Source organism: Chiloscyllium punctatum, chromosome 33 (genome assembly GCF_047496795.1).
Source record: "Chiloscyllium punctatum isolate Juve2018m chromosome 33, sChiPun1.3, whole genome shotgun sequence".
Taxonomy (NCBI): domain Eukaryota; kingdom Metazoa; phylum Chordata; class Chondrichthyes; order Orectolobiformes; family Hemiscylliidae; genus Chiloscyllium; species Chiloscyllium punctatum.
This window is the reverse complement of record NC_092771.1, coordinates 36,939,980-37,012,068: the sequence shown is the minus strand read 5'-3', so window position 1 is coordinate 37,012,068 and position 72,089 is coordinate 36,939,980. Positions and strand designations below refer to the sequence as shown.

Sequence of the window (72,089 nt, the reverse complement as noted above, 5' to 3'; positions counted from 1 at the left end):
AGCCTACAATTTGAGTTTACTTCAATATTCAGAGAACAATGTTCATTTTAAATTGGATATGCGTGCTTTGGCTTCGTTACAAATACCATTTAATAACACAAATCATTAACAAAGATTAATATTCGAAGTGCAGATTGAATTATTTTCATTCTTAAATTATTTGCAATTAGCTAAAGCTCATACATTTCAGTGAGAAATTAAATTTGTTAATTATATTTTAATTCATAAGAATGCTAAATCTATTTGATTGTTGAATTGTTTGCTCACTGTGAATATGTAATGGTTTAGAGGCAAACAACTTTCGAAATTTTAGAGTGAGAATGTATTCATTTGAATACTGATGTTGAATATTTAACCTTTATCGTACAACAATGAGGCAAATATTCTCTGTTCAATATAAAATAACATGTAGTTTTCTTTTATTTTGTATCATAAAGTGTTGTAATGAGTTTATATTTTAGTTCCAAACATATAGTAAGAACGTAGTTCTTCGCAGAGATAATGCACGCATTGTTATGTGAAATATTCGGAGTTCACATGTTATTGCTGCCCCCAATTTACAAAATATAGTAGGTATTTTATTATTGTTCATACCGGGAAACTCATCACTTAGATTCACGACCTACATAATAAATAAATTCAGGCATAGTGCTACTGGAACTCACAGATGCCTGTAATACTGAGTGACACACTGGCCTGCTCCTTAACCTGTCCAGAGACCTTACAATCTGGGTCAGGGCAGTTATTCAAAAATACTTTCACAAGAACCCATTCGCAGCCCACCCTGGGCAAGTGACAACTAACCAATAGCCTATCGCTGCTCTTAGTGTAGACACACATGCTGTCCAAATTCGGTGCCAATGACTGACCAGCAGACAGGTCTTACAAATTCATCTTCAGACTCAGCCTGCTCCAGGGAGCAGATGGATGGGCATGTCTTGCCAGAACACACCGCACAAGCCACTTGACAGCATCTGGGTGCCTCCTAGATTCCAGATATTTGCACCCTGCACCCGATCCAGGATGAAGAAATTCACAATGTGGCTGTCTCCTGTAGCACACTGTGTCTCACAGTGAACATTCTAAACCCATAAGCAGTATATGTCACCTTCACACTCATCAGTGTCAAAATAAAATTGAACTTCTGTGTCGATGGCCAGAGATTAATACAAGGATCACCCAACCTGCTTTTGAGTGGGCTTCAATCGAGATCAGTCCTGCAGAGTGCATCTGAGGGAAACAGCAGCAAATGCCAAGCAGAGAACTACTTTAATAACTGAACTGTGTGGATTTTGTCTGATGTATGTCACCACACACACATTATACTGACAATCAGTTGGATGTAACAATGGCCACCATAAGTGCAATTCTCGACCTAACGCCCGTCCCAGCTTCCTCACCTCACTCCCTCCCCCATTCACCAATTGATGAGAATCCACTACCTGGGAGAAACAGTCTGTGCTTCATCTCAGGTGGTCCACTCCATAATGGGCTGTTCAAACCACTTACGGACTGTTTTCCATTTCAGGGCTACATGTAGTGCTGACGTCCTGAGCCAGTATGCTTCCCAATATGCTGGGGATCATGGAATGAAAAACATAGGAAGGCAATAATCATTTTCTGTGAGAAACTGCACATGATCAGAGGTAGGTTTGAACTACCAGAAGGAGAGTAATTATTGTTCACAAAGGGACAGCACAAGCCTGTACCCTGCACGCTGCCGATTACTGAGGGCTGTACCCCTGCACAGTGAGTGGGGTATTAATCACCAAAAAACTCTTGGTATGTGGAGGTGATCGCTCAGTTCATTAAAGTGACATTTTATGCATCATTTTTTTAAAAAAATGATGATTCAACAAATATTGCTTCTTACAGTCTTAGATTTACAGTTTTGGTTCGTAGATTGGGAAGCCTAATAACAAACAGTGAATGATTATAGAGCTCCAAAGTACAGACGATGTACAGACTGGTCCTGGTGTTATATGTCAGGTTGGATGTCCTTTACCTTGGTGCTAGGATTATTATATGTCAGACAGATGTGATAAGGGAATAGATTGACACGTGAAATTGTGACTTTTTTTGCCATCAGAGATGTGGTTGAAGGAGGTCAGGATTGGCAATTCTATATTCTGTCGCATAGGCAGGAGATGCTGTTGCTTATTAATTAAGGAATCAATTACTGCTGTTAAGAGGGACAATATCTTGAACGAGCTTTCAAATGAGGCTCCGAGGATAGCGATTGGAATAAAAAGATGACAGATAATTGCTGGGGTCATATAAAGATCTTCAAGGAGAAAGTAAGGACTGCAGATGCTGGAGATCAGAGCTGCAAATCTGTTACTGGTGAAGCGCAGTTGGTCAGGCAGCATCCAAGGAACAGGAGAATCAACGTTTCGGGCATCAGCCCTTCTCAGGAGGGCTGATGCCCGAAACGTCGATTCTTCTGTCATATAAAGATCGCCAATTAGAAGAAAATACATGAGCCAAAGTGTAGCCAATCGTTGTATTGTATAAAATCAATAAGAGGGTAATTATATTTATGTTTTTCAATATGCAATATTTATGGGGCAGTCACGTGCTTTCAAAAGGGGACAAATGTGTTGAAATTTATTGCTGAGAGCTTCTTGTATCAGCATGTGGAAGATACAAGGAGGGACGGTTTAGTTCTGGACCCAACCTAATCTAGTCCCACTAGCCAGCATTTGGCCCATACCCCTCCAAGCCCTTCCTAATCAGATATACATCCATTTGCCTTTTAAAAGGTGGAATTCTAATTCTGGGTAAAAATGTAGTCAAACAGCATGGAGTGGGGAGGGGTGTTCATGCTCAAAATGAATTCGATGAGAGTATGGGCCCAATATTTTACAATCTAAGATCCAATTAAGGAAAATGACCCCACAGAACCTTCAACATCTGCAAATATTCAGAGCTGAATAACAAAGTAAAGAGAAGCTTAAAGCACCTATAAAGTGAGCAGATCAATGGAACCCCTATAAGAATGTAGAAAGTGCAACACTGAACTTAAGGAAATCAGTAGAAAAGCAAAAGTGGGGTGTGATAAAACATAATCGGGTGTTCTTTTGCTATACAAGGGGAAGAGGATAACTTGGGAAAGAATGGGCGTATTAGGGATCAAGGAGGCAGCCTGTGCGTGGATCCAGAGAATATGTTAAATACGTCCTTCATATCAGTTTTCAGTTTAGAGAGTGACTTATTGGAATCGGGGAGAGTAGCAGATTAAAGAGTGGACACATCCCCAGATCTGGATGAGCTATATCTTATCTGATATGGGAACAGAAGGAGGAAATTACAGGTTCTGCCCCTCTTTTCTTACTGTGCTTTTGCCACGGAAGATATGTGATAGAACAGGGTGCAATCAAATGTAGATTCAACAAGGTGTGCTAGAGACAAACGAGAGAATTAAAACCACCAAGTCTCATATCAGTGAGAGGGGAACAATTGTAGAAGGTTCTGAAAGCTATTGAGCCTGGATCATTAAGTCTCTTCCAGGGTCAGAGACATATTTTTAATCAGTCAATGAATCAAAGTTTACGAGGAAAGTGAAGTTGAGGATTATCAGAACAAACATGATTGAACTGAAAGGCAGAGCAGACTCGGTGAATTTCTGGGCCTACTGTTGTTGCTATGCCTTATGGTATTCGGTCTGCTACTATCCCTGTGTTCGCAGGAACAACAACCTCTCTCTGAGACACAGTTCAGAATGCAACTGACTAATTCAAAGAATTTATAAATACTATACCGATAGCCAGAAATATGTTTGAAGCAGGATACTAATTAGTATTTTATAATTTTCATTGAAATGTAGTCTCATTCTTTGAAACACAAGGGAACACAGATCTAGTTTGTCATGGCCCTCTTTGATAGAATATTCCTTGGAAGAAGTCAGTTGAACCTTGCTTGCCATCTCTCTATGTCAGTAATATATTTCCTGAGATTAAGAATCAACATTGCAAATAGTCCTTCATGTACAATCTGGCCAAGCTCCTACTCAGCTGAAGCAAGACGTCACTCCTCCTGTGCTGAAATCCTCGGACTATAAAGGTTCCCATTCCACTGACATTCCAAGTAGTTTGCTGGACCTGTCTGTTAGACGTCGGCAGCTTATAGACAAGGACACTTAGGTTTTATTTAAAACTGTACTTTCCAACATTTTAAGATTTAAGAATTATACTGCACATCAATTTATCCAAAACATTGGATAACTTTCTGTTCCACATGATGATATTTGCACGGATCTTGCCCATGTGGACGCCGGTTCAATCTTCATAAATCTTTACATCTTCCTCACTGCCCATATTCCCACACAAGAATTATGTCTAAGTCCTACACTCTGTTTACTGTCTTTTCACTAATAATTAATCCATCGAGTGGATTCGTAATGCTAGAATTGTGAGGGTGCAGGAGGCCCAGTGTGCATTCACAGGCTTTTCAAATGCACATCATTACCTCCACCCAATATCCTGCCTTTCCTCTGTATCCTCCCCGACTCATTCTGAACACAATCTACTTATTTTATTCCATTCTGTGAAAAGCAATCTAACTGTCTTTGTTGGAGAAAAATCTTCTCTGAGTAAATATTCTCAACCGAAGAAAAGGCAATGAATGAAGTATATCACCTCGGCATTCAAATTGACCCTCAGCAGCCTTCCATAGTCAAGATTGAGTTGACACATTTCAGGTTATCCACCAAACATCCGTCTTGTTCCCTGTTTTGGTTGGTATTGTTTAATTCTTTGTTTAAACCTTAGTATCTGAGAAAGAAACCCTTTTGCAAAGGAAAGGTTCTGACGGATTTGGTCCAAAGGCACGTAAATGGAGTTACGTAACCAATGTCCTTAAATTGTGGAACAGGCGCAAAGGGTTCAACAAGCTCATCCTATTCTATCGTCTTGTGTTCCATGTTGCAATGTCATGGTGACCATGCAGCCAATTACAAATTCATTTCAACAGATAAATGTTTAATTAAATTATATGGAGTCACTGATTGTAACATAATGAATTTGTATTGCTAAAGAAATCTCGGAACATACCTGGATATGTTATGCTGTCCATACATAAGGAAGGGTGCATTTGCTGTCCACATTGTTTGCCACCAAATCCACACATTTACTGCCTCCACCATCAACTTTCAATGGAGGCAGTGTATCTAACAAGATACATCGTAGATATTTACCACATTTCATTTGACAGCACCTTCCAATCCATGACCATCTGCAATATCAAGGGCAACAAATCAATGGAAACACCACCCCCTGCAAGTTACACATAAAGTCAATGACTGTCCTGACATGGAAATACATCTCCATTCCATGGGTTTCACTTGATGAATACCCTGGCTTTCTTTCCCTCACATTCTTGTGGGTGTCTCTGCACCAAACTGACTGCAAATGCTCAAGTAGGCAGCGCACCACCACCTTGTCCAGAACAACAGTCTCTGTGTAATAAATGATGGCCCAGCCAGCAATGGCTGATACCTGTCACTGAATAATACACTAATATTTCACAGCTTGCAATCTGGCTTTCACTTTCGGAATAAATTTTGTCTATATTCTTGAGTTTCAGGAAATCGATCCATGATTTGATTGAAATATAAAAGATTTTGAATTGCAAGGGCTTGATTGGGCAGATGCTGATAAATTATTTCTGTGGGTAAGGGAGTCCAAAATACGATAACAGAGTCTCGGGATACTAGACAATTTATTTGGGTCTGAGAGGATGTGAAATCATTTCAATCAAAGGGTATTAGAGTGTTTAGTATTCACCATCTTAAGAATTGTGGATGCACTGTGAATGAAAACAATGTAAAGTTCACAGACATATGGAGGAGATCAGGGTTAGAGGAGGTTACAGAAATAGGGAGGTAAAGGTGCAGGAGAATGTTACAGATATAGCTGTAACAGGACAGGGAGATTGCCTGGATAGTGATGGGTTTATGGGCTGGATGTTAGAGAAGGCTGTAGGTGCTGGAAGAGTTTACAACAATAGGGAGGACTGGAGGAGCTTGAGGTGTTTATTGTGATAGAGAGCTATGTAATTTCGAGAGTGGGTTCCAGTCCTGTGGAGCAACGTACGTGCTGGAGGAACCCTCAGTCACAGGAAGAGGTGAAGATGCTGGAGATCAGTTGGGATGGACGGGTAGAAATGTTAGGGAGAAAGGGAGGTGTGTAGTGACTGGAGGAGACTACAGAGATAGGGAGCGTTGTTATGGCTGGACGAGATTCCAAAGACAGGGAGAGTTGTAGGGGGCTGGAGGGTGATACAGAGATTGGGAAATGTGTAGGGTCTTGACTAGAATACAGAAATTGGGAGGTGCGTAGGGTCTGTAGGACTGTACAGAGATAGGCAGGTGTGTTTTGGATGGAGTGAAATTTTTGCCATCAGAGATATTTGATGCAGATCAGGATTGAAAACTTAATATTCTATAGTACAGGAACTATAGGCTGGACATGATTTGGTTTTATTGATTAAGGAGTCAATTACTGGAGTAAAGAGGGATGATGTTGTAGAAAGGCCTTCAAATTGAGGCTTCGTGGATAGAGACTGGAATACAAAGATGATAGACACATTGCTAGGGTCATATTAAGACGCCCAGTTAGAAGAAAGTACAGGAGCTATTGTGAAACCAATCACTGTCGTGTATAAAACAATACCAAGGTAATTCTATTTATGCTTTTCAATATCCAACATTTATTGGGGTAGTCATGTGCTTTTAAGTGGGGACAAATATGTTGAAATTTATTGCTGAGAGCTTCTCATATCAACATGTAGAAGATACAACAAGGGATAGTGCATTGCTGGGCCTTATTGTGGAGAATGAAGCCTGTCATATGTTCGAGGCAGGATTGGGAGAGAAGCCTAGGACCAATGACCATAATATCATATGTTTTAAGTTCCTTAAGGAAAAGGCAAAAAACGTTTTCAAAATATAACGTTTTTGGATTGGGGAGACCGAGTTTATTAGAAAATAGGATTTGGCCAAAGTAGTCTGGGGACATTTACTTCTCGGTAACACTGTCGTCAAATAGCGTGGATTAGGGAGGAGTGTCCATACTCAAAATGGAATTGGGGAGAGTATGGGCCCAATATGTTACAATCTAAGATCAACTTTACGAAAACAAGCCCAGAGACACTCCGACGTCTACAAATATTCGGTGCTGAATAACAAAGTAAAGTGTAACTTAAAGCAGCTATAAAGTGAGCAGATCAATGGAATCCCTATAAGAATGTAGAAAGTGCAGCGCTGAAGGTAAGGAAGTCAGTAGAAGAGAATAAAGGAGGTGTGATAAAACATTAGTGGGTAAGATTAGTAAGTAGCCCAAGATATTTCATCCACATATCCGGGGAAGAGGATAACAAGGGAAAGAACGGGGAATAGGAGGGATCAAGGAGGCAGCCTGTGCACACAGCCAGAAAATACGTGAAACACGTATTTCATATCCGTCTTCACTTGGGCGAAGGCGTTGCTGGATTCATGGAGGGTGACTGTGTGACCCTTTAATAGATTGATAGCGACCGGAAGGAAGAACTGGAAGTTTTGCCAGAGTAAAAACTGGACAAATCCCCAGATCAGTGAGCTGTATCTTAAATTAATATGAAAGGAAAGGGAGAAACTAACAGGCTCTGAGCTTTATTTATCTAATGTGCTTTTGAACAGAGTGGAGGAGCGATGGAGAGGTCGGCAACTAATTTCGTTTCAACAAACTGCGCTAGAAATAAACAACGGAAGTAAAGACGACCAAGTCTCACATCATTGAGGGAAACAATTACAGAAGATTTTGAAAATATCTTCAAGGCTGAGAGATATATTTTTATTTAGCCAGTGAATCATAGGTGACGGGAAAGTGCAGGAAAGTGGAGTTGAGTACTATCAGAACAAACATCATTGAACCTGAAAGGCAGAACTGCTGGAAATATTACTGCCCCTATGGCTTATGGTATCCGGTCTGCTACTATTCCTGTGTTTGTGAGAACAACAACTTGTCTCCCATTGGAGTGAGACACAGTTCGGAATACAACTGAATTTATAAATGGTACACAAATAGCCAGAAATTATTTAGAAGCAGGAATGTAATCAGTATTCTGTAACTTCCAAGGAAAATAATGTTCATTACTTGAAACACTGGGGAACACAGGCCAAGTTTCTCATGGACACCTTTGATAGCATTGTCCTTGGTAGAAGCCTGTTGAACCTTCTTTTTCCTCTCTCTATGGCATTAAAATATTTACTGAGAGAAAGAACCAAAACTGCACAGAGTCCTCCGGGTGCAGTCTGACTAAGCTTCAATTCAACTGAAGCAAGACGTCTCTGCCTTTGTGCTTACATTCACTGTCAATAAAGGTTCTCATTCCACTGTCTTTCCAAATAGCCTGCTGCACCTGTAAGTTAGATGTCAGCAGCGTATAGACAAGGACACTTTGGGTTTTATTTATATCTGTACTTTTCAATGTTTCACAATTTATGAAATATAATGTCTATTAATTTCTCCAATAAAGTGGATAACTTCACGTTTCTGCATCATATGTCATTTGCAATGACCTTGCCCATGTGGAGGCCCGTTCAATTTTCATAAATATTTACATCTTCCTCACAGCACGCATTTCCACACAAAAATTAACTGTAATTTCTTCACTCTGTTTCCTGTCTTTTCATGAATACTTAATCCATCCGAGTACATTCATAATTATAGTTTTGTTCGAGTGAAGGAGGCCCATAATGTTCTCACTGGCCCTTCAAGTGAGCATTATTACCTCCACTCAATTTCCCACTTTTACTATGCAACCTGCTTGACACATGCCAAACACAATCTATTTCTTACTTTGAAAAGCAGAAGAACTGTCTTTGTTGAAGAAACTATTCGCAACAGAAGTAAAGGCAATGAGTGAAGGACATTATCCATCATTCAAATTGTCCCTCTACAGCCTTCTGTCGTCAACACTGAGTTGACACTTATCCATTCAACACCCATCTTGTTCCCTGTTTTGGTTGGTATTGTTTCGTTCTTTGTTTACACCTGTATACCTGAGATAGAAACGCTTTTGCGAAGGAAGGGTCGTGACCGATTTGGGCCAAAAGCAGGTAAAAGGAGTTATGTTATAATCTCCTTAAATCAGTTATAATCTCCTTAAATTATGGAACAGACGCAAAGCGCTCAAAAACACATCCTGTCCTGATCGTATTGTGTTCCATGTGGCAATGGCATGGCGACCTTGCAGCCAATTACAAACTCATTTCAGCAGATAATTGTTCAATTAAATTAAATGGAGTCACTGATTGTAACAAATTGAAGTCGTATTGCCAAAAAGTAGCTAAGACCATACCTAGAACAGCTATGCTGCCCCTGTATAAGAAAGGGTACATGTGTAGTCCAGCTCAATTGCCACAACATCCACAACATTCACTATTTCCACTATCAACCCTCAATGGAGGCAGTGTGTTCCAGATACAAGGTACATTGCAGACATTTATCAAAGTCCATTCGACAGCACCTTTCAAGCCTTGATCATCTGAAGTAGCAAGGGCAACAGATCAACGGAAACACTGACCCTGAAAGTTGCACATAAAGTCAATGACCATCTTGACTGGGAAATATATCTCAGTCTCGCGGGTTTCACTTGATGAATATCCTGTCTTTCATTCCCTAACATTATTGTGGGTGACCCTGCTGCATGGGCAGCACACAGCCACCTTGTCCAGAACAACAGTGTATGGGCAATAAATGATGGCCCAGCCAGCAATGTCTGATACCTATCAATGAATAATACACAAATGTTTCACTGTTTTGCATCTGTGTGTCCCTTGCTGCAATTGTGAATAGATTTAATGGATATTTTTGAGTCTGGAAATGGAGAAGTGATTTGTTTGAGGAGCAAAAGCTTCTGAGTGGAAAGTGCTTTATAGGGCCGATGCTGATAAATCATTTCTGTGGGTCTGGGAACCCAAAACATGATGACAGGATCTCAGGATAAGGGGCAACTTATCTGGGACTAAGATGATGTAAAATTATATCCCTCCATGGGTCTCAGAATATTTAGTATTCGCCATCTCAAAGATTGTGGATGCATGTCAATGAATATAGAGAAACGTTCACAGAGATATGGAAGAGCTTTGGGTTAGATAAAGTTACAGTGATATGGAGGTATAGGTTCAGGAGGGTATTACAGATGGATGGAAGCTGCAATAGAACAGAGAGATTACCGAGATACGGATGGGTGTATGTGCTGGAAGACTTTACAAAATTAGAGAAGGCTGTCGGGGCTGTAAGTGTTTCCAAAGGCAGGGATATATGGAGGAGCTTGTGAAGTTTATAGCAAGAGGGTAGTATGTAATTGTTAGAGTGGGACCAGAGATATGGAAGGATATGTGATGAAGGAATCCACAATGATAGGAAGGACTGAAGATACTGCAGGAGATTACAGATATCAGTAGGGTTGGAGGGCTGGAAGATATATGTGTTGGTAGAGGTTATGCAGATAAGAATATGTTTATATGTTGGAGAATGTCAGCGACAGAGAGGTGTGGAGAGGCTGGAGGAGGAGACAGAGGTCAGGAAGACCATCGATGATCAATGAAGTTCACAGAGGTAGGGAGGGTTAGAGCGGCTGGAGGAATTTACGGAGATAGAGAATAATGAAGTGGGTGGAGGAGGTGCAGAGATGAAGAGGGCTGTAGTGACTGCGTGTAGTTAGTGAAGTTGGGAAGATGTAAGGGTTTATAGAACAGAGAACAATACAGCGCAGAACATGCCTTTTGCCCTCGATGTTGCACTGACCTGTGAACTAATCTAAGCCAATCCCCCGACACTGTTCCATCATCATCCATGTGCTTATCCAAGGATTGTATAAATCCCCCTAACGTGGCTGAGTTAAGTACATTGGCAGGCAAGGCATACCACACTCTTACCACTCTCTGAGGAATGAACCTGCCTCTGACATCAGTCTTAAACTTGTCACCCCTCAATTTGTAGCTATGCCCGTTCGTACAAGCTCATGTCATCATCTGAGGAAAAAGGCTTTAACTGTCTCCCCTATCTAATCTTCTGATCACATTGTATTCCTCTATCAACTGCCTTGGTCATCTGTACTGCCCTTCTTTAACATGGGCAAACATTTGCAATCCTCCAGTCCTCTGGTACTAAACTTGTAGACAATGAAGTCTCAAATATCAAAGCCAAAGGCTCCAACAACTTCTTCCTAGCGCCCCAGAAGAAGCTCGAATAAATCCCACCCGACACCGGAGACATTTTCGCTTCCACTCCTTCTCGAATTGATAACACCTCTTCCTTACCAACCTCGATCCTTTCTCGTCAAATATCTCGCATCTCATTCGTCTCTATAATATTCTCCTTTCCCTGAGTGAAAACCAATGAGAAATGTTCGTTTAACACCTATCTGATCTCCACAGAATCCACACTCAACTTCCCACTTCTGTCTTTGACTGGCTCTATTCCTGCCCTAGTTATCCTTTTCCTCCTAATGTACCTATACAAAGCTTTAAGATTCTCCTTTATCTGACCTGCGAAAAATGACTCATGTCCTCTCTTTACACTTCTTCAGTCTCTCTTTAAATCCTTCCTAGCTAATCTGTAACTCTCCATCGTCTCATCGTCACATAAGCCTCCTTCTTCTTCTTAACAATAGATGTAATTTCTGTAGTAAACCACGGTTCCCTTACATTATCACTTCCTCCCTGCCTGATAGGGGCAAGCTATTTAAGGACACGCGATGTCTGTTCTTTAAACCAGCTTCACATTTCGATTATCCCCATCCCCTTCATTTTGCCTCCTGTTCTATGCATCATAAGCTCTGCTTAATCGTGTTACAATTGCCCTTCCCCCATTGATAACTCTTGCCCTGTGGCATGTACCTATACCTTTCCCTCACAAAACGAAACGTAGTTTTGGAGGTTATATCCAATAGAAAAGGTAGAGTTACTAGAGAATGCCAGAATTATGGGGCGATATGGAAATGCTGGAGGAGGTTACGAAGATCATGAGAGTCTAGTGGTTGGATAAGGTTTACAAAGGTCGGGAGCGGGGAGTGGCTGGACAAGGTTACAGCGACAGGGTATATGGGAGAGCAGCTTGGACAGATATGTAGGGTTTGTAGGGGCTGAAGTAAGTCATAGATAAAGGGTGATATATAGATGATGGAGGAGGTTAGAGAGATAGGGAGGAATGTAGGGTTTGGAGATGCTTAGTGAGATAGTGAGGGGTGTAGGATTTGGACGACGTTACAGAGATAGGGAGGGGTATAGAGTTTGGAGGAGTTTAAAGAGATAGTGAGGAGGAAGGTTCTGCAGATATTTACAGTGATAGATTGGTTGATGAATGGGCAGACAAGGGACAGAGAGTATTTTAAGGAGTGAGACCTTGGAGTGTCAAATCACGAGAGCCAAGGAGTCAGTGTCATCCACACAGGAGAGGCCCTTCTGCTGACTGTAATAAAAATAAAAGGCACTGTAGACCGTGCAAACTCCTCCTTCCTAATGCCTTGGAGCTTATGCCAGAATTGAGAGAGATGTCCTCCAGACAGTCAAGCAACAATGTGACATGACAAAACCTCATGGGGTCATATCAAAGCCTGACACGGAAACCTCCTGCTGACTCCCCTCCCTCAGCCTCACGGGGTCAGATCAAACACTGACACGGAAATCCCCTGCTGACTCCCCTCCCTCAGCCTCACGGTGTCAGATCAAACACTGACACAGAAACCTCCTGCTGACTCCCCTCCCTCAGCCTCACGGTGTCAGATCAAACACTGACACGGAAACCTCCTGATGACTCCACTGCCTGAGCTGGTGGATCAGTGTCCCTCTACATTGAACAACACTTGGTGGATGCACTGAGAGAGTGACAGAGCTGGAGAATGTTTACTGGGTGGGCCATTTCAAACCCAACACCAAGAGGGGCTCAGCAGCAGCATTACTGATCGAGGTGGTCGGGTCCAAAAGGACATAACTGCTTCACTGCGTCTGCACAGGGTCAGGGGGAACGACTGACAGGTAGAAACATACTTGACCTCATCCTCACCAACCTACCGGCTGCAGACACATTGTTCGATGACCGTATTGGGAATGGCGAACTACCGCACACAGTATTTCTGGAGACAAAGTTCCACTTTTACATCATGAAGACCCCTGTATATATGTGATACCATCACAGTGCTAAACAGGGATATTACCAACAGCAGCAGAATTATACTCCAGCATAAGTTTCACGATCACTGCCTGGTGTATCCTCCACTTTATCCTGACCATCAAGCCAGTGATACAGCCTTGTTAAATGGAGAATACAGGAGGGCCTGCCTATAGTAGCACCAAATACACCTCAGAATGAGATGAAGTTACTAAATTGGGCAACTTACTTACCACATGGTATAAATAGAAAATGATACACAGATGAATCAGGACTCATCTCTGCAATCCTCTCCCACACAGTCTGGGTGAGTGGTGGTGGACAATCACACAACTCACCGGAGGAGGAGGATACACAAATACTACCTTCCTCAAAGACTGAAGAGCCCAGCAAAATAATAGGAAAACTAAGGCTGAAACTTGAATAACAATGTTCAGACAGAAATATCGATGGGAAGATCAACTTTAGTCTCCTCCAGTTGGCAGTCTTCAGCTAAACGATTTACAACAAGAAAACACAAAGCTGAATTCGAGAGGTGAGGTGACAGTGACTTCGCTTTTAACATGATCATAACTGCATTTGACCAAATGTCGTATCCAGGATTCACGGTAAACCTGGAGCAAATGGGAATCGTCTGCATTGGCAGACGTTATACCTGGTACAAATGAAGGTGGCTGGGGTTGGTGGAGAGCAATCATATTAGCTCTGCTGCAGTTCCCCAAGGGAGGGGTTTCTGGGTAAGCCTGTAGATCAGAAATGGAAAGGTAGGGCACCATACCCCGACAGGATGATTGGGCTGCTCTCTCGTTAGACAGAGACGACTGGTGGTAGATTAATTGGAGAGTCATCATGCCTCAAGTGAGGGAGAGCTTGAGTAGGACAGCCCTTATCATACACCTCAGTCAGTGCAGGAATTGAACCCACACTGTTAGTATTAGTCAGCATTACAAATCAGCTGTCCAACTAACCAAGTCATCACTCAGCTCCATGGGGTAGGTATTGTAATATTATTCCATTCAGATATGTTGTTAAACACCTTTGGAGCAGGTGGAACTAGAAGCCAGCTTCCTAGCTCAGAGAGAGGGACAGAATCAGTGAGCTGGAAAAGCACTTTCTGCCGTAGGTCCAATAATTTTCAACTTCTTCATAAATGACCGTCCCTACTCAAGTGAAGTCACAACTGGGATTGTTTGCCAATGATTGGACAACATTAACCACTATTAGTGATTTACTCTGATGCTAAAGCAATCCTTATCCAAACGCAACAAGGACCTGGAAATCTTGTGTTTAACAGTGAACATTGCACACATGCCAGACAACGATTACCTCTAATAATTCAAAATGGAATAATATCCTCTAACGTTCAATTTCACCACCATCACTGAACTCCCAAAGACCAATATCTTGGGGATTACCGTTAACCAGAACTGGACTGACCGTATATTTTCATTACCCATTCCTGTAAAGGCCTTATGCTAAAACGTCGACTCTCCTGAACCTCAGATGCTGCCTGACCTGTTGTGCTTTTTCAGCGTCACACTTTGACGCATATAAATTAATTGGCTACAAGAATATCTCAAGGGCTAGGAATCCTGCAGAAATAACAGACCTCATGATTTCCAAAAGCCTGTACACCATCTATAATACACACATTGAATGTGTGTGCGATGAAATACCCTCCCCCTCCCCATTTTCCCTGTGAATGCAGCTTCACCCCTCAACCACTGACACTCAGGAGCATCAATACCTGCCATCTACACGGTGCTCTGCAGAAATTTAACAAGGCTTCTTACAACGTACCTCTGAAACCATGACCGTCAAGAAGGACAAGAGAAACAGATACATGGGATTATCATCATGTTCGCTTTCCGTTCCAAGCCAACCACCATCCTGATTGGGAAGTATATTGCCATTCCTTCAGTGTCACTACTTCAAGGTTCCCCCAATGGTATTAGAACATAGAACAGTACAGCACAGAACAAGCCCTTCAACCCACAATGTTGTGCCGACCATTGATCCTCATGTATGCACCCGTATGCATGTCCAGCAGTCTCATAAATGTCCCCAATGACCCTGCTTCCACAACTACTGCTGGCAATGCATTCCATGCTGTCACAACTTTCTGTGTAAAGAACCCGCCTCTGACATCCCCTCTATACTTTTCTCCACCCAGCTTAAAAATATGACCACTCGTATTAGCCAATTCTGCCCTTTTAAATAGTCTCTGGCTATCGACCCTATCTATGCCTCTCATTATCTTGTAGACTTCAATTAAATCCCCTCTCCTCCTGCTTTTCTCTAATGAAACGAGTCCAAGCACAGTCAACCTCTCTTCATAAGATTAACCCTCCAGTCCAGGAAGCATCCTGGTAAACCTCCTCTGAACCCTCTCCAAAGCATCCAGATCTTTCCTCTAATAGGGCAACCAGAACTGGACGTAATATTCCAAGTGCGGTCTAACCAAAGTTTATAGAGCTGCAACAAGATTTCACGACTCTTAAACTCAATCCCCCGTTAATGAAAGCCAAAACACCATGTGCTTTCTTAACATCCTGTCCACTTGAGTGGCCATTTTAAGGGATCTATGTACCTGCACAGCAAGATCCCTCTGTTCCTCCACACTGCCAAGAATCCTATCCTTAATCCTGCACTCAGCTTTCAAATTCGAACTTCCAAAATGCATCACCTCGCATTTATCCAGGTTGAAGTCCATCTGCCACCTCTCAGCCCGTCTCTGCATCCTATCAATGTCCTGCTGCAGCCTACTACAGCCCTCTATACTGTTAACGACACCTGCAACCTTTGTGTCATCTGCAATCTTGCTGACCCATTCTTCAATCCCCTCACCCAAGTCTTTAATAAAAATTACAAACAATAGAGGCCCAAGGACAGAGCCCTGTGGAACACCCACTAACTTCCAGGCAGAATATTTTCCTTCTACTACCACTCGCTGTCTGCTGTTGGCCAGCTAATTCTGTATCCAGACAGCTAAGTTCCCCATATCCCATTCCTCCTGACCTTCTGAATGAGCCTACCATGGGGAACCTTATCAAATGCCTTGCTGAAGTCTATATACACCATCTCCACAGCTCGACCCTCATCAACATTTCTAGTCAGATCCTCAAAATATTGTTAGTCTAATTACAGCACATCGACTGCAGTGATTCAATGTGGCAAATCACCCTCAACTTCTCAAGGGCAACAAGGGATGGACAATAAATACTGGCCCAATCATATTTCATGAATAAATGAAATGAAAATGTTGTCCAGACCTGCCCAATGTTGGACACTGTACTTTGGGTTTTGTGAGCTCAGGCTGTTAGTGTCTAGGCAGTAACCTGTTTGCTGTAAACAGCTGAAGGGATGTGCTGTTTTAAACAATCTGTCAGTCTCTCGGAGGCATGACCTACATACCGAGCATCACACAGACACTGCCATTCACATCCCATATTACTGAGCTCTGAGATAGACAGAAGCAATTGAAAATGTACCCAAATCTGACTTTAACTTGTTTAAACACGCAGTGATATTGTTGCCATGAAAATGATCATGACTGAATGTTAGCAGGGAGAAAGTGAGGACTGCAGATGCTGGAGATCAGAGTCAAAAAGTGTTCTGAAAAAATAGCATAGCCATTAATGTAGTCACTGAGGAGCAGAAGAGTCGACTATGAGTTCACAATATTAATAAAAGGGAAAATAAATGTATATTTTCAAAGTCCTTGTACTTAATCATAATTTGGTCTTGGGTGTGGTAATGAGACTCATCATTTCAATGCTCCTTACTGTGAGTTGGACACTGTTATCATCATATTGTCGTTACAAAAGTGAACTGAATACATGGGTGGACTTTGTGCTTTTTGGACAATTTAAAAGTTGTTATTATGAAAGGATGTCAGACCTTCAGTAAAGAGACATTGCTGTTAATGGTTAGAACAATGCTGCAACCATGCACACAGAGATTTCCAGCTCAAGTCACACACAAGGTCGTTGGGTGGGATCATACTGGCCATCAATGTAGCTGCACAATTCTGTATGGATACTGACATTGTGGGGCTAACATACACTGGATATGGTTTATGAGGGATTCAATGTAAGATGCCATGTGCTGCATGAGTCCATCACCTTTATAACACCTTCATTCAGGATCGGGTCCAAGGTGCAGAATTACAGAGTTTAGGTGGCACACCAGAAAGGATACACTTGCAAGACATGGCTGTTTACAGGTCGTTGTTAAAAATGTTGAACTGCACCATGTGCTAGTCCATTGACCAGTCTGCCCCCCACACCTCTCCTCGTTGTTCAGGTATGTCTCTCACCAGTCTATTGCGTGAGTAACTGCCCAGCTCCAGTTTGGAACCACTCTGGACAGATTTTGGAGATGGTCAGTGTTTTGGAGGTCATGGTGAGGGCCAGTAACACTGTGTCTGAATTCAGGCTCTTCCTCAAAGTCATTTCCAACAGCTTTGCTGCCTGCAAGATGGTGTGTGCACTGATCTGAACATGAATCGGCTGTTTCCTACAGTCACTGAATTGTGTAATAGTCAAGTGTGCGCTCTGGTATTTCAATTATTGTTCACTTCAATTGTTTTCAATTGAAAAATATTGATGTTTGGGTTATTTTAAAATATGTAAGAAACAGATTGATATTAACACTTCATTATACAAAATGTAAAAGTGACCTGTTGCATATTTCCCACGAACTAATCAAAAAAACAGTCAGATATTGTCTGTAAAGCAGGATTCTGTGAACAGGACTATGTCACTGGCAACTTCAACACCCTCTCTGGTAGGTTCTGTCCCACTGACAGGACATAGCCAGGCTGACGGGGCAGTTCTTGGCATATAGTGAATACAGTGCTCAGCATTGATGCTGGATCCTGTAGCTGCTAGACTGCTCTGCGGCAGGTTATGGGGGCATCAGTAAAAGGGAAACATATAATTGACCACATCATCACCGATCTGCCTGCTGCAGATACACTTCTACATTTCATATACCGGTAAGAATGGTCACTGCACAGTCCTTATGGGGAACAAGGGCTACCTTTACATTTTGCAGACCCACCTCACCATGATATGGGTTTCTACTGGGACAGGCATTAAACAGATTGAGCAACAAATTATGATGCATCTATGAGGTGCAATGGGCCTTCAGCAGCAGCAGAATCATACTCTGTACAACTCAGTCTGCAACCTCACACCTTCTGAGGTGAAAAATGTGTTGCTGGAAAAGCACAGCAGGTCAGACAGCATTCGCTACCTCGTACATGTTTGGTTGAGATCAGTGACACTTCGTAAGCTCACAATACAAGATCCATCACTCTGCTTAAGACAGTAAAAATCTCTTGTAGCACAATAGCCAGAGAACAACACAGCGCAGAACAGGCCCTTCAGTCCTTGATGTTGCGCCGACCTGTGAACTATTCTCAGCTCGTCCCCCTACACTATCCTGAAATCACCCATGTGCTTATCTAAAGGACTGTTTAAATCTCACTAACGTGGCTGAGTTAACTACATTAGTAGGTAGTGGATTCCACGCCCGAACCAGTCTCTGAGTAAAGAACCTGCCTCTGACATCTGTCTTAAATCTATCACCCCTCAATTTGTAGTTATGCCCCCTCATACACACTGATGTCATCATCCTAGGAAAAACGTCTTTCACTGTCTATCCTATTTAAGCCTCTGATCACCTTGTATGTCTCTATCAAATCCTCTATTAGCCACCTTCTTGCCAATGAGAACACGTTCAAATTGCTCAACCTTTCCTCATAAGACCTTCCCTCCAGACCACACAACATCCTGGTAAATCTCTTCTGCACCTCTTCCAATGTTTCCACATTCTTCCCGAAATATGTGCACCAGAACTGCACACAATATTCCAAATATGGCCGCCCCAGTGTTTTGTATAGTTGCAGCATGATATTGTGGTTCCAGAACTCAATCCATCTACGAATAAAACCGAACACACTGTATGCCACCTTAACAGTACTGTACACTTGGGTGGCAACTTTCAGGCATCGATGTACGTGGACTCCAACATCCCTCTGCACATCTACATTACCAAGAATGTTTCCATTGACCCAGTACTCTGCCTTCCTGTTATTCTTCACAAAGTGCATCACCTCACATTTAGCTGCATTGAACTCCATTTGCCACACTTCAGCCCAATTCTGCAGTTTATCCAAGTCCCCCGGCAACCTGTAATATTCTTCCACACTGTCCACTACTCCACTGACTTTCGTGTCATCTGCAAATTTACCAATCCATCCACCTATGCCTGCATCTAAGACTTTCATAAAAAATTACAAACAGCAGTGGTCCCAAAACAGACGCTTGTGGCACACCACTAATAACTGCACTGGAGGCTGATTATTTTCCATCATCCACCACTCGCTGCCTTCTTTCAGAAAGCCAGTTTCTAATCCAAACTGCTAAATCACACTCAATTCCATGTCGCTGCATTTTATCTAAGAGCCTACCATTTGGAAGCTTATCTGAAGTATCTGAGCTTTACTGAAGTCCATGTATACCACGTCAACTGCCCTACCCTCATCTATATGCTTGGTCACCATCTCAAAAATACTCAGTGAAGTTTGTGAGAGACGACCTGCCCTTGACGAAACCATATTGACGATCTGAAATCATATTGTTGTTTGCCAGATGATTACAAATAGTGTCTCTTATAATCCTTTCCAAAACCTTTCCTACAACAGAAGTAAGGCTCACTGGTGTATAATTACCTGGGTCATCTCTACTGCCCTTCTTGATCAAGGGCATAACATTTGCAATCATCCAGTCCCCTGGTACTGAACCTGTAGGCAATGAGGACTCAATATCAAAGCCGAAGTATTTGCTATCTTCTCCCTAGCTTCCCAGAAAATCCACGGATAAATCCCATCCAGCACAGGGGAATTGTCTACATTCAATCCTTCTAGAATTGATAACACCTGTTCGTAACTAACCTCGATCTTTTCTAGTCTAACATCTTCTTCCTCATTATTGTCTGCAATATTCTCATTTTCCTGAGTGAAAAACAATGAGAAATATTCGTTTAGCACCTCTCCAATTTCCACAGTGTCCACACTCAACTTCCCACTTCTGTCCTTGATTGGCCCTATTCCTACCCTATCCTTTATTCCTCACATACCTATAGAAAGCTTTAGGGCTCTCCTTTACTCTACTCGCTAAAGACTGCTCGTGTCCTCTCTTTGCTCTTCTTAACTCTCTTTAAATCCTTCCTAGCTGATCTGTAAGTCTCCATCGCCTCATCTGTACCATTTGCCTCATCAACACATAAGCCTCCTACTTCTTCTTAACAAGAGATGCAATTTCTGTGGTAAACCACAGTTCCCTTCCCTTATCACTTCCTCCCTGCCTGACAGGGACATACCTATCAAGGACACGCAATATCTGTTCCTTAAACCAGCTCCACATTTCCATTGTCTCCATCCACTGCATTTTGCTACGCCATTCTATGCATCCTAATTCTTGCTGAATTGCATTATAATTGCCACTGCCCCATCGATAATTCTTCACCTGTGGCATGTACCTATCACTTTCCATCGCTAAACTAAACATAACTGAATTATGATCACTCTCTCAAAAGTGCTCACCTACACCTAAATCAAACACCTAGTCCGGTTCATTACCAAGCACCAGATCCAGCGTGGCCTCCCCTCTTGTCGGGCCTTTGACATTCTGTGTCAGGAAACCCTCCTGTAGACATTGGACAAAAACTGATCCATCCGATATACTTGACTTATAGCATTTTCAGTCAATGTTTGGGAACTTAAAGTCCCCCATAATGACCACCATGTTACTTTCACTCCTACACAGAGTAATTTTTCTAATCCTCTCTTCCGCCTCCCTGGAACTCTGTGGCGGCCTATAAAAAATCCAAGCAATGTGACCTCCCCTCTCCTGTTTCTAACCTCAGCCCACACTACGTCAGTAGAGAAGTCCTCATCAAAAGTTCCCTCAGCCACCGTTATACTATCCTTGACTAATATGACATGCATGGGCCCATTGCGGTGCTTCAAACTCCATGAAGCAGCCATACTCTCTATGACAGACAGACTCAGTCCAGAACCTCCTCTGTCCTTAAGACCTTATGCACTGCCTGCACTCCTCGTTTTCCCCTTTGCACATTCCCTTTCCAACCCACCCCACCTGCATCACTCCACATTTAGAGCTGTCAAGGACAGAAGTCTGTGGAATGCCCTCCCTAAACTTCTCTATCCTCCGTTAAGATGTATTTTAAAATCATTCTCTTTAATCGATGTTTTGATCATCCATGAAGCACCTTAGGAGATTTGCTATTGCGAAAGATTCCATACAATGCAAGCAGTTGTTTTTATTGCCATACATTAGGAGAACCAGGAATGATGCTTTCAAAATGTTAACAAGAAAGTCACTGATAGGTGCAGTGTGTAGGCCAAATAATAACGTCACGTTGGAATGGGCAATAGACAAAAAATAACTCAAGCCTGTCAAAATGGCATGTCTATTACTATGGGTGATTTGAATCTACATGTAGATTGGTCAAACCAGCTCAGTCAGGGTAGCCGTGAAAAGTTCATCAAGTGTATCCATGATAGTTTTTTTGAACAGTATGAAAAGGAACTGACAAGGAGCAAACTATCCAAGATCTGGCCCCCCGTGCAATGAGACAGGAATAATTAATGACCTCAGAGTTAGGGATCATCTTGGAAGAAGTGATCACTCTAACGTTGAAGTTAGAACACATATGGAGAGTATAAAGATAAAATCTAATACCTTGGTCCTGTGCTTGAACATGGGGAACTAAAATAGAATGAGGGAGAACCTGGATAAAGTAGACTGGAAACAAAGATTTTATGGTGGGACAGTTAATGAGCAGTGAAAGATTTTCAAAGACATTTTAGGAAATGTTCAGCAAACGCATATTCCAGTGAAAAGGAAGGACTGTAAGAAAAGGTGGCGGACAAAAGATAGGGAATTCTACACCAGTTAGTTTATTCTCTGTAGTTGGAAAGATGCTTTGGTCTATTATCAAGGAAACAATAGCAGGGAATCTCGATAGAAATTGTCCCATTGGGCACACAGAGCATGGATTCATGAAGGGCAGGTCATGCTTGACAAATCATTTGGAATTCTAAGAAGACATTTCGAGCAAGGTGGACAACGGGGACCCAGTGGATGCGGTGTGTCTGGATTTCCAAAAGGCCTTCAACAAGGTGCCACGCAAGTGGCTGTTGCATTATATAAGGGTGCATGGGATAGACTATCAGCATGGATAGAAGATTGGTTGACTAACAGGAAGCAAAGAATGGGGATAAATAAGCCTTATTCTGGCTGGCAATCAGTAACTAGTAGCGTGCCTCTAGGATCAGTGTTGGGACTGCAATTATTTAGAATTGATACAGATGATTTGGAGTTGGGGACCACATGTAGGGTGTCAAAGTTTGCATATGACACTAAGATGAATAGCAGAACAAAGTGTGCAGAGGACTGGGAAACTTTGCAGAGGAACAGAGGTGCATTGAGTGAGTGGGCAATGGTTTGGCAAGTGGAATATTATGTACATAAATGTAAAGTCATATCTTTGGTTGGAGTAATATTAGTAAAAAGACTATTACTTAAATTTTTAAAAAATGCATTATTTGCTATGCAGAGGCACCTGAACATCCTTCTGTATGAGGGTTGGTCACCAGGTACAACAATAAATTCAGAAGACTGAAGGGATTGTGTTTAAAAGCAGAGGTGGGCTATAGTGGGTGCTGGTGACCCCACACCTGGAGTACTGCATGCAGTTTTTATCTCCTTTCTTGCTCAAGAATGTACTGGCACTAGAAGGGGTGCAGAGGAGGTTAACTATGTTGACTCCGGAGGTGAGGGGTTTGGCTTAACAGAGACTGAGTAGATTGGGATTATATTCATTGGAATGCAGAAGAATGGAAAGATATAAAATAATGAATGGAATGGATAAAATAGAAGTAGAGAGGATGTTTCCACTGGCAGACGAAGCTAGGACAAGAGGGCATCGCCTCAAGATTAGAGGCAGAAAATTTAGGACTGAATTGAGAAGGAACTTATTGACCTCTATGGAATGCATTGCCCAGGGAAGTAGTTGATGCTCGTTCAGTAAACGTTTTTAAAGCTGAGTTAGTTTTTTTTTTAAAAAAGAAATAATTAATTAAGGAATACGGTAACAACGTGGGTAAATGGTTCTGCACCCACAAAATAATCAGCCATGATCTTATTGAATGGTAGAGCAGGCTCGAAGGGCAGGACGGCCTTCTCCTTTTCCCAGATCTCAGGTTCTTATATTATGCATGCCTCCATGACTCGTGACTTGGAGGTGCTGGTGTTGGATTAGGATGGACAAAATTAAAATTCACAGAACACCAGGTTATTGTCCAACAGGTTTATTTGGAAGCACTACTTTGCCGGTCCTTCATCAGGTGGTTGTGTGATTTTTAACTTTGTCCCTCACTCTTGTAACTGAGAAACAGCAACAAAAGCCATGAAGCAGTGCGCAAGCTCCAGCCAACAGTTGGTATTGTGGACAATGAAGAAGGTTATCTCACAATACAATGGGATATTGATCAGATGGGTTAGTGGGCTGAGGACAGGATAGGATTCACTTTAGATAGATTAGGTTAGGATATCTGGTTGTCATAGACAGGTTGGACCGAAGAAGTGATTGGTCCGCCGCTGACATCAATGTCGAGGAAGGGGAGGAGCTGGAGTACCTGGCGGGGCAGTTGGACCTCCGGCCAATCAGTGAATGAGGGGGGACTAGACTTTCTTGGGGCGCGGATGTTCGGAGTGTGTGTGAGCGGAGTGCTGTCGGTAAGGAAAGAAATAAACAGCAGGAAGCGGGAGGGAAATGGTGTTGGTCTGAGACGTTTTACAAACATTTGGTACACATCGGAAAATACAAATTTGAAACTTTTGCAGCAAACGGGAAAATGCCTCGTTGAGTAATCGGCCCGACTGAGCGCCGCCATCTTTATTTGGAGAAATGATTCACTGGACACGTCAGCGGCCGCCAGCTTTGTAGGGGGCAAAGTTCAGCGGGATGTATGTGCAGCCTTCCCTGGTAAAAAGAGTCATAGGGCAGGATTTACACAGCATATTCAAACCCAGAGAAATGGATTATTTTCAGGATTTGTGTCGTCATTCATTTAAATGATTTGGATGTGAATAGAGGCCGTATATTTAGTAAATTTGCAGGTGACACCAAAATTGGAGGTATTGTGGACAATGAAGGAGGTTATTCCAGAGTACAGTGGGATATTGATCAGATCGGCCAATGGGCTAAGGAGTGGCAGATAGGATTTAATTTAGATAGATTAAGCTAGGATATCTGGTTGGCATAGGTTGGACCGAAAAAGCCTGTTTCTGTGCTAGGCATCTTTGATTGTGGGATCATAAAAGTGAACTCTGCTCTGGTTCACCTCTGGGTTCTCTGATGTCCACTTGTTCATCATCCAGCTTCCTCAGTCTCTCATGGGTGTATTTTTGCTCTGTATAGTATTTTACTATTATTTTCACAGCTGTTTTGTAAATGAATTGAAAAATGTAGAGCTGGAAAAACATAGCAGGCCAGGCAGCATCCGAGGAGCAGGAGAAGCGACGTTTTGGGCATAAACCCTTCTTCAGGAATGTAAATGAATTGTCCACTGCTGCCCGGCTCCTGACGATACGCTGTTCCATTATCCAGTTATTTTTTCCACAATATCTTTGACAGTCAAGAATTCTTTTGTCCAATAAGCGAGTGCATTTTCCTTCCATTTCTGACAGTCAAATTCTGCACCATTTTCATTCCCTGTGATTCATATTGCACTCCCTGAAACATCAACTGTGTATTTCTCCTTCCACAGAAACCAGTGATCAATGCCAAAGCCTTGTTGCCTGTGGAGAGGGTGATGTTTGACTTCCTTGTACTGCTGCAGTTTGTATGGTGAAGGTGGTTGGGTAAGAGACATTACAGATTATTCACTCAGCGATATTGAAGAGTAGAAGATATCTGTACAAATCATCATGGTTTTCATTTCACAAATATATTATTGCGAACTTTTGACATAAGGCTACAGATGGAGAATATTGTGTCCAGTGACTACAACCATTGCCAAATAAGCAGTTTTTCAAGAATGCCTTAAAGGAAGAAAGCAGATCTTAGTAGGGATTCCAGACCATGTTCCCTTGCAGTCGATAGAAACAGTCACACAATTGAACTCAAAATTTAACACATCATTTAGAGTCTGAACTAAAATGAGTTATTAAGATATGAAAGGGTGTGTGGTGCAGGGAGATAGGAATGATTACAGCCAGGAATTAATTCAAAGGTGCGAAAGTAAATTGTTGTTGCTTATAAATGGGAGTCTTTTGATTGATCGGCAGGTTTTGGTACAAGTGAGCACTTCGGCAGTAGAGTTTTCAATATTCTTGAGATTATCGGGAAGATGAATGTGGGATGCTGGTTTAGATAATGAAATCTAGAGTTAACAAAAGGAATGAATGAGAGTTTCAGCAAATGAGCTGAGACTGTGGTGAGGTCAGGTGATATCACTGAAGTCGAAATAGTGGTCTTGGAGGGGGGCTGGCCTGTCATCCTCACCTCATTCAGCTGTTTGTCCGTTTGTGAATCAAGTCTGTAACAAGCTCAGGAACTGAGTGGCCCAGGCAGAACCCAAACTGGGCACATCGCTGAGCATGTTATTGCTGAGCAGCTGCGTGACAGCACTGTTGATGACACCTTCCATCACTTCACTGCTGAGCGAGTGTGGACAGATGGAGGGCAATTGGCTGAGTTGGATCTGCCCTGTGTTTTTGTGTTGGAACATCCCTCAGCAATGTTCCACAAAGTCGGTAGGTGCCAGTGCTGGAGCAGTACTTGCCTTGGTGGGCAGCATTTTCTGGAGCACAGCCAACAGTATTATTGCCAGAACATTGGCATGGCCCATACCTTTACACTGCTTATCCATTTCTTGATCTGATTTGAAATGAGTTTTCAACCAAGTTGATCCATATCTGTGATGTCAGGGACCAATGTAGAATGCTCATCCACTTGGCACTGCTGGCTGAAAATCGGTGCTAATGCTGTCCTCTTATCTGTTGCATGAATGTGGGAGACCCCTCCATCAGTAAGGGTGGGGATATCTGTGATGCTTCCTCCAGTGAGTTGTTTAATTGTCAATCACTATTCTTGACTAGGTGTGGCAGAACTGCAGAACTCACATCTAATCTATTGGCTATGGGATCACTTAGTTCTATTTAGTGTTGCTTGTGCTGTTTGGCATGCAGGTTTGGTAGCTTCACCAGGTTGGCACCTCATTTTTAGGTATGCCTGCTACTGCTCCTGGCATGCCCTCCTGCATTCACCATTGAACCAGGGTTAATTCCCCAGGCTTGATGTTAATGGTTGAGTGGGGGATATGAGGCAATGAGATTTCAGATTGGGCTGGATTGCAGTTATGCTGCTGTTGTTGGCCCACAGTGAGACAGAAGTTGCAGGTTCAAGAGGGCTGATTTGTGGTTGTATTTGCTAGTGCATTGGTAGATGTAATGTGGTCCATCCAATTTCATTCCTTTGTTGAGACTGTGTAGTGATTAATACAATGAGTGATTTGAAGGGCCTACTGTCGGGTTTCTTTCCCTCAACGGCATTGTCAATAGCAGAAATACATCCCCAATGGTTCCATGGCAAACAGTAGACTCTTCATTCCAGTTATTTTTTTCTTGAATTCAGAGCCACCCTCTGCCGATTTGGGATTCAAACCTGAACTTCAGTTGTATATTTTAATATTCTTGATAAATGATAAATACGACAGGTTTGTTCACTTATTTTTAGAATCACTACCACAGGTTTTGTTTATTGTTTTGGAAATGAAAAGAATGTCCATTATCCTGTCTCCTCCATCCACCCTTCCAACAACAAGAGTGAGGAGCACTTGGGGTTTCTCTGTCCATAACATTGAGACAATCCGATCAGCTGCCTCTGCTTCTTTCCTCCCTCTCCACTAGCCCACCGAGCCACACTGCTTCACAAGGGTGCTCCTCATTTTAGTCCTAAACTTGCTTTTTCTAGAGTCTCTTGTCAAGCCTTATTAGAGGTCATCTTGACCATTTTCCCTTGTGATGGACATTCCAAATCTCTGTCTCATTCTCCCGCTTGTCACCGCTCTCTCCCCCCCACCCCCCCACACCCATTGCAATTCACAGATATTGTTCCATGATCTGTCTGTCTGCCTTTTCTGGATATGTCCTTCTCTCCCATTCGGCTAAAACCTAATATTTGACCTCACCATCAATGGAAAATCCTGCTCCATCTCCACTCTCCCTTTCCTTTCTGAGTTCATTGTATTTGGTGTCCCTCCAGGATCTATCCTTGGTCCGTCCTGTTTCTCACCTACATACTGCCAGGAGGTAACATCGCCCAAAAGCACTGTTAGGTTTCACATGTACACTGACAATGTCCAGCTCTCCCTCCCCATCATCCCTCTCCATTACTGCACTATTACTCAGTTATCAAACTGCTTACCACGCTTCGATTAGCTGCAATTCACTGCAATGAAACATTGTAATTGTTAAATCCATTGCCTTCAGTTGCTATTCCAAATTCATTTCCCTTACTGCTGTGTCCCTCCCTCTCACTGAGAAGTGTCTGAGGCAGAACTACATTCTTCACAATATTGCTTTCATATCTGACCCCAAGGTGACCTTCTGATCAGACATCTACACAATCACAAATACCAGTAATTCCAATCTCTTAAACGTTGCTTGTCTCCTTCTCACGCCAGCTCCATTGCTACTGAAACCCTAACCTGTGTCGGTGTTGCCTTTAATTTGACAAATCTGAAACAGACTCCTTGATTCCGCGACTGATCCAGAATCTGGTTCAAGACTCACCCGTAATGGGACACATGGTCTCCATATTTACCCTGTCAAACCTTGACAGAATCCTGTATGTTTCAAAGAGATTACCTTTCATTCTTCCAAAGTCCAGTGAGTAGATTCCCAACTTATTCAGCCATTGCTTACAGGATGATCCCTTCAAAACAGGGACCGTCCCAATGGATCTTCTCTGAAATGCCTCCAATAAACTGCTCCATTTCATTAACTAAAGTGACCAAATCTGTTCACGTTACTCCACATGTGGTCTCACTTGCCATTTGTTTAGTTGCCCTAAGGTATATACTCCACATTCTTATATTGCAAACTCTTTGAAATAAGGGACAGCATTCCATTCCCTTTCCTGATTCCATGTTGTAACTGTGTGCTAGCTTTCTATGTTTCCTGCTCATTTTCCCCCAGTCCCTTGCGGTGCAGCTTTTTACAGTTTATCCCAAGTTATACTCTATTTGCCAACTTGTTGCCCATGTTTCCTGTGAATATCTCTCTGTAAACTGTTTATAATCCTTTTGGAACATTCCTGTTATGCCTTTTCTAGGAGAATTCCCCCCTCATTATTCGAAACATGTACTGTGAGCACTGGGCAAAGGGAAGCATGTGCAGTTGCTATCTTTCAGGGATACTCTGTTTCATGACTGGTACGAGCTTGTTACCCATTGGTCAGAATGTAGACATCTTGCCCATCAAGGTGCATGAGCCTTTCACACCCCATGTCTTATTGTGGAGGCACAGCGGCAGCACGGAAGGAAAGAAAAGGAAGCAAATCCTGCTCTCCATATCTCACTGAATCTTGGGATATTCTGTCCCATGTTCAGTCACATGAAGTTCCAAGGTGGAAGCTCATAGAAACCCACATAGATTTGCCCTTGAAGTGCCTGCTGACCTCCACCAGGGGTAATGTGTACAGTCATCCTGGGCCAGGAGGAGGGGATTGTATGAGTTTCAAACTTGAACTGACAGTAACGGCTTTTATAAACTTGTATTACAGGCAGATATTCAGATGGTAATCTCAGTCATTGTAACGCCAAACTCTGACCGAATTACTCCATTCATCAGGACATGGATATTCATATTGTGTGAGAGTATTGTGTTCCAGATCAATACCATTTGCTGAATAAAAGTTCTCCTTTGAATCAAACCATCATCTCAATCGATCTTCCAAAATCTTCAAAATGTGTCCTGTAACCCTTGTATAATGAGCTGATGGGTGTAAGGTTTATTATTATAACGTGTAACTTTTGTAAACCGCTTTGTCACAGCTCCCCAAGTTTCCTTTGGTACAAGGAGAACAATCTCAGTTTTTTCCAAACCGCTGATTCCCCAATGTCTGTTTGCTCTCTATAAGGTACACATCAGGGTTGTGTTGGAACATTCTCCACTTCCCTCATCAGTGCACTCCCCCTCCCCAAAATATTAAAGAAAGTGAACATCCTCCAGGGTAAAGTACTGTACCCGAGTGGTTTCCCATCCACCGCCTTCAGCATTCCCTCTCCCAACCCTCGAGGCACCGTGGCTTCACTGTGTAACAGATCAAGTCAGCATTGTCCTACCCGACCATAGGACTGCTCTCTCATTAGAGAGAGATGTCTGGTAGTGGTTAACCTGAATATTATCACAGCGCAGGCAAGGGGAGAGGTTGAAAAGGAGAGTCCATTAATTGTGGATGGTTATTCTTGATGTGTATTAGCAACACATGTCACGTGAACAATTAATGTTAAAAAAGACCCACAAATTCTGCAACTAAAATCCCCCATTCCTTGAACCACCCTGGTAAATCTCCTGTGCCCTCTCTCAGGGACCCTGCCACCCTTCACAATGTGTGGGCGATCTGTGGTTCGCACAGACCCAGCTGCTCTGAACCCTGTGGGTGATAGCATAGAGCAACAGTTGCACTAAACCTCACTGTCTGGAAGAGAGCAAGAGACAGAAATCCCGAAGGCATTTAAAATCTATCTAGGAACACACTTGCAAGTCCAAGGCTGACAGGTCTATGGGCTCTGTGCTAGAAAATGGGATTAAAATGGTCAGCTGGGAGATTTCTTTACAGAATAAACCCAATGGACCACAAAACCGTTTTCCGTCCTGTAGATCACAGACGCGTAATATACTAATTTGACAAGCCACAATAGAAACCAGGTCAGAGAAGGTGATATTAGAATAGATGATACGTGATTGATTAATGTTTTTTGGAGGAAAATGTGACAGAGGTTAAGCGGGACATTGTGGAGCTCTGGGTGCAGGAATCTGAAATAAACATGGGTTATCCTGAAGGCTGGAATTAAAGAAAGGCACATCACATAGATTTGTGAAGGTGGACAAGATGAAAGATAGAGTGTGTTGAGACTGAAGGAGATTAGAGATTGGAGGATGTTGCACAGATTGAGATGTTTTTGATGCAAATACAGTGATAGTTCTGAGGCTAGAGAGGAATTATAGAGATAAGAATGAGTTGTTCGCTTTCCCAACAATACTTCTTTACTTATAATGATTGTTTCTCTGTCCTCACCTGCCATTGCCTCCATAGGCCTGCGACAATGAGACGACACAGACAGTATGTTCCTGTAAAGGCCAAAGCTGGGAGAGGTCGAGAATGCTGCATGACCTGAGAAATTGAGGCTCTGGTCAAGAAAATGAAGGGAGGATATGGCAGGTACAGACCCCACAGTGTTTGTGTGAATCCCTAGGGGACTATAAGGGCAGTAGAAGTATACTCGCGGGAAACCAGGAGGCAAAAAAGGGGACTTGAGATAGGTTTGGGAAAAAGGTTTAAGGAGAATCCAAAGATATTCTACAAATACACTAATGACAAAAGAATAACTAGGCAGAGAATAGCGACCCACAAAGATCAACAAGACTGTCTATGGAACAGCAGGAGGTGGGAGAGATTCTCTAAGTATTTCATGTCAGTTTTTACTGAAAGGGGATATGGAAGTTAGAGAAGTTGGAGAAATAAATAGTGATAACTTGGCAAGTGTACATATTACAGAAGAGGTGGTACTGGATATCTTAAAATGCATAAAGGTGGATAAATCCCTGGAATATGATCAGGTGTATCCCAGAACGTTGTGGGTAATTAGGGAAGCTTTTGATGGGCCTCTCGCTGCGATATTTGTATCATCGATCGCCACAGGTGAGGTGCTGGAAAATGGGTGCCATTATTTGAGAAAGGTGGTAAGGAAAAGTCAGGGAACTATAGAACGGTGAGCCTGAAGTCAGTGGCAGAGAAGTTGTTAGAAGGGATTCTCCGGGACAGGATTTACATGTCATTGGAAAAGCAAGAAATTATTAGGGAGAGTCAGCATGGCTTTTGCATTGAAATCATTAACTTGGACTTGAGAAAGATACAAGGTTTCACATAACACACTGGTTAGCAGGTTCAACACCATAGAATTCTGGCTGGAAGGTCAAAGAGTCATAGATGGACAGAACAGAAACAGAGACCTGTCGGTCCAACCAGTACATGCTGATCAGATATCCCAATGCAATCTAATCCGACCTGTCAGCACCCGGCCCATATCCTTCTTATTCATATACACATGAAGATGCCTTTTAAATGGTGCAATCGTAATGTCCTCCACCACTTCCACTGGCAGCTCATTCCATACACATACCACCCTCTGTGTGAAAACGTTGCCTCTCAAGTCTCTTTAAAGTCTTTCCCCTCATATCATAAACCTAGTGCTGGGATCCCCCACGCCGGGGAAAAGACTTTGTCTATTTAACCTATCCATGCACCTCATGTTTTTAAATACATAGATAAGATCACCTCTCAGCCTCTGACGCTGCAGGGAATACAGCCCCAGTTTATTCAACCTCTATTCAACGCCCAGCCTCGCTCAAATCCTCCAACCCTGGCAACGTTCTTGTAAATCTTTTCTGAACCCTTTCAAGTTTCACAACATCCTTCCAATAGGAGGGTGACTAGATTTGTACGCAACGTTCCAAAAGTGGCCTAACCAATCTCCTGTACAGCTACAACATGATCTCATAACTCCTGTACTCAATACATTGTCCGATAAAGGCAAGCATACCAAATGTCGCCTTCACTATCCTATCTATCTGCACCCCAAGGCCTCTTTATTCAGTAAGCCACCTCAGGACCTTACCATTAACTGTAGATGTCCTGCTAAGATTTGCTTTCCCAAAATGCCACTCCTCAGCCCATTCACCCATCTGATCAAGATCCCATTGTACTCTGAGGTCATCTTTTTCACTGTCCACTCCCCCTCCAGTTTTGGTGTCATCTCACGAAATATACCTCCTATGTTCACATCTAAGTCATTGATATAAATGATGAAAGGTAGTGGTTCCAGCATTGATCCTTGTAACACTCCACTAGTCTAAGGCCCCCAGACTGAAAAGCAACCCTCCATCAACACCCTCTGTCTTCTGCCTTTGAGCCAGTTCTGTATCCAAATGGTTAGATCTCCCTGTATGCCATGAGCTCTAACCTTGCTGAGCAGTCAGTGTCATCGTGCAGGATGCTTTTTGGACTGGAAGCCTGTGATGAGCAATATGCTGTCAGGCTGGGTACTGGGTCCACTGCTTTTTGCCATTTATATAAATGATTTCTATGTGAATATAGGAGCTATGGTTAGTAGGGTTACAATAGACACCAAAATTGGAGGTGCAATGGATAGCAAAGTTACCTGAAAGTACAATGAGACTCCGATCAAATGGGCTGAGGAGTGGCAGATGCAGTTTAATTTAGATATATGTGAGGTTCTGCATTTTGGAAAAGCAAATCAGGGTGGGACTTATACACTTAATGGGAAGGTCCTGGGGAGTGTTGCTGAACAAAGAGATCTTGGAGTGCAGGTTCATAGTTCCTTGAAAGTGGAATCATAGATAGGCAGGGTAGTGAAGAAAATGTTTGGTATACTTGCCTTTATTGGTCTGTGCATTGAGTACAGGTGTTGTGACGTCAGTTTGCGGCTGTACAGGACATTCATTCAGCCACTTCTGGAATTCTGCTTTCAGTCCTGGTCTCCCCGCTATTGGAATGATATTGTGAAACTTGAAAGGATTCAGAAAAGATGCAAAGATGTTACCAGGGTTGAGGGATTGAGCTATAGGGAGAGGCTGAATAGACTGAGGCTGTTTTCACTGGAGAATCGGATGCTGAGAGGTGACCATATAAGTTGATAAAATCATGAGGGGCATGGATAGGGTCAACAGCCAGGGTCTTATTCCTGTTTATGTGAGTCCAAAACTAGAAAGCACAGGTATGAGGGAAAAGATTGAAAAGGGATATGAGGGGCAAGGTTTCAAGCTGAACATAGTATGTGTATGGAATGAGCTGCCAGAGAAAGTGTGGAGGCCGGTACAGTTAGAACATTTAAAAGGCATCTCACTGGATATGTGATTGGGAAAGGTTTAGAAGGCTATGGGCCAAGGGCTGGCATATGAGACGAGATTAATTTAGGATATCTGGTCTGCATGGACAAGTTGAACTGAAGGGTCTGTTTCTGTGCTGTACATCTCTATGACACTAATAAATTAAAATTAAGATAGGTTTCTCTTTTATGGAGAGTTAGCAGAAGGTCAGAAAATTCTCCTTGGAGCTGAGAAGGTTAAGCAGTGATTTCGACCAGGAGTTGATTTGTTTCCAGGGTATTTCATTTACAGAGAGACAGAGTGAGAAATATTTAACGTCACAATTTTTAGTAACTATTTTCAGGTAACTGGCAGATAGTGCAAAGAAAAATGTGAAGATTATTTTACTCACTAAGTTCTGAGCATCTGGAACAGTTTGACCGACAGCTGGATGCAGATTCAGTAGTTATTGTCAAAACAAATTTGAAATTTAACATTTTTAAGGTAGGATTTGGAGGGCTATGCCCAAATGGGAGGTGAGTTGGGACTGACTGGCACCATGTCCAGAGGGAGAGTGTACAGCCCCATTGGACGGACTAGCCCCCCGCCCCTGTGCTCTGTCATACTGACCCATTCACTGTGAATGATGAAGCTCATCACAGGGTAAAGCCGAAGAGATGTACAGCATGAAAATAAACCCTTCGGTTAAACTGGTCCATGCTGACCAGATATCACAACCTAATCTATACCCATTTGCCAACACTTGGCACATATCACTCTACACCCTTCCTATTCATATACCCATCCAGATGCCAAATGTTTTAATTGTACCATCATCCTCCACTTCCCGACAGAAGATTCCATACACGCACCAACCTCAGTGAGGAAAAACAATTGCCCCTCAGATCCATTTTAAATTCTTCCCCTCTCATCTTAAACGTATGCCCTCTCATTCTGAACTCCCCCAAACCAGGGAAATGACCTTGTCTATTTATCCTACCCATGATCCTCATGATTTTATAAACCTCTGAGGTCACCCCTCAGCCTCTGATGCACCTGGGAGGATCCCACCACTCAGGTCACAATGTGGCATGGCTGATTGACACAGCTTCAGCCCAATAGGAGAGTTGGCATGATCCTCCAGCTAATGGGAGTGAATGAGGGGTGGGTCCAGCAGGCCAACACATGACCATCAGCTTTGCAGGCGCAGTGTCACTGTGAGGGGGGACTGAATGTGAAGGAGTGGGAGACACAGCAGATACTGGGAGAGAGATGGAGTTAGTGTGGACTGGGAAGGTTGATAAACACTGTTTCAGTCTGCTGGACCTGAATTAGATACTCTGGGTAAATTAGAACCAAAAGAACTTCGGATGCTGTAAATCACACACAACAACCAGAATGTACTGGAAAAGCTCAGCAGATCTGGCAGCATCTGTGAAAAGAAATCAGTTCGCATTTTCGATCCAGTGACACTTCCTCAGGAACTGATGTTAATGAGAAAAAAAGTCTGTTTTTATGCAGAAGGTAGGGGTTAAGGAGTAAATGATAAGTGGGGGTAGAGTCCAAAGAGAGAGATAAGAGCAGTTGGACAAAGGAGTGGATAACGATCTGATGCGGGGGGGAGGGTGAATAGCTGTTTATGGGGACTGTTAGTGGCTAACCATAGGTAATGTGTATTGGTAGGCTACGTAATAACAAGGTGCGAATGTGCTTGGAGTGGAGGGTGGGTTGGTGGGGACCGTGGATCTAACGTGGAAGTCACAGAAGGTATGTGAGGTAGGGGGCAAAGACACGAGGACGTGGGAGAGTTCAGGACCTAAAATTATTGAATTTGATGTTGAAGCCAGAGGGATGCAGGGTTCCCGAGCGGGAGATGAGGTGTTATTCTTCCAGTTTGTGTTAAAGTGTGGCTCTGGAAAAGCACAGCAGATCAGGCAGCATCCAAGGAGCAGGAGAATTGACGTATTGGGCATGTCAGCAGTTCATCAGAAATGTGGGTGGTGGAATACAGCTGAGAGATAAATAGGGAGGGGTGTTCGGGGTTGGGGGGAAGGGAGCTAGGGTGGCAATAGGTGGTTGTAGATGGAGGGTCGTGGTGAGAGGGTGGAATGAACAATTGGGAAGGAAGATGGGCAGGTGGGACTGTTCAAGAGGCCAGTGCCGAGTTGGAGGGTTGAATCTGAGATAAGTTGGGGGAGGGGGATGAGGAAACCTTGATGCTGTGTGGTTGAAAGTTCCCAAGGTGGAAGATGAGGTGTTCTTCCTCCAGGTGTCGGGTGGCTCGGATTTGGGATGGAGGACTTGCATGTCCTTGGCAGCGTGGTGGCAGAGGGGGTGGGGAGTAGCCAAAGTTGTCGGCCACAGGGCGGTGGGGTTGGTTGGTGCATGTGTCCCAGAAATGTTCCCTGAAATATTCCACACTTTGGCGTCCTGAGAGCAAGGGACACAATAGGTGAGTTGTTTGGGTGGGCAGGGAAATCTCTGCTGGATGTGGGAGGATCAAGTGGTGCCTTGGATGGAGGTGAGGGGAAGGTGTGGGCACTGGTTTTCCACCTCTTGCAGTGGCAAGCGAAGGTGCTTGGAGTGGAGGGTGGGTTGGTGGGGACCGTGGATGTAACGTGGAAGTCACAGAGGGTCTGATCTCTGTGGAATGCTGAAAGGGGTGGGGAGGGAAATATATCTCAGGTGGTTGGATCTGATGGTGGAAAGAGCAGAGGATGACGCGTTGTATATGGGTGGAAGGTGAGGATGGTGGGATTCCATTTTTGTTGCATTTGGAGGGGTGGGGTTCAAGGGCAGTGGTGTGGGAAGTGGAGGAGTTACACTATTTGGGAATTGTTGACCACATGTGAGGGGAAATTGCAGTCCTTGAAATAGGAAGCCAATTGGTATGTTCTGAAGTGTTCTTCCAGCTTGCATCCAGCTTCACTGGAACACTGCAGTAAGCATGAGACAGAGATGTTGGACAGGGAACAGTCTTGTGTGTTAAAGAGCAGGCAACTGGAAGCTCAGGGTCTTTTGTGCAGGCACAATGTAGATCATCAGCCACCATTTCCACCACCGCCACTGAGATGCTGGAAGGTTCCTGTCTCCTCCATTAACAGCCAACTGTGGGTGTGGAATTGTTGGGCCAAAGGGCCTGTTTCCTGAAGGGATTCTAATTTTCCCAGCTCTCATCGGTTCTGAGGAAGGGTCACTGGACCCGCGATAACCCATGGTGTGTGCAGGAGGCAGAAAGGGGAGAGTGGCAGCAGAAACCAGATGAAATGTATCAGTGTAGACTGGGAGGGTTTAGTTACACTCTGGGCAGGTAGTTAGTCTGAATTAGAAACTCTTGGTCCCACGTTTGCAGCAAAGGGGAAGATGGCTTGGGCCTCAGGCAGTGAGAGGTCCTGGGTTATAGCCACCATCTTTATTTGGGGCAAGGTACAGCAAGGAGCATGCACATGTCCTCTTCCTGGGTGGGGGCGGGGTGATTTGAAGAGGAGCATTTACAGATCCAACACATACCGAGAGAAGTGTTTGTCTTCACTATTCATCTTGCACTGACTGTAAGCTTTGTTTTGTGAATTCATTTTATAGGATATTAATTGAGAATAATTGAGACAGGGATCTCAATAAACAAGTTTCTACAGTCAACGGAGTCATCGGGATCTGAATATCATTGGCATTTAACTGTGGAACGAGAAAGGTTTGTCTGTTCTGTCTGTGGGAAAATATCTTCAATATTTTTGTCAAGCCAAAAGCAGAAAGATGTTCAAGTCCATGGTTGGATCACCCTTTGGGTATGTGTTCAATTCTTGGCCCTGCAGCTGTGGAAGGAGGTATTGGCCTGAGAGGGAGCACAGATTTATCCAAATTACACCTCGTTTTTTGCAGGAACTGTCAGATTTAGTCTCAATCATCCACTTTGTAATGTTAATCTGTAAAGTCCCTCCTTCCAATTCTCTGCAAATTTCTCGTGGATTCAAATTCCAGCACCATTTCAGGTGGAATGTTTCAGATTCTGACAACTGTCTGTTCATTCAGAAACTGCTGAAGTCCATTTTGACTCTGGGGTTACAAAGGGCTGAATTGAAAGATGCAATGCTGGTCCTGAACTCGCATTGAGGTGCATTGGAACAGTACAGTGTAGGTGTGAGCAGACAATGAAAATGACAGGGCTGCACTGACTGCTGCTTGGCTCAATGAGAGTGTTTTGGAGTTGGGTGTAAATAGTGAGGTGAGACAGGGAGAAGGTGAAGATGAAACTCAGTTTTACTTCAGGCCTTTCAGAAATTCACAGTCCCAATGGGAATAGCCAATTTGTCAGTGATACCTGTGGAGTATTTAAGTTTTAAAAATATGACGTATCAGCTTAAGTAAAGATTTTTTTGTTATTATTATGGACATGTTTGAAGTGACGGAAGGTTACTCACTCATTTAAATTCTCTTAATGGGAGTAACTAGATGAATGTAGAGAGACGTTGTGACAGGAGCCCTCAGACCCGTGGTGTGCTCCTCTTGCACAATGTGGGAAATAAGGGCCACTTCCAGTGTCCCTGACGGCTATTTGTGCAGCAAGGGTTCCCATCTGCAGCTACTGGGAAACTGCTTTTCAGAGCTGCAGCTGAGAGTGGACTCACTGTGGAGCATCTGCAATACTGAGAATGTTATGGACAGCACGTTTAGTGAGATAGTCACACTGCAGGTGAGGGTTAAACAGGCAGAAAGGGAATGGGTGAACATCAGATCGAGTAAAAGGCTCAGGAAGCGAGAACAGGAGTCCCCCGTTATCCCCTTCTCATACAGATACTGTATACCACTTGGGATTCTGTAAGGGCGGGAATGGGTGGGGTGGCTTCTCGGTAAATCAGCATCAGCCAGGTTCATGACACCACGGAGAGCTCTGCTGATCAGAACAAGAGGCCTGAGAGTGGCAGGGCTATAGTGGCAGGGGATTCAATAATCAGGGGTACAGCCAGGCACTTCTGTGCCCACAGACATGAATCGAGGATGGTATGTAATCTCCCTGGTGCCAAGATCCATGATATCATGGAGTGGCTGCAGGATATTCTGGAGCTGGAGGGTAAAAAGGCCGTGATTGTGCAACACACAGATACCAATGACATCACTAAACAGAGGGATGAGGGCCTGAAAGCTGGACTTAGGGAGAGAAGAGATGCATTAAAATGTAGCTCCTGAAATGTAATAATGTCAGACTTACTCCCAGTGCCATGTGCTAATGAGAGCAGGAATGAGAAGGCAGATCAGCTCGATGTGTGGCTGGGGAAATGGTTTTGATTCTTCAGGCACTGGGACTGTTTCTGGGTGGGACCTATACCAGCCTGACCGGTTACCCCGGGCAGAGCTGAGACAAATCTGGTGGGGGATTTTGCCAGTTCTATTGGTGAGTTTGTAACTAGTCTGGCAGGGGGATGGGAACTAAAGTGTAGGCTTAGAGGGTCAGATTCAGGACAGGGAATGGGAGGTAGAATATTAGTGATGTAGTTAGCGGCTCAGAAAGCCAAAGGAAAGGAGGATTAAACGAAGATTGAGTCCCTGTTCAGCCATCAGTCCTGACATATCAGGAATGAGAGTCAACAAAATATGGAGCTGTTTACATGTCTATGACTCTATGTGCTTCAGGAAAATGGTGGAAACCTGCAATAAAAACAAAAAGCGCTGGAGATCCTCAGCAAGTCTGTCAGCATCTGAAATGGTGACAGATGCAAGAAACATTGCAGCCTTGCAGAAATGTTTAGATGATCACACCAAGCACTGCAATATCGGTTACATGCTGAGTGCCAGAACGTGGGACTAGAATAAATAGATGTTTGATGACCAGCATGAATACGATGGGCTGGAAAGGTGACGTTTCGGGTCAGGGCTATTTATCAAGACTGACAAAGGTTCCTGACCCAAAATATCAACCGTTTTGCTCCTCTGATGCTGCCTGACCTGCTGCACCTCCCCAGATCCACATTGTACAGACTCTGACTTCCAGCATCTGCAGTCCTTAACTATCTTCACATCCCAGGACTCATCTGCTGATTCTCCTTTCCACTCTCAATAAGCAGGAGAGCCTTCCTTGGAAAAGGGGAACAAAGGTGTAAACAGTACTCCAGGTGTGGTCTCACCAAGGTCCTTCCAGAAAGGGATCCCTGTCCCCATCTTCTCCATAATGGTCATCAAGCACACATGTCTGGTGTGATCATCTAAACACTTCTTCAAGGCTGCAATGTTTCCTGCATCTGTCACCATTTCAGATGCTGCCAGACCTGCTGAGGATCTCCAGCACTTTCTGTTTTCTCTGTTATAAAGTATTGAAAGGGGGGATTTGCAGTTGAGAAATTCAAATTGAACTTCATGTTACTGGATCCGTGCCGATCTGAATATCATTGACCTTTTCATCTGGATGGAAAGGTGCTGCATTCAGTCCGTGGACGAATATTTCAAATGTCCGTGTGACTGGAAAAAGGTACTGAGACAGCGAAGTCCATGTTAGCGTGGGGACTGTGGGGAGAGATTTCATTGGTTTTTGAAAGTCTAAACAATCATGGCACATTTCCCTGGAACAGGAAAGCCACAGATTGGTTTTGTATGAGGACAATTAACCATGAAACCAGAAACACAAAAGGATTCCTGAATCATGGAAAAAGCTATGAAAATGGGATTGTTGTAATGGAGTGAATTATCCATCATTGATTGTAATCCATTGACGTTGACACATTGGTTCCAGTGCCATGGGGAAACACTGGAAATTTGATGAGTGCAGTGTAGGTTTCAGTTATTCAACTGGAAAGGTGAAGAAGAAATTTACAAGGATGATGCCAGGTCTCAGGGGTCTAAGGCACAGGGAGAGGGTCGACAAGCGAGGACTGTGAAACTGCGGGGAAATATTTTATAGAAGTGGAGAAGACCATGACAGGCATGGGTAAGGTGAATGCACTCGCTCTTTTTCCCAGGGACTCAAGGATTGGAGGGCATCAGGTTAAAGTTAGAGGAGAAAGAATACATGGGAACCTAAGGGGCAACTGTTCTACACAAAGGTGATATGTATATGGAATGAGCTGCCAGTGGAAGTGGTTGAGTGGGTATATTAACAACACGTAAAAGACATTTGGACATATACATGGATAGGAAAGTTTCAGAAGCAGATGGGCCAAGTGCAGAGAAATGGGGTTAGCGTGGATGGACATTCTGATTGGCATGGGCCAGTTTGGGACAAAGGGCCTGTCTCTGCTGCAGGACGCTATAACTCTAAGTGCATGTGCTACTTCTCCCCCTAACTCTGTTGGTATCATGGGATGTATTCCATCGGGGCAAGGAGAATTGTTTACCTTTAGCTCCATTAGCTTGCCCAGCTCTAACACTTTCATGATAATGGCTGTTTCTTGGTCCTCACCTTCCTCAGTCTCCTTATCAATTACTGGCATGTTCTTCGTGTCTGGATTAGTGGTGCTGGAAGAGCACAGCAGTTCAGGCAGCATCCAAGTAGCTTCAAACTCGACGTTTCGGGCAAAAGCCATTCATCAGGATGTTCTTCGTGTCCTCCACTGTGAAGACTAACTGCTGTGTACTCATATTCCTGAACTCTGCTGGATAGGAATAACTAGGCACAGAACTCTGAGAGGTCTTCTTTGAGTCTTTATTGATGAGACACGGCAGCTACCTGGATAGTGTACATGCAAAACGCCTTCAGGCAGCATCAGGTAACTCCCCGCCTGACCGATGTATGGCTCCCCTTCTTATACCTTTTGTGGTTTGTGACTTTGAATACAGACTGTCTCTCAATATTATCTCCATGGCAACAGCAGTTCAAAACTTAGAACTTCGAACAATAGAGCACAGAACAGGCTCTTCGGCCCACGATGTTGTGCCGAACTTCTATCCTAGATTAAGCACCCATCCAAGTACCTATCCAAATGCCGCTTAAAGGTCGCCAATGATTCTGACTCTACCACTCCCATGGGCAGCGCATTCCATGCCCCCACCACTCCCTGGGTAAAGAACCCACCCCTGACATCTCCCCTATACCTTCCACCCTTCACCTTCAATGTTTGTCCCCTTGTAGCACTCTGTTGTACCCAGGGAAAAAGTTTCTGACTGTCTACTCTATCTATTCCTCTGATCATCTTATAAACCTCTATCAAGTCACCCCTCATCCTTCGCCGTTCCAATGAGAAAAGGCCGAGAACTCTCAACCTATCCTCATACGACCTATTCTCCATTCCAGGCAACATCCTGGTAAATCTTCTCTGCACCCTCTCCAAAGCTTCCACATCTTTCCTAAAGTGAGGCGACCAGAACTACACACAGTATTCCAAATGTGGCCTAACCAAAGTCCTGTACAGCTGCAACATCACTTCACGACTCTTGAATTCAATCGCCCTGCTAATGAACGATAATACACCATAGGCCTTCTTACAAACTCTATCCACTTGAGTGGCAACTTTCAAAGATCTATGTACATAGACCCCAAGATCCCTCTGTTCCTCCACCTGACTAAGAACCCTACCATTAACCCTGTATTCCACATTCTTATTTGTTCTTCCAAAATGGACAACCTCACACTTGGCGGGGTTGAACTCCATCTGCCATTCCTCAGCCCAGCTCTGCATCATATCTAAGTCCCTTTGCAAACGACAAATGCCCTCCTCACTGTCCACAACTCCACCTATCTTCGTATCATCTGCAAATTTACTGACCCACTCTTCGACTCCCTCATCCAAGTCATTAATAAAAATTACAAACGGCAGAGGACCCAGAACTGATCCCTGCGGAACTCCACTTGTAACTGGGCTCCAGGCTGAATATTTACCATCTACCACCACTCTCTGACTTCGACCGGTTAGCCAGTTTTCTATCCAATTGGCCAAATTTCCGTCTATCCCATGCCTCCTGACTTTCCGCATAAGCCTACCATGGGGAACCTTATCAAATGCCTTACTAAAATCCATGTACAATACATCCACTGCTCTACCCTCATCCACATGCTTGGCCACCTCCTCGAAGATTTCAATAAGACTTGTAAGGCAAGACTTACCCTTCACAAATCCGTGCTGACTGTCCCTAATCAAGCAGTGTCTTTCCAGATACTCATAAATCCTATCCCTCAGTACCCTTTCCATTACTTTGCCTACCACAGAAGTAAGACGAACTGGCCTGTAATTCCCGGGGTTATCCCTATTCCCTTTTTTGAAAGGGGCACAACATTCGCTACTCTCCATTGCCCTGGTTCACCCCCGTTGACAGTGAAGACGAGAAGATCATTGCCAACGGTACTGCAATTTCCTCTCTTGCTTCCCACATAATCCTCGGATATATCCCGTCAGGCCCGGGGGACTTGTCTATCCTCAAGTTGTTCAAAATGTCCAACACATCTTCCTTCCTAACAAATATCTCTTCTAGCTTACCAGTCCGTTTCACACTCTCCTCTTCAACAATACGGTCCCTCTCATTCGTAAATACTGAAGAGAAGTACTTGTTCAAGACCTCTCCTATCTCTTCCGACTCAATTCACAATCTCCCACTACTGTCCTTGATCGGACCTACCCTCGTTCTCGTCAAGTCTAGTTCAGTTCAGCACTTTGTGGTTAAACCACACTCCCCTCCCCCACACCCCCGTGGCTCCCTCAAGTACCTGACAGGCACTTCAGTTTCAGTGGGGCTGTCTGTCGGGATGGTGATGTGCAGGAGCCGGGGTTAGGGTGGGGTGGACAAAGTTAAAAACCACACAACACCAGGTTATAGTCCGACAGGTTTATTTGGAAGTACAAGCTTTTGGGGTGTGCTGTGATTTTTAACTTGATCAGGGTTATCTCTATGTAACAGCTAAGTGCTTCAACAATTAGAGGCCATATGTTCCCCAAACAATAGGTTTCTCCCTAGCAGTGTAAACTGCTATTCTGGCCCTGGGGATAGTTACTCATCACTTTTTATCTCCAATTCCATCATGCTTTCTGTTGATCTTTGAAGTTTTTCCAATCTCTGAAATTATCCTTGGTCTTTGCCAATTTGTATGCCTTCTACTTCAATTTCATAGACTCCCTTATTTCCTTAGACATGGCAGATTACTCCTTTTTCCTACAGTCCTTCCTTTTCACTGATATATACTTTTGCTGAGAAATTTGAAAAATTTCTTTGATATTCCTCCACTGTCTTTCAACTGTCCCACAGTAAAGTCTTTACTTCCAATCTGCATTAGCCAACTCCTGCCTCATCCTATTATAGTCTCCTTTGTTTAAGCACAGTATCTTGGGATTGGATATAATCTCCTGCTTTCCATCTGTGTTCTAAATTCAACCAGACTTATGACAAGTATTTTTATCATATTATGAGGGGAGGCAATGTTAACTGGGTGTTTTGGGTTTCATTGTCAGCGACCTTGGCTTTGTAATAAAATCCAGGATAGATATTCACAACAGAGTAATCTGTACGCGGTGAATGTACTACCCAGTCTAAAACCAGAAATCACTGTCTCCCCTCAGTTTAAAATTACAAAATCATCATCTCCTACACGCTTCCTCACTACCTAAGTTTGGAACGCTAATCCACCTGACTATCCTGCTGTTTCTGCAAATATCCTTTGGTGAAGATGGTGAGTTTTGGATTCAGCTTTCTGGTTATTACCGTAAGAAGATAAGCCCTGGGCACAGGAAAGGCAATGCAGCCCTTCGAACCAGCTCCACCATTTAATACGGTAATGATTGAGCTCACCTCGGTCTCAGCTGGATTTTCCCACCTGCTCTGTCTCACACTTCAACTCATTACAAATTAAAAATCTGTATCTCTTCATTAAATTGGCTCATGTCTTGGCATCCACCGCATTTTCAATTGGGAATTCCACAGATTCACAACACATTGAGATAGGTACATTCTTCTTGATGAGAATTGAATAGAGTCCCTATAGTGCAGAAACAGGGTATTCATCCATCAATTCCACACCAACCCTATGATGAGCATCCCATTCAGACCCACCCATTCCCTGTAACCCTGCATTTCCCGTGGCTAATTGCCTAACCAGCACATGCATGGACCCTGTGAGCAATTTGGCATGACCAATCCACCTAACCTGCACATCTTTGGACTGTGGGAGGAAACTGGAGCACCGAACAAAACCATGCAGACATGGGGAGGATGTGTAAATTCCACATAGTTGTTGAATGCTGGAATCAAACCCGGGTCCCTGACGCTGTGAGGCAGCAGTGCTAGCCACTGAGCCACATCTGCTTAAAATCTGCTGCCCATTATTAACCTCTCCACTCCGCAATTGGCTGAATATATATTGTTTATGTCAGAAATCGGTGTGTATAAGCGGATGTCTCAGTAAATCCCAGTGACAGCCCACATGCCCTGTGTGTCTGAATAGATATCCTATATACAACACCCTCCAGCCCACACTTTCTTTCACTTTCCAGGGACAGGTCTCCAGAGGCTTCATGGGGACTACAACTCCCACAAGCCCTGAGGCAGGGACCACACGTGTGTGGGGAAATCCAGCACTGTACATGTACAGAATGTGGGCGCGTTTAGGATCATGTTCTTTAGGGTAACTAGCGGAAAGCATTTCACATTGTGATTGGCAGAAGAAGGGACGCATCTGCCTATAGTATTGATCAGTTGCGGGGGGGGGGGGGGGGGGGGTCAAAATGTCACTACGCCCAGATGGGACCAAGTTCCATTCGCAACTTGTCATAACACTGGGAATTGACCAATGGGAAACAAGGAAGAATCTGACCCATTCTCCCAGACTGAAGGTTCCTCTTCTGTCCAGGATCTGCCACCTCCCTTTCTGTTTCCTTTTGTTTTATTCTGCTGTTACATTATTGACTTGCAGCAACTGAAGGGAAAGGAAGTGAACCCAGAAAGGGTGCAGAGTCTAACCAGGGACGGGAAGTGGTGGCATGAATCTGTTTATCAGTAATGCTATGAGATTGGGGAGGGTGAACATTTGGGGGTAGCAGAGTCAGAATGGTTGGAGAGAGTAAGTGGGCTGGAGGGTTACAGCTTTGGAGGAAGAAAGGGGAAAAAGATATTCCAGAGAAATTAGAATTGTCTGTTCTGAATTTCTAATCTGTACATATTCCTTTATATAGGGTGCTAGATAGTGAAGATTTGCAGACTGAAATCTCAAATCACATGCAGATCGTGATTAAGTTAAACAACATTTGAAGAACCAAAGATGGAGAATCACTCGGCCAAAATCCTGCAACACTCTCCCTCCCAGCATTGTCGGTCTATCTGCGCCAAATGGACTGTGAATAGTTCAAGACAGCAGCTCACTACCATCTTCTCCAGGGTAACGAGAGATGGGGAATAAATGCTGGCTGAGACCGTGATGCCCATATCCTGGAAACGGTTTCTATCTCTAGTTGCTGAAACCCAGTTGATGTTACTGCAGGATGATGAGGGACGCTGAGTGCATCCTCCAGGAGGGAGCACCATCACATTACCCCTGCCTGCACCCACACAGTAACACCGCAACGCCATTGGAACAAAAGGCAGTGAAGCTAAATGAGGACTTAGATATAGTTCTTCAAGGTAAAGTCACGAAAGGGGATTGGAACACAGCAGGAACAGGAGACTGAGCTGGATGGTCAGCTGTTTCCCATTGAATGGTGGAGAAGGATTGAAAGGCTGAATGGCATCCTGCTGCTATCTCCCAGGTATGTATATAGTCATGGAGCCCGGGTAGGAAGAAGTAGGCAGGGCAGGGATTCTCCAGGAGATTGCACTTCCACAACAGTTTTCAGTGAGGAATGGTTTGATGGATTTTATTTAACATTTATCTTTAACACAAGGTTTGTAAATTTTGGCTTTAAAATGTGGTAAAAGCTTTTTGCACCACAAATAAAATTAAAGAAAATAAATTGAACTGTCTGAATATAACTGTTTTAAAGCTTTCAACCTCTGTAAAACAAAAATCCTGTCTATTCCAAGACGCCATCACTTTCCAGCTACTCACACTCCAGGGAAATATTCCCTCGCTGTCTGAACCTTTGGTTTGATTTAACAGCTTTTCAGTTCTCGTTCTGTCAGCTGTGAAGCGTTCTTTTTCCCCATTTTTCCAACCCAGAAATGTGAACACAGCAACCTTCCCACCATCAAAATCATCATTATGCCATTTTCCTTTTGGTTAACATATAATCACCAGCAGTGCAAAAGTGAGGACTGCAGATGTTGGGAAACAGAGCCGAGATTAGAGTGGTGCTGGAAAAGGCCTTTTGCCAAAACATTGATTTCCCAGCTCCTCTGATCCTGCCTGACCTGCTGTGCTTTTCCAGCACCACACTAATCTAGACATATCACCAGCAGTAAACCATTTGTGTAACCAATTGAATATGTCCAAACAAAGCCCATTACGGTCCAAGCAAACCATTACAAGTGACAAAGTGAGCAGGGACTAAATCAAAGTAGAGTTGGGGGGAGGGGGTCAGCGGTGGAGATAAAGTACTGTATCCCCTACGGTGCCCACCTCTATCTAAAGGCATCGAGAGCATTGATCCATACTACATGCTCCTTCTCCAAGGATACCCTGCTGTGGAGCTTTTATCCTCAATCATAGAATAAAATCGCTACAGTGTGGGAGGAGAGCATTGGCCCATCAGACCCCACTGACCATCCGAAGAACATCACGCCCAGAGCACTCTATCACTGTTACACTGCATTTCCCATGGCTGATCCACCTAGTCTGCACAATCCTGGATACTGTGGACAAGTTAGCACGACTGATCCATCTGACCTGCACATCTCTGGGCTGTGGGAGGAAACCAGAGCACCTGGAGGGGACAACACTATCATGGGGAGAATGTGGGAACTCCACACAGGCCGTTGACCAAGGCTGGACTCAAACCTTGTGCCTGATGCTCTGAAGCAGCCGTGCTACAGTCACAATTTAAATCAAAGCAGATGATCCCTGCTCATTGTCACATTGCTGTTTGTGGAGACTTACTGCCCAGAGTTACATCCTGAGGTTCAGAGATTGGCAATGTAAGTTCGGTCAACTCCAGCCCAATTAATGTGGTTGACAACCACAACAACAATTCTCCAACAGTGTCATCATGTACAAGGTGCAGTCCTGTCTCTGATGAACAGTAACTGCAGAATCTGAGACCTACAGTGATGTGTGAACTCTACCCCACACGGAGCAGGGGGATGACCACTTCCCTGTGTGCACTCACTAGTCTCTCAATCGTGTTGAGGACGCAGCAAATCCCTTGTCTCACAGAGAGGTGAACAGCTCCTACCCAGAGTGAACACGCTGGAGTCTCGGAGGCAGGATGAATCACTTAATCCCTTCTCCCACACTAAGCATCTGAATTGTCTCTCCCCTGTCTGGACTCCTTGAGGTCTCAGCAGGAGGGATGAATCACTGAATCCCTTCTCCCACACTGACCACCTGAATGGCCTCTTCCCCGTGTGTGGGCTCACTGGGGTCTCAGCAGGAGGGATGAATCACTGAATCCCTTCTACCACATTGACCACCTGAATGGCCTCTTCCCCGTGTGTGGGCTCACTGGGGACTCCGCAGGTGCTGCATTTGAGTGAATCTCCCTCCACACTGGGAGCAAGCGAATGATATTTTCCCCAGAGTGAGCTCGCTGGTGTTTCAGCAGGACAGAGGACTGAGTGATTCCTTGCCCCCACACTGAGAAGGTGAATGGGCCCTCCCCAGTGGGAATGCATTAATGTCTCCGCTGGTGAGAGATTTGAATGAATCCTTTCTCACACATGGAGCAGGTGAAGGGTCTAAATCCACTGTGCCATCTCTGGTGCCTCAGCAGATTGTAAGATCGAGTAAATCCCTTCCCATACGTGGGGCAGGTGAACGGCCTCTCCGCAGTGTGACTGTCGGTGACTGTCCCGCTGGTAGGGGTAAGTGAATTCGTAATTATGATTGAGTACGTCTTCCTGTTTTCTCAGTTATTATTGACAATCTCATTCCCTTCGCACCAGAACCTATTCCAGTGTTACAGAAACAGCAGAATGGTCAGCTGCAACTGGTCACCTGACTGATCACTGGACACGAATGGTTCACTCTCCACAGATGCTGCCCGACCTACTGAATTTTTCCAGCAATTTCTGATTTTGTTTCTGATGTCCCAGCATTTGCAGATGTTTCGTTTTCCAATACTCATCTTGTCTGTTGCAGAGGAGTTTATTGTTGAAATTAGAGAGGTTTGAAAGTTGTACGTTAGGTCACACATCAGCTATGATCATCATGAATGGCAGAGCAGAGTTGAGGGGCTGAATGGCTTCCTCCTGTTCCAATCCATCAGCAGCTTGTGGTAACATTTCCCCTCACTGCTCACTTCACCTCCATGTCGAACACACTGTTACTGACTGAACAAACCTCCTGTGTTTGAACTAAACCCGCTAATGTTCAGTGGCTCCCTCTCCTGTCATCCGGGTTTAACTCTCATCATGGAATGCTGTCTTGTATTACTGCAGGAATGCCCACAAGGACTAATCCTGGAGTCTGTATCCACTGGGATCCACAATCACAGTTTATTTCCTTCTTCCTCTTTCATTCTGACATTGAACTCTCGGTTTCAATCCATTCTCCTGTCATGCTCTTCAACGTGCCCATGTGGGTGGACGAGAGGCAACTGGGATTTAAAGAAGGGAAGTGGGGATTAGGCGGAAGCACAAGGAGAGCTGACAGCAAAGACAGTTCTCATTGTAATGGCAGAGTTTCTCCGTGACCCAGTGAGTGGCGAGACACCTGAGTTTGTGGGGGAAGACATTCAATCAGGGATTTGGTCAGACACACAGACATTGACCTGTCCATCTGATTGTTAACTCAGATAGATAGAAAGAAAGATGCACATTTAGATAGCACCTTTGATGATCTAGTGCAATGAAACATGCTTCCAACCCAATGATTTCAACCACAAATCTCTGACAACACAGACTCAAAGCTTTCTACTTGTACCAGGCTGTTTCTGAGCCGCCTCTTTTCTTGAGAAAAGCGTTTTGAGCTATTCAGCATTTCCTGGTGATTATAACCGCTAAGTTCCTGTAAGATTTGTGACGGAACCTTTACTTCCCTGTTCCTTGTGAGTGATGAAAGGAGCAGAAACAGTTCCTGACCTGTGAGGGGTTTCGGTTGGAGTATTTATATTTACTAATCCATTCCCACCCTCTCATACAGTGTGAAATTGATGTAAAGCTGAAGGGAAGGAGTGAGTGAGCACCCACAGAATCATATGTGTGAGTTGAATGAACCTGGCATGAGGAAAATTGGACAACACTCGCAACTAGTTAGAATCACAGAATCTAGTGGGTGCAGAAAGAGTCTATTCAGCCCATCGTGTCTGCAATGACCTGCTCACCCACCCTACCCCCATAACCCCACATTAACCATGGCTAGCCCAACCCACATAAATTGCACACTGCAGCCACGTTAGCATGGCCAATCCAGTAACATTACACATCTGTGGGAGGGTCACAAATTACATCCAAATGCTCGGAATTGTGGATGAAGGTTCACAAATACTTGACTCTGACACAAATGCTCTGCTTTTCAAAATAAAATCAGGGGGAAACTGCAACCGGAATGATTTCTGATTATCTCAGGAGGAAGAGAATTCAAAACTCGTGCCATTGACCCAGGGGCGCAGTGAGAGTTACAGAGGTCTGGGACCCATCAGAACTGTAACAGGTTGTGAGCAAGGTGGAGATGAGACAAGGACATAGACAGTCTGTCACACTGGGGAAGGCAGGAGAGATTAAATAGCAGAAATGGTCGACCCCCAAGGTCACGGGGGAGAGAATTAGGATGGGAAAGAAACAAGGAAACAAGGTGTGCAGCTGTCAAAGGAATATGTTAAAAACAGATTACAAAAGCATAGAGGGCAGAGTACAGTCTGAAATTGTTGCTCTCAATGGTGAGTACAAAAAGCTGTAAAGCCTGGGGAGTTTACAGCCAACACATACTCAGGATTGGCCAAGTGGCCTCCAACTGTGCTGTAACTTTCTGATAATTTTTTTCTGACATTTATAGTTAAAGTCTGATGACGCTAGTAACTTTTCAAATTGGACTGGAGTTGAGACACTACAGTTGGAGCTCCTCTTCTCGCCAGTTCCTTTCATTTCTCCTTTTTAAAAATTCCTTTCTCTCTTACTCTCCACTTTTCAGACTCTGACACAAGTGTCTCAACATCGAATCATGACAATTTTTTTTAAAAGAACATGTCTCCACAAGAAAACCAATGGAGGAAAATATATTATTCTTGCATCAACTGCATTTTTAATCAAAAACAATCCTGTTCAATAAACACTGTCTTTGTTTTTCCTTCAATTCTATCAAGCGAGCTATTATATTTGATCCCTCAGTTTACCGATCTTAATAAATATCCAATCAATTTCAGAACAACATTCTGACAAAGTATTGAACCAATTTATCTGTTTAGGTTTTAGCATTAGTTATTAAGTCATTACCATTACAATAATTGCATAATAATTGGTCTGGGTAACAAGTATACTGAGGTTCACAATTTAATTTATTGACTCTTTGAAAAATGGTACAGTATATCCTTTTTTTTCAGGATTCTAACCGTAATTATTAAAGAATTTGCATGACAATAATTATTATATGGTTTAGTTTATCTTGCTAACAACTACAGTGAAGTTTATATTTGAATTTAATCCAATCTTCCCTAGTACCTATACAGTAATATAAAAATCCATTTTATTTCCAATCACACACCTACAAAAGAATCCATTATTTCTGATGCAACACACACTGTTAAAAATATGACTTTTGCTCATTTGAATTTTTTTTTTATTTTTGAGTGCGAGCAGCAGCTAAGGTAAGACTGTTTGTTTTAAAAGTACTTACCAGTAGCGGGCAGCGGTGTTTTTTTTTCACTCTCTCTTCACAGAAAGAGCGGGAGCAGCAGGGGGAAGTGACGACGACCAGAGAGGCAGCCGAGACCCGGAAGCAGGTAGAGCGTAAGCTTACCTGTGTAGGTTTTTCTCTTAACTTGCGAATGGCTCCCCTTAATGTTCTAGATACACAATTTAAGTACGATATTAGCCATAACACACTGAAACAATATTTGAACTCCAGAGAGGAAGAACTCGAAATGCAAATCGCTGAGCATCAATGAAAAAAGAGTCTTAGAGCCTAAGAATACATACGAACTAAAGGTACTACAATTGACAACCTCTCAAACCGTTCCAAAATAAATACATACAAAAACAAAGAAAAAACAAAACAAGATACAAAGTGCCAATGGCACTCAGGAAGGGCATTTACCCCCCGCCCAATGGGGACATTTGCATGTCACAAATCATTATCTTCTACCCCATTATCAATACTGTATCCAAGGCAATTAATCACAAAAATCGGGGTTGAACTGTCCTTAGGTAGGCATTCAGTCATCACAATCACCTTCATAACTTCCTCCAGCTTCAGACAATCCCGATACACAAACTAGGCAAGAGAAAAACGATAGTAATATTAATGAAGAAGTTAAAAGTGTGCACTCTACCCACCCCCGATTATGATGTAACACTGCTTAATACCAGAAACATTCAACAATCTTTCTTTAAAAAAAAGAGAAACATGATTATCAATAACCATTAAAGCATCCAGCCAACCTTAAAGTGTCCACAAAGTTTTCGCTTCCTCTGCAGAGTCAGTGGAGCTATTGAGTGCTTGGATCTATTGAAAACATACGGAGAACGCTGCGTTAATTAAGGAATACTGTCTCTCAAGTTCCCTTAGTCTTCTCTTGATATCATCAAAAGATTTTCTTTTATGAATCACTGCCGCTGAAAACACCTGGAAGAACATAATACTGGAGCCCTCGTCGGATCTTTTCCCTGTATTCCGGAAGCATAAGTATTTGTTTGTCCCTGCAACTATGTAATCACACAAGGACAGGGCGAAGGCGTTGGTCTGAGTCTGACCTCCACGCTTTAACGCGATGAGCTGTCTCACTCTTCACCTGTCCCTCTTCAGCTTCGAAGTGAAGGAATCGTGGCAGCCAATTCTCAATAAACTCACTGGCGGAACACCTTATATCTCCAGCAGACCGATGACATGAACATTCTTCATTCTACCCCTGTTCTCGAAGTCGTCACCTTGTTCAGTTAAGGTACGAATATGTTTTTCAAGGTTTCTATGACCCTGTTTTACGCAGTTCTCACCGAGTGACGAATTTCCTCAAAATTATGGTCTTAAGTGGCCAATACTTTATCTTGCAATTATTTGCCCTGAATGTGGATTGGACAGCCAGGGAAGTGTCCTGTCAATTTCCAACATGTCATATATTTGTGAATTTTCTAAATTTCACTGTGAGCCACCTCTCATTCTTTGAAACACTAGCGAACATCGGCCGAGTTTCCTCATCAGACAATCTCACCATTTGTGGGATTAATCTGGAGAAGGTCCATTGCACTTTATTGTGGTCAGTATATTCTTTCTCAGATTGGATCACGAACACTGTGCACAATGGATGCAGGTTCTCTTCTTCCCTTTATAGATGCTTGGATCTCTTCCATTAATTTAGAGTGCTTGGACCACGTTTACTAACTTCCATTTATCCGCAACGGCTTCCGGCCTCTGCCGAATGCACAGGAAAATAAAACACAGTCATCGACAGTGCAATTAATACTTCTGTTGCTGATTTACGTCTGACATTTTAATATGAAGTATATCAGGTTTGTCAGACACAGTAATGCTCAATCCAGTTACACTTTTAAATATTACCTTGTTACTGATATAAATTGACTTTATGTCTTTAGTAGTACAAGCCATACATGATCACTTGGTATTACTAGGTGACTTTGTGGATCTGCCTCCATGAAGACAGATGCATAGTAACTGATTACTTTCTTGACCATTTCCCTGTTCTTCACAATAAACTCTCCTCTCCCGATTACAAATTTACATATTTGACCTTGCTTTTATTTTGTTTCCTTTGAAATACAGATTGTAGATTGTACATAATTGTAGATTTATGCAGTGTTTTTTGTTCCTGTTTGTTAGCATTCATGTTCTCTTTCTGATTTCCTTATCAGTTTCATGGGCCTCGTTTCTGGATCGTGAATTTCAAAAAATTCTCAGGTTTTCACAATGACTGAAATTCTTCTGAAGTCACTTCCTATGATTAATACATTTTCGAATTTGTTATGTTAAACATCATTGTGTCACTTTCTCTTTCTTTGGTGTTTGTACCTGAAATAAATAGACGTATATTTCAGAATTTGTATTTTGATAAATCTCCTGGCCCTGACCAGATATATTCAGGAACACTGCAGGAGGACAGAGAAGGAATTGCGGGAGCCCTGGCTGATATTTTTGCATCATGTCTGACCAACGGGTGAGGTCCCGGAGGACTGGATGGTAGCGAATGCTGTGCCCTTACTCAAGAAGATCTACAAAGAAAAACCTGGGAACTATAGACCAGTAAACCTAAAACCTGTAGTCGGTAACTTACTGGAAAAGGTTCTGAGAGATAAGATATAGATGCATTTGGAAAGACAGAGTGTGATTAGGAGTAGACTAGAGTGGTGCTAGAAAAGCACAGCAGGTCAAGCAGCATCCGAGGAACAGGAAAATCAATGTTACAGGCAAAAGCCCATCATGAAACTCAGCACGGCTTTGTGCATGGGAGATCATGTTTCACAAATTTGTTCAAATTCTTTGATGATGTGACCAGCAACGTTGAGGAGGGCAGGGTGGTATATGTAGTCTATATAGATTCCAGTAAGGCCTTCAATAAGGTTCCACATGGTACGCTGCTCTGGAAGGTTAGATCGCATGAAATTGAGTAGGAGCTTCCAAATTATATACAAAATTGTCTCGATGGTGGGAAGCAGACGGTAATAATAAGATCCGTTGTGGTAAGTAGGTAAGTGCTGAATTTTGCTTGTTGTATTCTTTAGACCCAGTTTTGTTTTAAAATAAAGGTTAGCTTTAGAGGGATGGCAGTGAAGGCAGTGCAATGTTCCTCCTGCAACATGTATGAGGTGAGGGATGCCATGGACGTCCCTGCTGATTACACTTGCAGGAAGTGCTCCCATCTCCAGCTCCTCCAAGACCGTGTTAGGGAACTGGAGCTGGAGTTGGATGAACTTCGGATCATTCGGGAGGCAGAGGGGGCCATAGATCGGAGCTATAGGGAAGTAGTAACTCCAAAGATGGCAGATAGATGGGTGACAGTGAGGGGGACTGGGAGGAAGCAGCCAGTGCAGGGACCCCCTGCGGCCGTTCCCCTCAAGAACAAGTATACCGTTTTGGATACTTGTGGAGGGGGCGACTTATAGGGGTAAGTGATGGGGCTCAGGCCTCTGGCACGGAGCCTGTCCCCTCTACTCAGAAGGGAAGGGTGGAGAAGAGCAGAGCAATAATAATTGGGGACTCGATAGTTCGGGGCACAGATAGGCGGTTTTGTGGGAACAAGAGAGACTCACGTTTGGTATGTTGCCTCCCAGGTGCAAGGGTACGTGATGTCTCTGATCGTGTTTTCCGGGTCCTTAAGGGGGTGGGGGAGCAGCCTGAAGTCGTGGTCCATATTGGCACCAATGATATAGGTAGGAGGAGTGCTGAGGATGTTAGACAGGCTTTTAGGGAGCTAGGTTGGAAGCTCAGAGTTAGAACGAACAGAGTTGTTGTCTCTGGTTTGTTACCCGTGCCACGTGATAGAGAGTCGAGGAATAGGGAGAGAGAACAGTTAAATGCGTGGCTACAGGGATGGTGCAGGAGGGAGGGATTTCGGTACTTGGATAACTGGGGTTCTTTCTGGGGAAGGTGGGACCTCTATAAACAGGATGGTCTGCACCTGAACCTGAGGGGCATCAGTATCCTTGGGGGAGGTTTAAACTAACTCTGCAGGGGCATGGGAACCCAGACTGTAGCTTTAGGGTGCAGGACCTGGAGTGTAGGGAGGTTAGGAATATGGCATCAATCTCTAAAGGAGGGTGCCTGTAAACAGAAGAGTGGCTTGAAGTGTGTATACTTTAATGCCAGAAGTATACGAAATAAGGTAGCTAACTTGCAGCGTGGGTTGGTACCTGGGACTTCGATGTTGTGCCTATTACGGAGACATGGCTAGATCAGGGACAGGATTGGCTGTTGCAGGTTCCAGGGTTTAAATGTTTTAGTAGGGTCAGAGGTGGGGGTAAAAGAGGGGGGGGTGTGTGGCTTTGCTTGCCAAAGATAGTATTACAGCGGTGGAAAGGAAGATGGACGAAGATTTGCCATATGAGGTAGTTTGGGTTGAGATTAGGAATAGGAGAGGTGAGGTCACCCTGTTAGGAGTCTTTTACAGGCCTACTAATAGTCCTAGAATCGTTGAAGAAAGGATTGCGAGGATGATTCAGGAGAAGAGTGACAGTAATAGGGTGGTTCTTATGGGGGACTTTAACTTTCCTGATATTGATTGGGAAAGCTATAGCTCAAGTTCGTTAGATGGGTCAGTGTTTGTCCAATGTGTGCAGGAGAGTTTCCTGACACAATATGTAGATAAGCCAACAAGAGGTGAGGCCATACTGGATTTGGTTCTGGGTAACGAACCAGGCCAGGTATTAGAACAAGAGGTAGGTGAGCACTTTGGGGACAGTGACCACAATTCAGTGATTTTTACTCTAGTGATGGAGAGGGATAAGTGCGTACTACAGGGCAAGAGTTATACCTGGGGGCAGGGAAATTATGATGTGGTGAGGTGTGACTTAGGATGTGTGGATTGGAAAAGTAGATTCCAAGGCAAGAGCGTAATTGATATGTGGAACTCGTTCAAGGAGCAACTATTGAGTGTCCTTGATAAGTACGGACCTATCAGGCAGGGAGGAAAGGGTCGTGTGAGGGAGCCGTGGTTTAATAAGGAATTGCAATCCCTTGTTTAATGGAAGAGGGCGGCCTTTGTAAAGATGAGGTGTGAAGGTTCAATAGGGGCGATTGAGAGTTATAAGGTATCCCGGAAGGACCTGAAGAGAGAGCTAGGAGCAGCAAGGAGGGGACATGAAAGGTCCTTAGTTGGTAGGATTAGGGAAAACCCTAAGGCTTTCTATAGGTATGTTCGGAATAAAAGAATCACTAGGGTAGGAATAGGTCCAATCAAGGATAGTAATGGGAAGTTGCGTGTGGAGGCTGAAGAGATTGGGGAGGCACTGAATGAATACTTTTCGTCAGTATTCACTCAGGAACAGGACATTGTTGTCGATATGAATAATGAGGCACGAATAAGTAGAATGGATGGCTTTGAGATATGTAGAGAAGAGGTGTTGGAAATTCTGGCAAGGGTGAAAATAGATAAGTCCCCTGGGCCTGATGGCATTTATCCTAGGATTCTCTGGGAAGCAAGGGAGGAGATTGCAGAGCCATTGGCCTTGGTTTTTGTGTCCTCTTTGTCTACAGGAGTAGTGCCAGAGGACTGGAGGCTAGCAAACGTGGTTCCCTTGTTCAAGAAGGGGAGTAGGGATAATCCTAGTAACTATAGGCCAGTGAGTCTCACTTCTGTTGTGGGCAAAGTCTGAGAGAGAATTGTAAGGGATAGGATTTATGCACATCTGGATAAGAATAATGTGATCAAGGATAGTCAGCATGGTTTTTTGAAGGGCAGGTCGTGCCTCACAAACCTTATTGAATTCTTTGAGAAGGTGACTAAGGAGGTAGATGAGGGGAAAGCGGTAGATGTGGTATATATGGATTTTAGTAAGGCGTTTGATAAGGTCCCCTATGGTAGGCTACTGCAGAAAATACAGAGATATGGCATTGAGGGTGAGTTGGAGGTTTGGATTAGGAATTGGCTGGCTGGAAGAAGACAGAGGGTAGTAGTTGATGGCAAAGGTTCATCTTGGAGTGCCGTCACTAGCGGTGTTCCGCAAGGATCTATTTTGGGACCATTGCTGTTTGTCATTTTTATAAATGACCTGGAGGAAGGGTTAGAAGGTTGGGGAGCAATTTTGCGGATGATACGAAAGTCGGAGGAGTTGTAGACAGTGAGGAAGGATGTGGCAGGTTACAGCGGGATATAGAGAAGCTGCAGAGCTGGGCAGAAAGGTGGCAAATGGAGTTCAATGTAGTTAAGTGTGAGGTGATTCACTTTGGTAAGAGTAACAAAAAGATGGGGTACTGGGCTAATGGTCGGATACTTGGTAGTGTGGAAGAGCAGAGGGATATTGGTGTCCATGTACACAGATCTCTGAAAGTTGCCACCCAGGTAAATAGTGCAGTGAAGAAGGCAAATGGCGTACTGGCTTTTATTGGTAGAGGAATTGAGTTCCGGAGTCCTGAGGTCATGCTGCAGTTGTATAAGACTCTGGTGCGGCCGCATCTGGAATATTGTGTGCAGTTTTGGTCGCCATACTATAGGAAGGATGTGGAGGCACTGGAATGGGTGCAGAGGAAGTTTACCAGGATGTTGCCTTGTATGGTAGGAAGATCCTATGAGGAAGGGCTGAGGTGCTTGGGGTTGTTTTCATTGGAGCAAAGAAGGTTTAGGCGTGACTTGATAGAGGTGTATAAGATGATTAGGGGGTTAGATAGGGTTGACAGTGAGAACCTTTTTCCACGTATGGAGTCAGCTATTACAAGGGGGCATAGCTTTAAATTAAGGGGGGGTAGATATAGGACTGATGTTAGGGGTAGGTTTTTAACTCAGCGAGTCGTAAGTTCATGGAATGCCCTGCCAGTAGCAGTGGTGGACTCTCCCTCTTTATGGGTATTTAAGCGGGCATTGGATAGGTATATGGAGGATAGTGGGTCAGTGTAGGTTAGGTGGGCTTTGATCGGCGCAACATCGAGGGCCGAAGGGCCTGTACTGCGCTGTATTCTTCTATGAATGATCTGTGTAATCCCAGACTTATAAATTTAGAAAATCCTAATTACTTTTCCGTGCAACAATTCCTGTTCATTTTTGCAGATAGCACAGTCAAATAGCAAGATGAAATTTATCATTATTCGTAAGTATGCTAATACAATTTTGAAAATCTGTATGTTGCTAATATATAAGTGTTTATTTCCGTCCATAGAATATAGAACAGGACAGCACAGTACAGGCCCTTTGGCCACAATGTTGTTCCGACCTTTTGTCCTACTCTAACATCAAACTAACCAACATGCCCATCATTTACTATCATTCATGTGCCTATGCAAAAATTGCTTAGATGTCCCTGATGGATCTGAATCTACTACCTCCACTGGCAGTGCATTCCACGCACCCACCACTATCTATAAAGAAACTATCTCTGACATCTCCCCACAACTTCCCCCATTCACCTAAAAATTATGCCATTTTGTGGGGAAAAGTCTTTCATTATCCATTCTATCTATGCCTCTCATCATCTTACACAAAGCTGTCAATTAAACTCTCATCCTCTTTCACTGCAATGACCAAAGCCCCAGCTCCCTCAATCTTCCTTCATAAGACATGCCTTCTAGTCCAGGCAATATCTTGATAAATCTCATCTACACCCTCTCGAAAGCATCCACATCCAATGTGTAATGAGGTGATAGAACCGAACACATTATTCCAAGAGTAGTCTCACCAGGGATCCATAGAGTTGCAACATAACCTCGTGGCTCTAAAACTCAATCTCCCTGCTAATGAAAGCCAACACACCATGCACCATTTTAATAACCCTATCATCTTTGATGTCAGGTATGAGGGATCTATGGATGTGGACCCCACGATCCCACTGTTCCTCCACATTGTCAAGAATCCTGCATTTAATCTGAAAATATGCATTCAAATTTGAAATTCAAAAGTGAATAACTTCACATTTTCCCCAGTTGAACTCCATCTGCCACTTTGCAGCCCAGCTCTGCATCCTGTCAATGTCCTCTAACAACCTACAAAAGCCATCCACACTATCCACAACTCCACCAACCCTCGTGTCATTGGCAAACCTCCCAACTCACCCTTCCACTTCATCATCCAAGTCATTTGTAAAAATCACAAAGAGCAGAGGTCCCAGAACTAATTCCTTCAGAACACCATTGGTCACCGTGCTCCACGCTGAAAACTATCTATGTAATCTCACCCTGACTCTATGGGCCAGCAAATATATTATCTTACCAGGCAGGTTTCCCTGTATCCCATGCCTCATTACTTTCTAAATGAGCCTACCATGGGGAACCTTATCAAACACCTTGCTAAAATCCATATACACCACATCCACTACTCTGTCCTCACCAATGTGCTTGTCACATCCTCAAATAATTCAATAAGGCTTGTGAAGCATAACCTGCCACTCACAAAGCCATGCTGCCCATCTCTAATCAATCTATACTTTTCCAAATAATCATAAATCCTGTCTCTCAGAATCCTCTCCAATAATTTGCCCACAACTGATGTAAGACTGACTCATCGATGATTCCCAGGATTATCTCAATTGCCTTTCTTGAATAAGCGAATAACGTTTGCCACCCTCCAATCATCTGGTATGACTCCAGTGGACAGTGAGGATGCAAAGATCATTGCCAAAACACAGTAATCTCTTGCCTCCCTTCCCATAACAACCTAAGTTATATCCTTTCTGGACCAGGGGACTTATCTATCCCCATGACTTTTCAATATTTTCAGCACATTCTCAGAGTTAACTTCGACCTGTTCGACCATATCAGCCTGTTTCACGCTGTCCTAACAAAGAACAACGTCCCACTCACTCGTGAATACTGAAGCAAAGTACTCATTAAGGGCCTCCCCTACCCCTTCTGACTCCTGGCACAAGTTTGCTTCACTATAAGGGGTATAAATGTAGAATTATGTCTCAGCACTGAATTAATGTAAAGATATTGCAGTGTACAGTCACACGATTACTTTGAATATTGAACTGTATTTTAACTGAGAAAACACAGTTGAATTGATTTGATTATATTTCACTTCATGCTAACGTTTATTGTATTTTGAACCACAATAAGAGTTTCCTTTTTACATATATGAAACTTCCTTAAAATTCATCACACATTTATGTACAGAAAAAAGAATTACCATCTGCTTGTTCCTTCCTTTTACAATGACTGTTCATTTTGAAATTGTGAAAGTTGTACATTGTTGAAAGGAAGGGAAATTGTCTTCAGCTCAATATTCACATTGAATGACTGATGCATTTTTAAATCAAAGTACAATGATCACTCAGTTTTGTCAATTTGTCTTTCAAAGAATTGTCATGAGATTCCTGTTTATTTAAGACTATCATTCATTTATTCTATTGTTATTGTAAAATATTGTTTAATTTCCAGTTCATTACACACAGAAACGACATAATTAATTCCCATTCAAATTACTGCAATAAACAGCTGATTAATTTTCATTTGAGAAACCACATTAAACATAATATTGCAGTCCTGCCGTCCTGAGTGGGAACGTTATGAAAGGAGCTTCGGGAGCTGTGGCAGTGTCTCTATTACTAGACCAGAGGGAAGGTTTCAAATCACACCTTCACCAGAAATATATCAAGAGCTGCTCTGAATGTTGATTAGAGAGCACCTAAGCACAGACTGAGTTGCTTTTCAATCCTACATTAGGTCTGCTTTTATCTATTATATCAATAATCACAAAATCTGATACTTATCTGAGTCAGGTTACCAAGACATATGTGTTGGAAAATTCGCTTTAGCCACTTAGCTTTTATATCTGTCTCTGTTTTCACTAAATGAAAGAAATCTGAAGAGGATTTTCACTTTTACGAAAAAAGGGGAGATGTTTCCCACATGAATTAATGCTTCTACGATTTACGCCTTTTCAACTTATTACAAGTTTCAGAATAATGCTTTACTTTCGGATAGTGGGGATACCTTTATCTAATTTTGTCGTTTGTAAGTTCCTGGAGAATATTTGAAAATGTTGCAGAATAAAAGATTACGATGTCTAAGTAATGAGATTGATCTTTTTTGTTGCAAAGGGGCAAGTCCAAACAATTGAAACACATTAAACATTATTATATCATGCTATAAATTTGAAATAAAGTTGATATCTTCTTCAGTCAACTAACAAATGCTACCACCTATTACTTGTCAGTCAGCTGATGACCTACTTTGTAACTAAATGTTGTGATTCATCTAAATATTATTCTGTCCTTTGATCAAAGTGAACTTGTAATTGTTGTTCAGTTTATGAATTGTCAGAAACTTGTTTTTATTTTTCCATTCACCTGTTCATTTTGACCGTAAGATTGAAATGTTTTGGAAGTATTGGAGTTTGTTCATTTAAAAATAAGGTTTGCACATCTCTCACTTATCTCATTTCTTGTATTATGATTCAAGAATGTTTTCTGGTGGAATTCTAGTAAATATCAAAATTTGTTCACTTCAAATAAGGTCTTTAACACCCAGTTATCAATCTGTTGTTAATGTTTCAGCTGTTACATTGACACTGATTAGGTACTCATTCAGAGACATCAACTGACAATTATAAACTATTTGCAGGATTATTGAATTGAAAGAAAGATACAGACGAGCAAACATTTTTTGGAAGCAATTGCTTTTTCATTTGAATGTGTAGACTGTTCAAGAATTCTATATCACCTTCCCATGGTTTTCTTGTCGAGAATGCAAATTTATAGTTCATGTGAATTTTAATGTGTTCTGTATTTTGAGATTTGTGCCAGATTTAAGAAGAAAAGGAGAAGCAATTAACATGAAAGCTTTAGTGAATAGAAAGCCAAGTGAAATAAATTGACAGAGGCAACTTTAGTATGATCTCTGAACATTCAGTCAAATATTTCTAATGTCAAGAGTGTGGCACTGGAAAAGCACAGCAGGTCAGGCAGCATTCGAGGAGAAGCAGAATCGAAGTTTTGGGCATAAGCCCTTCATCAGGAACTTCTTCTGATTGCAGCGTAATGTCCGGAAGGTCGATACTCCTGCTCTTTGGATGTGCCTGCCCTTTTCTATTGCCACATTCTTGGCTCTGATCTTCAGCTTCAGCTTTCCTCACTTTCTCCAAATATGTTTAATGAACGTGAACTGAAAAGGTTAGCATCAACAGTTGAACAAAACCAAATTAACACATTTTTTGCAATATTTATAGAGAAAACCTGTTTTAGAACATGCAACAAATCAGATCGAACAACATCTCTTGCCATTAGAATCCTTGGCCATTCATAATAAAAATAAAACCATGCTTTGAACAACCAGTATGGTGTATAACTACTGAACTGAAATAGCACAAGGGACAACGATTGCATTTATTGGAAGAAATGTTAACCAGATCCTTACTGTGATAGTGGGGATTGATCTCAGGAACAATAAGATATTTACTGTGATTATTCCACTGAACTGTAATTAGATGGTCATGAAGATCTTTGTGTGGCTTTATGATTAGTGTTTTAATTAAACATTGATTTCAGTAACATTGAGGTATTTTACAAGATTGACAATTGACTGTTAAAGATAAGTTTTAAATGCAACATTTTAAAAAAAATGTCAGTTTTGTTTCGTGAAACACAATTCAAATTATATGGAATCCCTACTGTGTGGAAACAGGCCATTTGACCCAACAAGTCTACACTGACGTTCCAAAGAATAATCCACTCAGCACCATTCTGCTCTCAGATTACTGAACATTTACCCCTGACTAATGCACATAACTGACACATCCCTGAACAGAACGTGCAGTTTAGCATGGCCAATTTACCTAATCTGCACATTTTTGAATTGTGGGAGAAAACCAGAACATGCAAACTCCACACAAACATGTGTCCGAGGATGGAATCAAACCCAAGTGCATAACACTGTAAGACACAAGTGCTAACCACTGATCCTCTGTTCTCAATGCCCAGCCCCCATGCAAATAAGTGAGAGATGTGCAAAACAAAAAGTAAAAATCCCTAACTAATCATGAACGAACAATAATTAGAAAATTAATATGATCAAAGGACACAACAATATTCAGACGAACTGCATTGTTTAATAACAAATTTGGGAATGAGCTAACTAAGAATTATGGGAAGTGACATTTGTTTCTTTGACTGATTAAGAAATTGATTTGCTTTTCATCTTTGCAACACTGCAGAATAACGATTTATGTGCCTGAAATGATTGAATTAAGCTCTTTCCAATAACAAAATCAGTACAATCACATCGACTTCTTCATCCTTCAGACTCAAACATTCTCAATTACTTTCCAGGAATTTAGAACCAGAAGGATTAGTTAATTTGGTTTCTTGGGAACTCAAAGAGAATAAACAGCAGATTATTTGAATTAGTCATTCAATTCCGATTATTCAGATGAAGACAACATCCTTTCTTTGCAAAAATGCTCAATTTCGAAAAATTCAAAATGCATTGTCATTGTTTAATCAGACAATACAGAAATGTTAATTCTTTTTCATTGGACTTAACAAAATGCAGGAATTTTACATGATTTTGTTGCAGGAAAAATACATAAATCTTATTGCGATTAGAAATACAATAAATGTTCGCATTCGAAGTGAAATATATTTAAATGAATTCAACTATGTTTCCGCGGGTAAAATAAGAATTAATATTAACAATGATTGAGAGATTGTACACTACAATATATTTAGCTATTCATGTAAAGAGCCATAATTCCACATTTACGGCAAATACTGGATTGAATAATTATTAGGTATGAGCAACAACTGAATATAAAATTCGATCAATGAATTTAGGAATAATGAGAAATCTCGTTTTGCTATGTGACTGAGGAATATGTGCAAACAAACTGGAATTATTGCAGTGAAAAGTAGTTGCAGGTCTGTGAATTTAAAGTCTGTGATTATGGAGATCATTCAAATAAGCAAATATTAGATATTCACAATTAATGTTGAATGGGAAGTCCTTGGATCCATTGTGGGATACTTGACCTGAAAATAAAGCTTCATATTGCAGTGATGGTACTCAGAAACAATTGGTGAAATTAAAATGTGAATCTCACTTTACTTGTTCAAAAGATTTTCTTAAATAATTGTGTAATTATTATCATGGCAATGACTTGATAATTAATGTTGTACTATGAGCAATTAAAATGATTCAATATTTCAAAAACACTTTGTTGTGATGTTGATTGGATATTTATTAAAATTGGTAAATTGTGGAATAAAATATGAATTGAAGAACAAATGTGCCAATCAGTGATTATAGAACACATTTTTCTTTCTTTACTAAAAAATGCAGGTAACACAAGAAATATGAATTTCTATCACTTGGTTTCCTCATAGAGACACGTTATTTCAATTTAGATGATTAATTTTATGATCAGAGTGCAGACATTTGTGTCAGAATTTGAAAGAATGTTGATAGATAATGAAAGTGAGCATGAAAGTGAACAAATGAAGCAGTCAATGACATTTGGTATATAAAGGAATTATAATAATTGTCATTATTGTACAATGATGAATAATGTTGGAATAGAAAAGACAAAAAGAATCAACATGTTCAAAGCAGTTCTTTTCTTACAATTAACTGAAACCAATAATCATTTTGCAGAACACGTGATTTGAAAAAAAAAGTCATTTAATGTGTCATATAAACTGAAGACTACTTCCATTTTGCAAAAATGGAGACTTTCACAAATTCAAAATTTAGGTTTGCTGAATTATACAACAAAAATGGTTGTAATTTGAAATATCGCTTGCACACAAATTTAAAATAAGTAAACTTAAAGAATATTAGAATGACAAAACGTTTGTTATTTGCATGATTGTATTACAGTCAATATCCGTGATAAAGTAGAAGCATTGTTTTAAGCAACATAAATCATCTTTAACTACTGAACTGAAATAGAAGATATCAATTGCACTTGTTGCATGGATTAGTAAACAAATGCTTACTGTTTCTGGATTAGTGGTGCTGGAAGAGCACAGCAGTTCAAGCAGCATCCAAAGAGGTTCGAAATTGATGTTTCGGACAAAAGCCCTTCATCAGGAAACTTCGATGAAACATCGGGCTTTTGCCCGAAACATCAATTTCGAAGCTCTTTGGATGCTACCTGAACTGTTGTGCTCTTCTGGCACCACTAATCCAGAATCTGGTTTCCAGCATCTGCTGTCATTGTATTTACCTAAATGTTGACTGTTGTCATTGGTTTCAGGAGCAATAAGGTACTTACTCAGGTTATTCAACTGAACAATAATCAGATAGTGATGAATGTCTTTGTGTTGCTTTATGTGTATTGTTTAGTGTGAACATTGGTTCGCTAAAATTGAGATATTTGCATGAATTAGGAACAGAGTGATAATTGGGTGCGAATGATCTGATTTAAAATCAGGCAGTTTTTGATATTTATTAGGATTGTTGAGTGAAACATTCTTAAACCATTATGCAATCAATGGGATAAGTGAGAGATATGCAAATCCAACTTTCAAATGAACACACCCTGATATTTTCACACCATTTCAACGTCACATTCAATACAAATAGGTGACTGGAAATCTAAAAACATATCTCACACAATTCATAAACTGACCAGTAATTAAAAATTGATAAATAATTGCAAGTGACATTTGTTTATTTTACTGAAGAAGTAATTGATCTTTTCTCATATTTATAGCACTGGAACTTAAAATTCTATGTGTTGTTTTAACTAAGATCTACAGAACAAGAGAAAATTAATGACTTTCATACTTCGTATCTTTCAGTTTTATGACTGCAACATTCTCAAATATTTTCCAAGGAATATTGATTGAGTGGAATTAGATACATCTTGCTATTCGTGACCAGAAGAAAGTATATAGCAGTTACTGTGATTATTGGAATGGACGATGATACCTCCAAATAATCTACTGATATTGTGATTGGATATATAGTAAGTGTCAGCATCGAAGTAAATTCTAATCAAATCAATTCAAAAATGTTTCCAAGTTAAAAGTAAATACAATATTCACAATGACTGAGAGATTGTACATTGCAATGTCCTTGCAGTATTTATTGTATGGATGAATAATTCCACATTTATATCCCTACTAGATTGCACAGTTATTTTATATAATATATATTAGCAACAAAGGGATTTTAAAAATCATATTCGTTAAATTGAGAATATTGAGATATCTCATCTTGATATTAGACTGAGTAATATGTAGAAATGAAGAGTAATATTGCAGGGAAAAGGAATTGTAGCTCTCTGAATTTCAAAGGCTGAGATAATTATTATCATTCAAATGAGCAAAAATCAGATATTACAAAAAATTTTGCAAGGGATATTATTGGTCGTTTTGTATTTGCAATGGCCAGAAAAAATTGGTATTCATATAGTAGCATTGACAATAAGAAATAATGAATGAAATTTTAAAAACACTGCATTTTTAACAATGTCTAAGTTAAATTGCTGTGTAATTATTGTAATTGATAATTGCTTTTGGAATCCTGACAGATAAGTTGATTTAATATTTTGAAAGCACTTTGTTCTGATGTTGATTGGATTTTCATTAAGATTAAGAAACTGAAAATTAAAGCATAAAACTTAGCTGTATGATCTGAAAAAAATCATTCAGCAATAATTGTTAAAAATTGATTTTGTTCAATAATGCAGGCAACGTAAGAGTGACATGCTTTCTTCCAGCAGTTTTCTTGAAGAGTCATGTCAATTTTATTAATGTAACTTTTATCACAATAAATGCTTCGACATTTCTTTCAGAATTAGGAGGAAACGAATTAGGCCATGAAAGTGACTATTACTGTGAACAAAAGGTAGAGTCAATGACATTTCGTCCGGAAAGGAATTCTCATAATTGGGTGAGCATTTGTCACTTTCGACTAACATGAAAGGAAAAGGAAAATTGTCAACATCTCCAAGCAATGTTTTTCGTAAAATGAAATAAAAATGAAAAATCATTTTGGAGGACACATGATTGGAAAAAAAGGGAAACAATCATTTAATGTGACATTTGAGCTGAAGACTAGTTCCCGTTTCATCATTGTAGTCTTTATCATAATTTAAAATTTAGTGTTAGTTGAACTAAAGAGCAAATGGATATACCCCCATTGTTTTCTTGGATTTCAAAATAAAATGCAAAAGTAAAGCAATTTTATCATGAAAATAACATTGCTCAAAATGTAATCATTTCTGTGAGAGGTAATTTCGGTTCAAATTTTAAGATGTGCCTGGACCACAGACTGATCTATAATAAAAAACGAAACTTTTGCTTCTTTTCTAAAACATTTTGTATACTCAAAAGTAGAATAGTTTAAATTGTGCATAATGCTGACAATTTGTGAGCAGAGTAAAAACAAACAGGTCCTTGATTGACGAAACCATTAACACAGGCAGGGAAGGATGAGTCCTTGACTGATAAGACTGCAGGATAGGGAAACGACTCGAGAGACATCTGCTACAGATTGATACAGAGACATCTGCTACAGATTGATAAGACTGCTAGCACAGACAAAGAAGAATAAGTCTTTGACTGATAAGACTACAGGGTGAGAAAAACAACAACTTTGGAGACTCTGGAGACATTTGTTGCAGACTTTGTGATAAGGGTGCAAATTGGAGAAGAATGACGGTTTAAGAATGTGAACCTCATGGCTCGTTAGAGCCAGGAAGGGGAGGGTCTGGAGACATTTGTTGCAGACTTTGTGATAAGGGTGCAAATTGGAGAAGAATTATGGTTTAAGAATGTGAACCTCATGGCTCGTTAGAGCCAAGGAGGGGAGGGACTTGTGCTGTATATAATGAGAAACTTTGTAAGCCTCGGGGCGCCTTTTTCTCAGAAGGGTGCCCAACTCTGCAGACTTGCTAATAAAACTTTGTTTTCCTGAATTTGTCTAGAGCGATTATTAAGAAGCGATTTTCGTTTCTAACAAACTTGGGGGCTCGTCCGATCAACACTCCAGCCGCAAGGGGGGCTGAGGAAGTACATCGGAGAAAGTGCACCCTGCCGAGTTCGGCAGTCCCTGATTCCTTGCTTGTCGCCCCGCGCAGCTTGAGCGAGTGATATCCGGAAGGCTCAGGAAAACAAAGGAGGGGTGTGGCCGAGGCAGTGGGGATGGTTACAATCGAGTAATTTTGGTGCACCGAACCCAGGTAAGAAAAACTTGCGGGGACCGTGTTTCCGGAGACCTGGGGACCTACGGGGTGCCTGTGGATTTTTCTACAGAGACGTGGGACTCAGATATCTAGAGGCCGGGGCTCGCCTGTGAGGGATTTTGCAGAGACCGTGTTTGAGGAGGAACGTGTACCTACGGGGTGCCTGTGATCTGTGTCACAGAGACGTAGGACACAGGAATCCAACGACCGGGGGTGCCTGCAAAGGAACCTGGGCGATCACGGGACTGAAGGTCCGGGAATTGGCTAAATTGTGATAGATTATCACGGGATAATACGAGAAATACGAAGTCCTCGGCAATGGGAAATAAGGGATCCAAGGCGAATAAGGGGAGGGTAGGCTTAAACAGGGACAATGACACATACCCCGGGGTACCTGACGATAGTCCGTTAGGAAGAATGTTAAATAATTGGAATCAGGGTGGGAGAAAAGGAAAATCTAGAAGGCAGATGGTAAAATACTGTCAAAAGTGGTCCCAGAAACCTATTCAGGGCGACTCAGTGTGGTGGCCTAGATTCGGTACTGACGAAGATTGGGTCCGGCAAGCTCTCATTTTATATGTCAATTCAAAACCTGATGTTAATCTGGAAGAAAGTGATTATGCCCTTTGTTGGCTTCCGGTTACGATATCTTGCAAAATGCAGGTAACTAATGAAGACTCGAAAGGGCAGAAAGAATGGGAATCTTTAGATCACTTACCGCCGCCCTACGTGACCCCGTCTGCCCCACAAAATGTTCCTCCGGGTGACGACGACTCAGGGGAAGGGGAAGAAAATGGGGAGGAATCACAGGCTACCTCAGGGGTACAGACCAGATCTCGAGCTGGAAGGGGTCACGGACAAAACCCTGCCTCGATTGCAAGAATGAATCCACTCAGGGAAGTGCCCATGGGGGGCGAGGAAGGAGGGACGGGATATGTGAACGTTCCCATGACGAGTACTGAAGTACGGAATTTCAGGAGGGAGATGAAGGGTCTACTAGAGGACCCCATGGGCCTGGCTGAGCAATTAGATCAGTTCCTGGGTCCGAATACTTACATGTGGGAAGAGATGTGTTCCATCATGAAAACATTGTTCTCTAGCCAGGAGCGACAGATGATACAACAAGCTGCGCTCTTGGTCTGGGAGAAAGAGGGGAGAGAAAGAGGGGAGAGAAGGAGGGGAGCAGAAGTTTCCCCTCACCGACCCCGAGTGGGATAAGAAAACGGAAGAAGGACGGCGCAACATGAGAGACATGCGGGAATATTGGATAAAAGGAATAAGGCAGACAGCCCCGAAGGGGCACAATTTTACCAAGGCCTTTGGTAATCATCAAAACCCGGAGGAAACCCCTACGGACTTCCTAGACAGGATTAGCAAGAACTTGCAGCAGTTCGCTGGGGTGGACCCTGAGACGGACGTGGGGCAACAACTCATACGGGTAGAGTTTGTATCAAAAGCCTGGCCGGACATACGAAAGAAGTTAGAGAAAATGGATGATTGGGACAGTAAATCTCTAAGTGAACTACTACGGGAGGCGCAAAAGGTGTTTGTGAGAAGGGACGATGAGAAGCAAAAGAAGGCGACAAAGATAATGATGCAAACGGTGCAACAAATGACAGCTGGAAGAAGGGAAAAGGGAGAGCCGTGGCAGGAACAGGAAAGGGGAGAGTCGTGGCAAGAGCAGAGGAAAAGAGGACCATGGCCGGAACAAAGGAAGAGTGGAGGAACGCGAGACCGCGACAGGGAAATGAAGAGGATACTCAGATGTTACTACTGTAATGAAGAGGGACATTTTAAACGGGAGTGAACCCGCTACAAGCGGGAGGTGCGGTCGTACGCCCTGATGGAGGAAGATTAGGGAGGTCGGGGGTTCCTACCCTTGGGGCAAAAGGACTATCAACAGGAACCCCTGGTAAACTTGAAAGTAGGGCCCCAAGGATCGGAGATCACATTTATGGTGGACTCGGGAGCCGAAAGATCAAGTATAATCCAAATACCCCCCGGCACCCGAGCAGGAGGAAAAGTTATGGGGGTATCTGGAATTGGAGGACAGAAATTACAAGTCCCAGTGGTGGAGGACGTGGAAATTGGGTATGAAAACAGAACTACTAAACGAGACCTCCTTCTACTGCCATCGGCGGGGTTTAATTTGTTAGGAAGAGACTTGCAGGTCAAACTAGGGATCGGAACGGTACCAAATAACGGGGAAATGGTGGTAAGGTTGTTCGCCCTCACCGAAGAAGATGATCAACAAATAGACCCGGAAGTATGGTACCGAGAGGGGAACAGAGGGGGTCTAAACATCAAACCTCTCCAAATCACCATGTTACCAGGAAGAGGCCCGGTAAGAAGGAAACAGTACCCGATTGCTATGGAAGGACGGGAAGGGTTACAACCTGTGATAGAAAGATTAATCACAGATGGACTACTGAAGGAAGGTATGTCCCCTTTCAATACTCCAATACTCCCTGTGAGGAAGCCGGATGGGACATATAGGCTGGTGCAAGACTTGCGGGGGTTGAATGAAGTAGTCCAGGCTAGATACCCGGTGGTACCCAATCCCTACACGTTAATGAGTAAAATTTCCCCCGAACATGAATGGTTCAGCGTAATAGATCTGAAGGATGCCTTCTGGAGTTGCCCCCTTGACTAAGAAAGTCGGAACCTTTTTGCCTTTGAATGGGAGAATCCCTTCACAGGACGAAAGCGACAGTTAAGATGGACGGTCTTGCCGCAGGGATTCACGGAGTCACCCAACTTGTTTGGACAAATACTGGAGCAGATCTTAGGAGGATTTCGGTGTAACGCGGAGAATCAATTGCTCCAATATGTCGATGATCTCTTACTCTCAGGACCAAGAGAAGAGGAGGTACGAGCAGACACCGTTGCCCTGCTGAACTTCCTGGGGAAACAGGGCCTACGCGTCTCCAGGACAAAACTCCAGTTTGTGGAGCAAGAAGTAAGATATCTGGGCCATCAAGTCAGTAAGGGGCATCGCCGTATCACGCCAGAACGGATATCAGGGATTACGGGTGTGCCAATACCCAGGATGAAGAAGGAAATCAGACAATTCCTGGGGCTAGTAGGGCATTGCCGGATATGGATTGAAAGTTACACCACTTTAGTAAAATTTTTGTATGACAAACTGGGACAAGAAGGACAAAAGGTGGACTGGTCAGATGAGGAGGAGCAGCGATTTAATATTATTAAAAGTAAACTGATCCAAGCTCCGGTATTGGCTTTACCCACCCTGAAGGAACCGTTCCAGTTATATGTCAATAGCGCCGGCGGAATTGCCCAGGGTGTGCTGACCCATCTGCGGGCAGGGAAACGTCAGCCAGTTGCATTTTTGTCAAAAATGTTAGACCCTGTGTCATGTGGATGGCCGACCTGTATACAGGCAGTGGCAGCTACGGCAATGTCAGTGGAAGAGGCCCGAAAACTTACCTTTGGAGGAAGGATCACAGTATACTCCCCACATTCGGTTAGTGCCATACTGGCTCAGAAGGCTCACCGCTGGTTAACAGACTCTCGCATCCTGAAGTATGAGACGATTTTGATGACCGGGGACGATCTCAATTTTGCAAAAGGTCTCAGTTGCAATCCAGCCCAGTTTCTTTACGGACGTCCTGCAGATGGGGAACAGGAGCATGATTGTGTGGAATTTGTATACTTGCAGACCAAGAGCCGAGAGGACCTGCAAGAAGCCCCGCTGGGTGAAGGACAGGAACTGTACATCGACGGGTCCTCTCGGTGCATCAGTGGGGTACGGTACAGTGGCTATGCTGTTA

At 42.8% G+C, this 72,089-nt stretch overlaps 1 long non-coding RNA gene across 1 annotated transcript; it reads left to right on the top strand.

The window, feature by feature from the left end:
• Positions 1–24,950: 24,950 nt before the first annotated feature.
• Positions 24,951–37,146, top strand: LOC140458601 (uncharacterized). Its single transcript, XR_011953600.1, has 4 exons — positions 24,951–25,114; positions 29,040–29,127; positions 30,576–30,701; positions 36,950–37,146. It is a non-coding gene; the product is annotated as an uncharacterized lncRNA (long non-coding RNA).
• Positions 37,147–72,089: the final 34,943 nt, after the last annotated feature.